Raw genomic sequence first — 72,089 nt, forward strand, 5'->3', positions numbered from 1 at the left:
TATTTTTAATCTCTTTATCTTACCGTCAAATTTCTCAAACCAAATATTTCTCTTTTTAGTACTTATCACTAACTTTTTGTGTTTATTTTTCCACTAATATTTTTTTGTTCTTAGTTACCTCTTTGTGGAATTGACTGCCCGATCTTTACTACAACCACTGCTTAGTGGATCAACTTTTTGGGCGTTAATCAAATTTGGAAACTGTTGCCGAGGAGTAGTTTTTTTAGTGGAATTTAAACCAACATGTATGTAATTTTTTTATATTTTTGTTGGTATTAATTTCGTGTTAGCATAGTATTCTTCCTCTTGTGTGTGTGGTATTATATATTGTTTTCAATTTTCTAATCTTTGGTTAATTTAAATATTTTATAGAACAAAAAAGTTTTGTTATATATTTTTTTCCTTTTAGTAAAAATAATAATATATATGCTCTCCACGAACCCTTTTCTGGCGTGGATGTCTACAGCTGAGGCCAGGTGTCAATCAATGTAGCCTTGGGCCACCCCATGATCTTCTAACAACGTTTTGGTTGCCTCGAGTAGGGGCCCCCAGTTCGTACATGTAAAGCGCTAGGTAGCCATGACTATTACATTGTGTATTTATAAAAGTGCAAGACTTGCTAACCCAAATTTATTACTTGAAAACGTGTCGCTAAGACCATTATTGAACTAAGGTTAAAAGTTTTTGGTCATAAAAGACACATCTCATATAAATAAATGTTTTGTACATGGGATCCCAAAAGAAATAATGTTTGAAGGAAAGTTACAAAATTTCAAGGTATAAACAACCACTAGCCACTCTAAGGAAAAATAGACATTTAAAGTCCTCCTGTTCCTGTCCATCCCTCAAATGTGGAGGCCGAGCAGCTAGTCATGTACATTCTGCCTCTAGAGCTCTCCAAGTCAGGGCTGGTCAAGCTTACCCTTGCCTTTACCTGCACCATGAAGCACCCGTGAGCCAAGGCCCAGCAAGAAAACATAACATCATAGAAAAAACAATGATAATAATCAAATTACTCTTTAAGCATGTTCATACACCTGGCAGTCCATATTAATCACATAATCCATAGACATAACCAGGAGTCCACAAACTAATACTCAACTATTTAGCATATCACATTTATCAGTTAACAACGATAACCAAATCACATAATAATCATGGTCGATGCCCTTAGGTCGCACCTTATGTTTATCCCATTGACTCTGGCCCGCTTAAACCGAGCTCAGTGAATATTAAGCTGTCCTCAGCTACAAGTGGCTTAGTCCTGCCCTGTACATCAATGTAAACTCCGGCACTCTTAGGCCATTTGTTTACTATTCACATGGCATGATACCACCTTACATAATGAATACAAGAATAGGGAACCCTTAGTCCCGTCATAAACTCACAACCAGGTCTAGTTTTCTTACCTTTAATTCCAAATGTTCTAATTACGAATGATGACCCTTGAGCACGATCCATTTCCCAAGCCCTAGCTTTCACCTAGTCACAACCAAGATAAGGGATTCCATCAATAATTGTATAAAGGTTTCCGGACCAAGTTCTAGCCTCCGGAACATCGAATTCCACCAAACACGATAGTGGAATCGATCCCGAGCACCCTAGGTTAGGTTCTCGTTCCTAAAATCTCCTTAAGGCCAAAAATGCCCTTAAGAGCCGCAGCCCAAGCTTTCTATGCCACGGCTCGCCCCTATCCAGAGGCCCAACCTCACCAAACAACAAACACGGGTCGCGGCCAAACAATCCCCATGCCGCGGCCCGCCCCTCTTCCTCAGCTCTCATCTACTCCAGAGGGCTGCGACACACCAAGAACTGAGCTGCGGCCCGACCCTTTTCGAACCCAGAAAACCCACCATTTTTAACAATCAAACCTCACTTAAATCCACCCAAAACCATCCAAATGAAATAATTCAACTATCATAAACATCCTAACATGTTTCCAGTAGAAAAACCCAACATAAACCTAGCTTAGAAACTCATCAAAAGTACACTTTAATCTTTGAAACCAATAAGCTCAAGAACACTAAAACCATCCAAGAGAACACAGAACTCAGATGCTAAATTATAAATTAAAGCTTACCTTCACTGAAGAACCAATCCACCAAGAAATTGTTGAGATACCTCCCAAGCCCTTAGTCCTAATTCAGTCTTCAATTTCAAAACCCAGAAACTCTTAGAACCCAGCCAAAACTACAGAATTTAATTAGCTAAACCACAATTCAGCACTTACCTAAATTATTGGTCTGAACCTTCAGATTGCTACTGAGATATCCCCCAAGATTCCAGCTCAAACCTCTGAATTTCCAGCCAAATCTTCCTTAGTTTCAATTGTTCCTTGAGAGAAAGAGAGAGAGTTGAGCTGAGAAGAAGGAAGGGTCAGTTTGGGTGTTTCTAGCTAATTCCGTCTTTGTTTTATCTTACTTAAGTTAATTCCAAAGCTCGGGGTACCAAAAACATCTCCGAGAGAAAAATGGTAAACATCCCCAGTATTCCCACCTAGGCTTCCTAACCTCAAATATATCTCCAATTATTTATTTCCATAATCCGATAACCCAAATAACAATCTAATACCCAAAATACCCCTTGACTCGCCCCGAGCCAAGTATTGGGTCTCATTGTAACTTTCCTGCTAACCGGCTCCCTAGGATCTCCTCAAGTCGCATGCTGCAGATATATCCACATAATAATGTGGTCTTCACAATTATGACATATAATCACATTTATGCCCTCAACAGGCTTAAATTACAGATATAATCCTTTAAGCTAAACAGGGCCTTCATGAATTCTAATACTCTTATACATGCTTTTCATATATCCATATAATCATATAAGCATACTTATCACAGAATCATGCATTAAATAATTTAATTCACACATAAACCAATTATGCCCTCTTGACATACTAATAAAGACCCTTAAGCCTTATTAGTGATTTTTGGGTCGTTACAGTACACTTGACTATTAGTATTTCCCACAACATCGCTTGACACATGAAAACGTGCAGCCGCATTCTGAAAGTGTCAAAGACGTGTCTCGCGTAAAGTTGGTGGGCTGCAATCTAAAAATTGGGCACTGTGCGATATGCACAGGCCCACGGTCTTAATTAGAATAATTGAAGGGGCTTAATAGGCATTAATTCCCCAAATAATTGGGGAATATTTGTAATATATGATATTAATGACCCTCAACCTCTATAAATAGGACTGCGGTACCATTGTAAAAGGTTTGACAACTTTTGACAACCTCTATATACGCTGCCTTAGAAAACCTCCATTGAATCTTACCATCTCAAGCTTCAAAAATACTAATACTAAAGACACGTGGACTAGGGTTGTTTTATAATCTGAACCACGTATAGTCTTAGTGTTAATCTTCTTCATTTTCTTTAAATTCTTTCATTAAGTTGATAGTGAAAAAGGCAGTCAACATTTGGTGCTTTCATTGAGTACTTGAAGAAAGTTTGAAGAATTAGTCATGGTGGCCACACATAGTAACTCCCCAGACGACGTTTCTCCTCCCGCAGGAGCTGAGGGGGGGAGAACCCAACAAGTCCCCTCTACACGACCTTCCAGAGATGGCGTGGAGGATTATGATGAGAATTCCAAATACGGCGGTGAAGATGACGAGTTCTATGAGGAGGAATATCCTCAGGCCAGTGGTGGTGGCGCTCCTCGGCCAGGTGGCCTCCCATAAACAAAAAATTTATGCTCAGGAGGGGAATATCACTGCCCTACAAGAGATGGTTAACACCATGATGGCTACTCTGGTGGCCCAAGGACTACCAGTGGACCACCATGGTGAAGTACAATCTAGGCAGCCAGCTGGTGTGCCCCCTTTGCACCTTATGGGAGTACCACCTTACAATGCAACGTATGCATTTTGAGCACCCGCTAGCGTGGTATAAGATCTACCAGCTAACGTGGCACCTGTGCACCCAGCTGGAGCTAGAGCCCCACCTGCACAACAAGACTGGTGCAAAGGCAAAGTAGACAAAGATCTTGCTCACGCTCAGAAGAGAACTCGTTAGGCTTCCTAACCCATTCAGCCCCTAAGGAGAGCCAATGATAACCAAGGGCATGGAGTCCAAGGACATTACCAGGCCACTAGCATAATGACCTAATATTTCTTGGAAGGTTAAGGATGATCCCAAATGCAATGTGATGTTATTAATATTTTTTATTCAATATGTGTCTTTAAAGTTTACACATTTGAGCATTTATGTTCTTCTATCATATTCTTCATCTTTACTTATTGTTGCTTATATTACTTATAAAATTAGTCATATTTTTTTCTATGTATCTAAAGTTAGTATAAATAATATTGAGGCTTAGTTTTATGTTCAATCTTTTAATGCATTATGGCCTATTGATATGTTTTTATTCTTAGATTTTTCATAAGATTAGCATATTTCTTCCAAGGTAAGAACATATTTGATCAAATATATTGTTGTGAAATAATCATGCACTTTAATGTTAAATCCTGCAAATAATTAGTTGAGATGTGAACTATTTGTTTGTGTAAATTTTATGAATCATAGATCTAAATAGCTAAATAATGCATAGGGTGACTATTGATATCTTTCTATTCTCTATTCTTGGATTACATCTTATTTTTATTTGCTTTATCTTACCATCAAATTCTAAAACCAAATATTTCTCTTTTTAGTACTTATCACTTACTTTCTGTGTTTATTTTTCCACTAATACTATTTTGTTCTTAGTTACCTTTTAGTGGAATTGACTGTCTGATCTTTACTACAACCACCGCTTAGTGGATGAACGTTTTGGGCGTTAATCAAATTTTGGCATTGTTTCCGTGGAGGTAGTTTTCAAGAGTTTAGTGGAATTTGTACCAAGATGTTAGTAACTTTATTTATATTTTTGTTGGTATGAATATTGTGTTAGCATGGTATTCTTCCTCTTGTGTGTGCGGTACTATGTATTTTTTTTCAGTTTGCTAATCTTTTGTTAATTTGAATATTTTTAAAGAACAAAATAGTTTTTTATATATTTTTTTCTTTTTGTAAAAATAAATATATATAATATAAGTAAAAAAACAAAAAAAGAAAAAAAAAATTAAAAAAAAGTATATATATTATATTTTTCCTTTTCCTTTCGGTTACATAAAATTATATATATATATTTACCCAAAAATGGCTCTTGATGACGTGGCAAGAATTTATTACACGTTGTTGGCACGTGGAAGCATTAAAGTGAAGGGATGTTGTTCGCTTATCGACCAGATGTTTATTACTTCATCTAATCTCGCGTTTAGATGCGACCAGTCTGGTCGCATGCTTCGATTTATTTCCTTTAAGATACGCAATCTTGTAATAACTATATTTATTATATTTTCTCTTTATTGTCTTGATACGTTGATATTAAGGATAATTATGGCCCATTGGCCCATGTAACCTCCTTGAGCCTATAAATATGAGTGAGGGGGCTCAAGGAAGGGACTTTTGAACTTTGAACTTGAATACTCATAGAGAGAGTATAGTGTGATTATCCACCTAAAAGTTGTAATTCTCTTAAGGCTTGTGAAACTCAAGAACCCTAGTTCTTTGATCACGACATTGGGATTCAACATCAATAAGAACACTAAGTGGACATAGGTTATTACCACACGGTTGGGGCCGAACCACTATAAATCATTTGTGTCACCTTTTTTCCATTTGATTCTCTTCTTAATTTCCTTTTCATTCTTTTTCGTCACCTTGACTTCGTGTCGTTGGCCAAATCAAGGGTCAACATTTTGGTGCTTTCATTGAGAGATTAATAAAAAAGCTTTAAGAAAATAAAATGGCGAAGACATCCAAGAGAGCTGGACAGGCTCCTGGCACCGCATCATCTCAACCTCCTCCTCCAAATGTGGCTGAAAATGAGCCACACTTGGATTTTGAAGAGGAGGAAATGGATTCAGAGACGCTAAGGGCAACACTGGGCGTGTTGCAGAATGAGGTTGCCAATCTGAGGGCCAATCATGAGAATGCAGCAGAGACCTTGGCGCTGCAACAAAGGGAGATTGAGTGTTAGCGCCAGGAGCTTGGTGAGTGGCAGGCAGAAATGGACCATCGGCAGAGAGATGCCATGACCACTCTTGAAGCAGCCATTCAGTTGGCCAGAGAACATGCTGCGCCAGCCTCTCAACCGGATCAGCCACCAAGTGCACCACCCCAACGGCCCCTAACCCAACTCCTCCACTCTAGTCAGCAAGCCCTCAAAGGCCGGAGCAGCCACCTGTTGTGCAAGATGATATCTCGATTCGAGATCCTGAGCAACAACCACCCTCTCAAGCTGGTCGCCGCAATCCCCACTGCCAGAGGCAGAATAGGGTCGGGCAGCCTCCCCGTAGTCCTAGATGTCTAGGGGACGATGAGCCAAATCCATCGAGCAAGGGGAACCGTCCTTCTGCCAACAGAAGGCATAACAAGCCAGGCTCTACGGTTAGGGGCTCCCATGACATAATAATGCACAGGGACCCACCGACCAGTGCAGGCCTTCCTTTGACACTCAGGAGACACCAGTCAGAGGAGGAAATAGTGTGAGCAGCTGGTCGCGCCATAGTCGGCCACAGTTTAGGGATGGCCATGACTACAATGAGGCTAATTCTGGCAGGGGGAATGCTGGTTGAAGGCATGAAGAGAGAGGCGGAGATAAAAAATCCCCCACCAAGAAAAAATAGGCCTGTGAGCCATAACACTAGGGGGAAGCCCCGACAACATAACTTCTTTGATCGCTTGGGTGCTAGAGAGCAAAGGCGTACGGATGATGACTTGAGGGACATACTCAACGACAGACATGAGAGGCATTGTGAGTACGCTTCTCCGGCCCCGGTCACCCCAGTGATCCCAGACGCGGTTCAGACTCAAATTGATGCTCTGAACCAAGCAGTACAACAGCTGGTCGGGAGCCGGACATTCCACATAGAGTACGTCGGGAGGAGAGGCACTCCGTTTGTGCAGAGGATTACTGTGGCAGAAACCCACAACAAGTTCAAAATGCCAGTACTGCCGAACTTTGATGGGTATGGGGACCCGGTATCTTATGTGAACAAGTTTAAGATACAAATGGATATTCAAAAACTATCGAACGATGCCCGCTGCAGGATCTTCCCCACCACTCTGTCCGACACTGCCCAAGAGTGTTTCTTTAAGTCCCCTCCTGCTAGTATAGCATCGTGGGAAATGTTTGTAAAGGAATTTTACGGACAATTCTACATGGGTCGCGTACACCCCACAAAGGCCAACCAGCTGGTCGAGATAGGCCGAAAGGAGGGAAAGCCCTTAAAGGAGTACGTCCAGCGCTTTATGCGAGCAACGACTGGAGCCAAAACAGTGGGCGACGAAGGAAAAATGATGGCCCTAACTGCTGGGGTTAGACGCCATTCTCCCCTCTGGAGCAGCCTGAGAAAGAATGGGGTAAGGAGTACCTAGGAATTTCTAGATCGAGTTGATCGATACATCAAGCTCGAAGATGCAATCGCCAACGAGGGGAAGCACCTACGAAAGACAAGGGACCGAAGGAAGATCTCGCCAAGGCCGCCAAAGGGTCGGATAAACCCAATGGCAACGACAAAGGCAACGGGAACGAAAATGACAGAAATGGTGGAAAAAAGGCGGGCAATGAGTGTCCACATTTGAAAATAAACACCCCAAGATATGAGCCAAGATTCACCAAATATATGGCCCTTGTCGAAACTAGGGCAGAGGTCTACCAGGAGACCAATGCCAATGTCCCTTATAAGCGACCAACGCCTATAAGGAAGGATATCTCCAAGAGGGATACAACAAAGTTTTGTCGTTTTCACAACGACTACGGACATGACACCAATTAATGTAACCAGTTGAAGGACGAGATTGAGTTCCTGATCAGGAAGGGACACCTAAGGAGATACGTAAGAGTCGCAGGAGGGTCTCAGGGAGAGGCTCAAGGTGGCAACGAGTATGCCCCTGCACGCCAACGCTCGCCACCTTTACAGCCAGATCATGTGGCAGGTACGTTACTTACCATCTGTGGCAACCTACACCTTGTAGGGGATAGTGGGAAAGCAAGAGAGCGATACGCTCGGACTTTACGCCATGACCAGGACATCGAGATGATGAGTGTGGAGGATCGCACACCAAAGAGAGCTCCAAGAGAGGAGGAGTTGATAACCTTCCCTGAAGGCGATGCTCAGCATGTCTGATTCCCACACTCCGATCCGCTGGTTATTGAAGTCCAAATTGCCAACATGATGGTTAAAAGGGTGTTAGTTGACATGAGAAGCTCAGTCAACATCTTGTATAAGTGCTTACTGGAAAGGATGAAGTTGTCCATCAAGGACCTAGAGCTGTGCAACCAAACCATATATGGTTTTTCTGGCGAAGGGCTCGGCCCGACAAGGTCGATTAGGCTCCTAGTTACAGCGGGAACTGCGCCTGTAAACAGGACATTACTCACTACTTTCATAGTAGTTGATTGTCCTTCAACGTATAATGCTGTAATTGGAAAGCCAATTTTGGTCGACCTGTGAGTCGTTACCTTGATATGGAATCTTGCCATGAAATTCCCAACCGACGCAGGGGTAGGTTGCGTGTTGGGAAACCAGCGAGAAGAGAGGGAGTGCAGCCGGGAAAGAGTTGCAAACGGCTAGTGATGTACAAGCCCAATCAGGAGATGGTGTCACCAAATAGGGAGTTTCCCAAAGTGAGGGTATGGATTTGGATCCTCACTTTGGGGATTTTGATGAAGAGATAGGACCCATCGAGGACCTTGAAGAGGCCCAAATCGATTAAGCAGATCCGACCAGGGTTGTGAAAGTCGGTAAAAACTTAGAGACAACAACGAAATAAGCACTGGTGGAATTTTTAAGGAAAAACCAGGAAGTCTTTGCCTGGTCGCATAAAGACGTAGTCGAGATAGACCCTTCGGTCATTAGCCATGTCTTGAACATAGACAAGAGTTTTCCACCAATACAACAGAAAAGGAGGCTACTCAACAAAGACAGATCGAAAGCTCTAAAAGAAGAGGCCGAGAAGCAAAAGGAAAACAGATTCATCAGGGTAGTGTTTTATCCATCCTGGGTCTCTAATCCCGTACTAGTTCCCAAGCCGAATAGCAAGTGGAGAACGTACGTGGATTTCAAAGACCTTAATAAAGCCTGCCCTAAAGATTGTTTTCCACTGCCTAGGATCGACCTGTTGGTCGATGCCACTGCAGGGCACGAGATCCTCTCATGCATGGATGCATACTACGGGTACAATCAGATCAGTATGCATCCACATGTTGAGGATCACACTAGCTTTCAGACCTATACAAGGCTTTACTATTACAAAGTAATGCCCTCCAGTTTGAAAAACGTTGGTGCGACTTACCAACGACTAGTCAGTCACATGTTCAAGGTGCTTATCGGTACAAACATGGAATTATATGTTGATGACAGGTTGGTTAAGTCAAAGAAGGAAGAAGGACATATAGGGGACTTGCAAGAGTGCTTCAACGTCTTGAACAAATATCAGATGAAGCTGAATCCTCTCAAGTGTTCCTTCAGAGTTGGACCAGGGAAATTCTTGGGATTTATAGTAAACTCGCGCGGAATTGAGGCCAATCCCGAGAAGATCAAAGCCTTGGTCAATATGAAATCGCCGACAAAAATTAAAGGATGTTCCAAGCTTAACTGGAAGAATTGCTGCTCTAAGTAGATTTATCTCCAAATCTACGGACAAATGCATCCCATTTTTTAATCTGCTCAGAGGCAACAAGAAGTTCGAATGGACGAAGGAGTGCGAGCAGGATTTTCAAGTTTTGAAGACTCACATGTCGCAGCCACCAATTCTATCAAAGCTGGTCGATAAGGAAACTTTGTTCATCTACTTGGTGATCACGGAGTATGCTGCTAGTGCAGTTCTAGTAAGAGAAGAAGAGGATGTGCAGAAGGTCGTCTATTATGTAAGAAAAAGTCTAATATGAGCGGAACTGGAATATCCTCCTATTGAAAAATTAGCCTATTGCTTGATCTTAGCCACCAGAAAGTTGCGGCAATACTTCCAAGCTCACCTGATCACAGTTTTGACCGACCTACCTCTACGGCAAGTCCTGCAAAAGCCAAAAGTCGCAGGACGATTGTTGAAATGGGCAGTTGAACTTAGGCAGTTTGATATCTCTTACATACTACAAGCAGCAACAAAAGGACAAGCTCTGGCTGACTTCATTGCAGAGCTTACTGATCTTCCAGATAGCAAACAGCCAAAAGAAATAGAAGAGCCTGAACCTTAAAGCCAAACCCTTTCATGGAAGTTGTTTACATATGGTTCTTCTAATGAGCATCACGCTGGAGCAGGAGTGATTTTGATAACGCCTGAAGGGCATCGATTTCACTGTGTGATTAGATTCGACTTCACTGCTTCAAACAACGAAGCCGAGTATGAAGCGCTGCTCGTAGGATTATGGTTAGCCAGAGACATGCACATAAAGTCACTCGAAATCTACAGTGACTCTCAGTTGGTGGTTAATCAGATCATTCGAGAATACCAGGCCTGAGGTCTAAAGATTTTTGCCTACTTGAATAAAGCAAAGGACATATTGGCGCAGTTTGATAAGTACTCCCTCCAGCAAGTACCTCGCGACCAAAACTCAAACGATGATGCTTTGGTCAAATTAGCAAGTGCCAAGGATGCTGATACCTTGAATATATTACCAGTTGAACGGCTGTCTGCACCATGCATCCAAGCAGAAGAAACCTCTTTGGTGATTCAGGCGGCGGATACATGGATGACACCTTACATAGAATACCTGATACAGGGTGTATTGCCAATGGAAAAAAGCAAAGCCAGGACCCTGTAGCGACAGACTGCTAGGTATATCCTGGTCGATGTGATCCTATACCAAAGGGGCTACTCAATGCCACTCCTCAGGAGTGTTTCAAAAGAGAAGGCCAAAGATTTGATGAGAGAAGTCCACGAAGGCTTTTGTGGGGACCACGCTAGGGGTAGAGTTTATATAAAAAGATCCTAAGGCAAGGATACTTCTGGCCAACACTGAATGAAGACTCGATGGAATTTGTGCGGAGATGGAACAAGTGCCAGAGATTCTCCAAAATTCCGCGAGCAGCCCCTAATGAACTAAAGCAGATACAAAGTCTGTTTCCATTCGCAGTCTGGGGTATAGACCTAATCGGATCTTTGCCCACAGGAAAGGGTGGCATCAAGTACGCCATAGTAGCCATTGATTACTTCACAAAGTGGGCCGAAGCTGAGCCACTTGCAACTATAACAACCAAGAAAGTGCTGGACTTTGTGGTCAAGAACATCGTATGTCTCTATGGATTGCCAAGAAAAATTGTCTCAGACAACGACACAATTTGATAGTGTTCTGTTCACGGATTTCTACGAACGGCATGGGATAATCAAGAGCATTTCTTCAGTTGCTCACCCTCAGGCAAACGGACAGGTCGATGCAGTCAACAAGACACTAAAAGATACTTTGAACAAAAGACTTGAAGAAGCGAAGGGGGCATGGCCAGAGCAATTGCCTAAAGTCCTCTAGTTGTACAGAATGTCCCATCGCACAGCAACAGGCCATACTCCAATTTCCTTGGCTTATGGATATGAGCCTATGTTGCCTGTCAAGTTATATCTGCCATCGCATCGGAGAATGACGTATGATCAAGGCTCTAATAACCAGCTAATGATGGAATCTCTAGATTTGGTCGATGAAAAGTGCGAGCAAGCCCAACTCTGAGTAGCGGCTTACCAGCAAAAGGTCACCTGGTATTTTAATTGTAAAGTACGTGAGAGGAAATTCAATGTAGGAGATCTAGTACTCATAAGGGTTTTTCTCAACACCCGCGACCAGGCCGCTGGAGTAGTCAGACCTAACTGGGAAGGACCGTACCAAATTGAAGAAGTCCTCCATCCAGGCACTTACAAACTTGCTCGCTTAAATGGAGATCTCATTCCTCGCTATTGGAATGGAGAACACTTGAGCAAGTACTATCAATAAACAACTCTTCTTAAAGAATTGGTTTGTATTAATTTTACAAGTTATGAAAAAGGGTTGGGCATTTTATGTGAGTGATTTCTTATCAGTGTAAGATCATTTTGGTGATCACTCGTACAGACACGTTTTGTCCATTGATTACGAGAAATAAAAGGGACTGTGTGCAGCCAGTCAATCTTGCCAACTATTGTATTTATTACAAATATTTGCTCATTACGTGTGTTGTTTTGCTATATTCTCATTTTAAAATTTATCCTATGAGAAGAATTGTTCAAACAGGTCTTAGTCAAGGTAAGTGACCGAGGACCTAAAGCTCCTCAATCACTTGGGGGGCATATAAGGTATCTAGTAAGCAAAGCATATCCAAAGGTATGTAAACACATGAGAAAAATAAGTGAAAGCATGCTAGGGTACTTAGAGTATTTTTCAAAATTTTGTTATTTTGTTAAATCATTCCAAAGTACTATGCTAAGTTCGGTTATGTAAACAGATGTTATAATAAAGTTCAAATCTATTATAATATCAAAAAATAATCCTTTTACACCGTGAGTAGTTACTGCTCAAATGTAATTGTTTGATTAAAAGGGAAAATATTGCCCATGCAGCAATAAAAGTTAAAAATGAAATAGTCTTTACATCACGACCCGCATGTCGTGTATTTAAAAGATAAAGAAAGAAAAATAAAAAGACTACGAGGCAGGAGGGTATTGAGGAGTGTCTTGGTCGACTGTAGTACCAGCTTCATTTTCCGCGCCGTCAATCCCCGTTGCTAAGGAAATTTCTGGAGAAGCAGGAACTTTGGCTCTTTCTTCTTCCTCCAGGCGAATAGTGCACCGGGCTATTTGAGTTTGCCTAAGGCGCTCAGAAAGGTAGTTGAAGTTGGCCTTGCGATTGTGCTTCCAGAACTCATAGAAGCAGAGGTGGGTGGCTTCCCTATACTTCTCCAAGTTTCTGGCATTCGTGTCCTCAAGCTCCTTAATGCACCCCTCCAGCTCCTCAGTCTCCTTTCTTTTGAAGGAGCAGCTGCTGGAGGATGATCCTTAGTCTGGGCCTTCTTTGAAGCAGCTTTGTTGCTTTCCCCGCGAAGCCGCTTGCTATCTTTCTTCCTGCTCGAGGGAGCAGCAGAGGTGGTGTAGTGATCGAACATGTCTCTAGATGACATATCTGCAAGTGAAGAAACATTGCGAGAAGTTAGACAATATGTATAGGTGGAGATGAAATTAAAAACAAGAAAATTGTAAGTAAAGTAGCCGTGCTATAACTACTGGTCGCCACATTACTTACTGAACTACTGCTAGACTCTCTCACTTCCTGGAAGAAATTTGATTTTAAATTTGGAGTGTACTTAAAGTTGTCATCCCCATCAAATAAATGACAGGGAATGGGATAACTGTCTAAGAATGAGAAGACAGTACCGTTCTCATCTGAAGACTCGTCGATGGGTGCAAGGGGTTCACAAGCTTTCTTTTTTCCCTTTCCCAAAGGGGCAGGGGGAGCAGCTGCTCGCAGGGTGTTGGAGGGTTCCCTGATTGTCACTCCAGTTGTCCTCCTCCTTTGAGGTTGCGACATGTCAGGGTGCTGCTTGAGAATTTCTCCACCAGTGGCACTCCCCACCGTTGACTCCCTCACGTCCTGGTGAGGTTCCAGAAGCTCGAACAGCCTTAGGTTGGCTTCAGTGACCAGCTGTTTGATGCTTTTTTCTACGTCAATCATGCTGGCCAGTAGTGCTGCTCGAAGCTCCATTTCTGGAGTAGGAGCTGGTCGCAACCATGGACTTGAAGAGAACTAGTTTTCTAAGGAAAATGTAGATAAAATAAAAGAAAATAAACGATCAGGAGAACGAAGAAATTACCTCCTTGGGTGAAGGCTAGGTTGTTGGCAACTAGGTCAGTGGTTAAAAAGTACTCCTGGTGGTACTTTCCTACATTAGACTTGTAGGTAGTCTCACTTAGGAAGGTGTGGGTCGATTCCTGGTGGCAAAAATGAAAGAACCCCATGTTATCCTGGTTGGGGTTAGATTTGAGATCGAACAGGTAGTTGATCTCATGAGGCGAAGGTACGGGCCATTTTTTATGGCTGTAAAGGATATAGAGTGCGAAAAGAAATATATACCCGTTTGGGGTTAGTTGGAAAGGAGCAACCACGAAGTAATTGGCCACTCCTTGGAAGTAAGGATGGAGAGGCAGGATTGCTCCTGCCTCAATGTGATACCTCGACCAGGTGCTGAAGGCGCCGCTAGGCAAGTTGACCCATTGGTCGATGGTAGGAAGAAATAAAGTTACCCCAGAAAGTCCATACTATATGAGAAAATTATTTACCATCCTAGCAGTGATTTGGCTAGGAGAAGCGAGGTACCATTCAACATCTGGTCGAAGTACATTGCAGGGACGGGCTTGTCTTTCAATTTCGGGACCAGTGGCTTCGGCTCTACCACTGGTCAAGGGAATTTCAGCCCGAGGAGCAGGCTGATTTTTAAAAGGTTTAGAAGGTTTCTTTTTCTGGGCAGTGGATTTTACTCTACCCATATTTGGTGGAATTAAATGAGGTTTGTTGGGTGGAATTCAAGAAAAAGGGATCTCTGGGATAAGTAGTGACGGCTGTTCTTCGTCCATGAGCAGCTGAGCGACCAGGTCGTCATCAATTGGCCTCTCACCCCTCCACAGATCTTGCATGAAAATCTGCGAACAGAGAAGAGGAGATGAGAATCTATGGCTCAAAAGACCAATAAGTGTTAAGAGTTGGAATAACGTTGCTAGTGTATAAAAGTTAAGCTTTTATATGACCATCAACATTCTAGCAAAAACACTAAATTACATACGAGAAGTTTAGAAAATGGATCAAAAAGTAGAAGTAAAGAGTTTTTCAAGAAAACCTTTTTCGACTCTGAAGGAGCGGGAAAAACCCAGTTTTTCTACAAACTTAAAAATCAAATTTTTACTTCGATTTTACGCCCTAAATTCATGATCCTGACTACCAAATTAGTTCTTAACCCTAGCAAGGTGTTATTTTCCTATCATAATTAATGCAGATCAACATACCCATTTACCCCCGAAATCATTTTGCAAGAACTGACAGAGATATTCAAGAGCTCAGAAATCAAAAATGAAGAACATGCATTGCACGACACAGCATAATAGAAAGGAATCGATCAGAAGGCTTACTTGAATGAACACTACTAGAAATATAGGTTTTTACTTCGGTTTTTATAGTGAGCATACAAAAAAAGCGAAGTAAAAACCTTTTCAAACTCTTTTACTTCGCTTTTGAAATTGGCGCTCTAAAAAAAATTACACACTACTTCGCTTTTTTAAAAAAATGAAGTGAAAAATTCATAGTGAAGAGGACGGTGTTTGGTTGCACAAGCCCGTGTATTATGTTTAGAGATAGTAAAAATGCAAAAAAATGGCCAAGCCAAACGCGACCCTTGTGCACCTTTAACTTCGGTTTTTACCTAAAAACCGAAGTTAAAAGTGCACAAGGCCACCCACGCACATATCCACTTATGGACCTTTAACTTCGGTTTTTAGGTAAAAATCAAAGTGGAAAGTCCACTTTCTACTTCGGTTTTTACCTAAAAACCGAAGTAAAAGGGCTTTATAACCCCTTCCTTCGACCCGAACGGTCATCTCTCTTAAACCCTCTGCAAAAAACCCCCCAAAACCTCCATTAACAACCGTGAGCCAACACCCATTTTCATTCACCAAACCTTTTTTTTTTGTTTTTTCTTTATTTCTTGCAACATTTCTACCCTATAAACCGAAATATAGTCCAAAAATCTTTTTTTTTTGTTTTTTAGAGAAAAAAAAGCATTTGGCCGTGGGTATTTTCTCCATTGTTTCTTGGTGTTTCTTGCCGGATTTTGACCAGATTTTTGTCATTGCAAGGGGATTTTGAGCTTCAAAACAGGTATAGATTACTAAAATGTGGTTTTGATGATAATTTTTTATTTTTCTATGTTTTTTTTTATTTTTTTTATTATTCAGAATTTTATAATTAATATAATTAATATTTTGTTAATTTTTATAATTATTTGTTTATTTTGTTAGTTTAAATAATGTGATAAAAATTAGGTTTATTATAAATATATATGTATATTAGTGAATTTTAGAAATTTTGACAATAGATAAATTTGTTTTTTAAATATTTGAAAATAAATAAATAGCTTGAAGATGATCAAAGTGTTGTTCATTAGTTTCATTAACTAGTTTGATTTTTTTTATTTATTGGTTTGATAATTAATTATGTAGTTTACTAATTATGTAATGTTTTAGTAGGGTCGTTGATTGAGTGGTGAACTTTGTTGTTCATTAAGGGTGCATTGAAGATTAATATTGAAGGTTAGTTATTTTTTTTATTTATATTACTACAAGATTTATGTATAAAGATAAGACTAATGTAATCATGCATATTAGATTTAGTGAAAGTTATGTTTGAAAATTAGTGAAGTAAGCTCTGGGAAATTTGCGTGCTGTGGTGATATAAGGATGGATTTATTTATGCTTGATTATTGTGTTTGTTTGTGTTGTTGTTATAGGAAATTTTGAAATTGCGGTATGCTATAGAAACAGAGGATACTCTGCCGAATTTTTAAAAAAATTTATAAGACTAGAACCTAATAATGATAGATTCATCTATGCTTGATTATTGTGTTTGTTTTAAATGGTTTTATAGGTAATTTTGAAATTACGGTATGCTATAGAAACAGAGGATACTCTACCGAATTATTAAAAAATTTATAAGACTAGAACCTAATAATGATGGATTCATATATGCTTGATTATTGTGTTTGTTTGTATTGGTTTTATAGGTAATTATGAAATTACGATATGCTATAGAAACAGAGGATACTGTGTCGACTTTTTTAAAAAATTTATAGGACTAGAACCTAATATAAGTTTTTTTCTAACTTATTAGGAATTGGATATTGTTATTAGTATGGATAAATCATGGATGCTTGAGAGGAGAGAAACATCACAATTTCAAGATGGATTCAACAAATTTTTAGAGTTTTGCCTAAAGAATTGTAGTGATCCACAAAAAATTCGTTGTCCTTGTATCGATTGTGGTAATGGAGTAAAGGGGAATATTACCATGATAAAGGATCATGTATTTTGTCGGGGATTTGATATGAGTTATTGTAAATGGTATTGGCATGGAGAATTATTAAATGATGACCCATATCCATTAGGTAGGCGAGGTGTAGATGATTTTGAGAGTAATGATTTTGATGATCATCCTATAGAATTGCTTGATGAAGCACAAGAAGAGTTTTTTCATAATCCAGAAAAATTTGATAGTATGGTTAGAGATGCAGACAGACAATTGTTCAGTGGTTGCAATAAACTAAGATTGCCGACAATGGTTAAATTTTATAACATAAAAGCAGAAAATGGAGTTAGTGTAAGTGTTTCAGTCAATTTTTAGTTGCTTTCAAGGAGATTTTGCCGCTAGAAAATTGTTTTCCAGAGTCTACATATGAAGTAAAGAAAACAATAAGTTTGATAGGGTTGAAGTATGAGAAGATTCATGCTTGTTCGAAGGATTGTATTTTATATCGTAAGGAGTATGCAAACATGGACACTTGCCCAGAATGTGGTTTATCATGGTACAAACCTAACAAAAGTAAGGAGATTAGGAAACTTATTCCTCAGAAAGTGCTATGGTACTTACCTTTGATTTCGCGGCTGAAGCGATTATATCGAAGTGCAGAACACTCTAAGAACTTAATATGGCACGAGACTGGACGAGTGAAAGATGGTAAACTCCGGCATCCTGCAGATTCACAGGCCTGGAAGAAGGTAGCGTATATTCACTGTCTACTTCGGTTATTATGTAAAAACCGAAGTAGAAAGTGGGGATTCTACTTCGATTTTTAACTAGTTTTTACTTCGCTCCGAACTACTGCGGTCGCGAATTTTAGCGAAAACCGAAGTAAATCAAGCTTAAAAACCGAAGTAAAAGCCCATTTTCCTTGTTGTGGAAGTATTGGAGTGAAGATTTCAGAAGAGTGGGCAGGCGCACCTTGAATCAACAAAGTTTTCTGGGTTTGTTTTGCTTTATTCTTCTGAGTTCTTGAGGGCAAGAGGATTGGTAAAAATTGAAAAGTGAAAAAATGGGTTATTTACATTGATCGTGGCACTGTAAAAGAGGTAATAATGGGATTAACTTTTCAAGGCATGGAGAAACGCAGTAGCCGTCAGACAACTTTTGGGAAACTGGAAAGACATGATTGGTTGCCTTTTTTCAAGAAGGCATGGATGGCTCTGACAAATTTGGTGGGGTATACTAAGGGTCAGTATCCTAAGTTTACTTTATGCTGCTCACAGTAAATTAAACTTGGGGGGAAAATGTTTACCCAAAAATGGCTCCTGAGGACGTGGCAAGAATTTATTACACGTTGTTGGCATGCGGCAGCGTTAAAGTGAAGGGATGATGTTCGCCTATCGACCAGATGTTTATTGCTTCATCAGATCTCGCGCTTAGATGCGACCAGTCTAGTCGCATGCTTTGATTTATTTCCTTTAAGATATTCAATCTTGTAATAACTATATTTGTTATATTTTCTCTTTATTTCCTTGATACGTTGATATTAAGGATAATTACGGCCCACTGGCCCATGTAACCCCCTTGAGCTTATAAATATGAGTGAGAGGGCTCAAGGAAGGGACTTTTGAACTTTGAAATTGAATACTCATAGAGAGAGCATAGTTAGATTATCCACTGAAAAGTTGTAATTCTACTAAGGCTTGTGAAACTCAAGAACCCTAGTTCTTTCCTCACGGCATTGGGATTCAACATCAATAAGAACACTAAGTGGACGTAGGTTATTACCACACGGTTGGGGCCGAACCACTATAAATCATTTGTGTCACCTTTTTCCCATTTGATTCTCTTCTTAATTTCCTTTTCATTCTTTGTCATAATCTTGACTCTGTGTCATTGGCCAAATCAAGGATCAACAATATAAAAAAAATTTATATATATATATACTTAACATAAAAAATAAAAAATAAAATTATCTAATATTATTTTCTTTTTAGTTAATTCTAAATTCATTTCTTTTTCTTAATTTTTTTTAATTTTCTGCGTTTAATAAATATTTGTAAAATAAAAAAAAATTGAGCTTGTTATTTTATCTTTACTTCATTAAAAATTAAAAAAAAAATATTACATCTTCCTTGATAGATATGTTGATATATTGTGATAATGTTTTTGCGTTAGGTTTCTTAGTTTAGACTTTTCTTTCTTTTTGCCTTAGTCGTCCTTAAAATTTAGGTATTCCTTGAAAAAAAAACATAAAATTTCAATCATAAATCGCTTAGTATTGGGAACAATTGTGTAATATTATGAATGGTAAAAACCGATATTGTTTTGTTTAGAAATTTTGGATTTTAAATAGAGTTTGTGATAGCATTACCCTCCACACTTACCTCAATACCTCGGGGAGTTCTGTCTAAGGCAAGTTTGAGTATAAAGTGGTACCTTGGAAACCTTCCCAATCAGCCTGGGAACATTTCGTGCGTATACATTTGCACTATTGCATTTTTGAACTTATTACTATAAGAAATTCAAGATTGTTCTGTCAAAATAAGCAATTTCACTCTTCTTAAAGGTTATTTAGTCAAAAAGGTTTAATTTGTGATCCTCCATACTTACTTAGTAACCTCGTGGAGTTCTAGTAAGGCATTGGAGATCACCCCAAAACCTCCAAATCAACCTGGGATCAAGTTTAAATTAAAAAAAAATATTCATTTCCAATGGGAAACTCCATGAAATGACCCTATTTTATAGGGTAATACTAACTCTAACCCCACATTAATATTTCTCATATTTTTAACCTTATACCCATGTGAAAAGACTAACTTACCCTTATTAACATTAGGCTTCTTCCTCCCTTTTTTTCCCTTCCCATTTTGTCTTCAGCCCCTTCTCTCTCTTCCTTCTCTCTCATAAAGAGAACAAACACTCTTCCTTCTCCCTATCTCTCAAATCATCATCAAAGAGAAATCATCACAATTTTTCTTCTCACGAAGCTTTGGAAAATGATGTAATCTATCATAATTTTTTTTTCTTCTCACCCAAGTTGAAGAAGATTGAAGATTCTCCCAAACTTGAAGAAGTTTGAACATTTGATTTGATAATGAGTAAGTTTTTTTTATTTATAGGTTATGGGTGTCTTGTGTAATAGTTTAAATAGAATTTTGGAACTACTATACACTAAAAAATCTGTGAAAAGAAATAATTTTATGTTGAGATGATGAATTTTCGAATGATTTTCGCGATTTAGGTCACTGCGTTCACACTTTGTTCACACTTGGTTCACATTTTCGCGATTTAGGTCACTGCGTTCACACTTTGCTCACACATTATTCACACTTTGTTCACACATGATTCATACTTGGTTCAGACTTGGTTCACGAGTACTTAACACACGATTCACATTTGGTTCACATATGATTCACACGTGGTTCACACATAATTCACACTGGGTTCACACACAGTTCATACACGGTTCACACACGTTTCACACTTGGTTCACACATGCTTCACACATTTATTTCTTATTTCTTTTGGCTAGTTTTACCTAATAACCTTTGGATTTCGAACCTTTTGTCATATGTTATACAGGTCAAACACATATAAATATTGTGGTGTTATAAAATGGATCGTGGGAACAAGTTTTGAACGAAGGTTGGTCATTTAGTGCGAAACAAAGCAAGGGTATGAAGGTGCCAAAGACTATCACTTACAATAGTCTTGTTGATCAATTGTATACTTTAATCGGAGCTGACAAGTCTCGTATTGATCTTGACTTAAATGTAATCTATCATTTTGGAAGTAAAGGTATCCCTCCATCTTTGATTAGTAATGATGATGATGTTGTTTTTTTTCTTGATGAGATAGGAACATCTATCAATAATCGGACACCCCTATGTGTGTCTACTATAGAGAAGAGAAGTAATGATCCTTTGGTTACTAAAACACGTGAGTTGTATACTATTCCTCCAGTTGAAACCAAAGTGAATGATGATTTTTGCATTGATGGCGATGAAGACAGTTGTGATGATGATAATAATGATGCATTAAGCTTAGATGATAATGAAAATATTGATAGGCCTGCCTGCAATGATGTACTTGTGAAGCATAATTTACAACAGTCAACCTCCAATGAAGTATCGAAGATCCATGATTCCTCAAATAATAGAGGTCGTAAAGTAAGACAGGTTGGTGAAGATAATCTATGGAGTACTCCACTTTTGTTGAATCAAGGGGAAAAAGGCTCTACTTCAGCCTCAACAGCTCAATTACTGACATCTTCTTCGAGTATCAATTCGTGGGAAATAAAAGAGGGTCAAATATTTGAGAACAAGCAAGAGGTGAAGATGAAACTCCATCTTTATGCATTAAAGAAAAACTTTGAGTTTAAAGTAAAGAAGTCTGCGAAAAATATATGGTGTATAGTATGTGTTGATGATAAATGCAAATGGAGGTTGAGGGCTACAAAATTGGTTAATTCCAATATGTTCGAGGTTCGTAAATTATTCGGTGAACACACATGTTCATTGGATGTTCGACATAAAGATCACCGCCAGGCATCCCCATGGCTTATTGGACATGTCATAAGGAGAAAATTTGAGGGTGATAATGTTAATTACAAGCCAAGGTCAATTGTAAAAGATATGAGTTTATCATATGGAGTTCATATGAGCTATGCTAAAGCTAGGAGGTGTCGAGAGCATGCATTGGCTTATATAAGAGGTACACTAGAATCATCATTTCAGAAACTTCCCTCATTTCTATACATGATGGAGCAAAAAAATCCTGGAACTGTTACTCATTTGCAGATGGACAATGAAGGTAGGTTCAAATATTGCTTCATGGCCTTAGGTGTTTCTATAATGGGGTTTAAAACATATATTCGCCCAGTTATATGTGTAGATGGAACCTTCTTGACTACTCGGTGTGGAGGTACTTTGTTATGTGCCATGGGACAAGATGCTAACAAGCAAATATATCCAATTGCATTTTCAGTAGTTGACTCAGAGAATAATGACACATGGTTGTATTTTCTACTGAGGTTGAAGGAAGCGATTGGTGAAGTGGAGAATCTAGTATTCGTGTCTGATAGACATACTAGTATAGCAAGTGCCTTGACTAAAAATTTTCCTGAGGCACACCACGGTGCTTGTATACATCATGTTAGCATAAATATCCGTGTGAAGTTCAAAACTGACCATTGCCATGAAGAATTCTTCCTTGCAGCGAAAGCTTATAGAAAGCGAGAGTTTTTATGCCATTTTGAGAAGATTAAATTCAAAGATCTTGCAATTGCTCAATACTTAGAGAATCAAGCGGGTTTTGAAAAGTGGGCTCGTTCTTTCTTTCCTGGTCATCGATATAATTTAATGACTACAGGTATTGCCGAAAGCTGGAACAATGTCATTGGTGAGGCACTTGGGTGGCCAATTACTTGTCTCATGGAATTTATGAGGCACACTTTACAAAAATGGTTTTTCGAGTGTCGAACTGCAACATCAGTGGATACAGGTCCTCTTGCCACAGAAGTGGAAGCTGATTTGCGAAAGTTAGCAGACAAGTCCACTACCTCGTTCCCTTTTCTGTCTAGTCAGTGTGAAATAACAATATTGGATGGTGATCTTGATGGAGATGTCGACCTCAGGAGGAAAAAATGTAGTGGTAGAAGATTTGATTTGACAGGTCTTCCTTGTGAACACGCTCTAGCTGGTGCTCGAGATCGTGGCATTTGTCCATATAGTTTATGCTCCAGATTCTTCATAGTTGAAGCGTGGTTGTCATCCTATGGTGGATACGTATATACGCTGGGTAATGAAGAATCTTGGGTGATACCAAATGACATAGGAAGTATGATGATAGCTCCTCCTTTAGTGAAGCAGAAGGCTGGTCGTCCAAAGAAGAAACGACGTTTATCAAAGGGTGAGAAGAATAGCAAACAATGTAGATGTAGTAGATGTGGTGTCCTGGGCCACAATCGAGTAACGTGCACCACTGTTTGTCCCTCGCCGTCTAGACATGCTTAGTTTGTACTTTGATTGTTTTACTTTGTACTCTTCAATTGTGGAATTTGAATTTTTAGATTGGTTCAGTAATACGACTTTTTGTGTTAAATTTTGTTGTTTCAAACACGTAAATCACACATAGTTCACACCTGATTCACACATATTTCACACGCAGTTCACACATAATCGACACCTGGTTCACACTTGATTCACACATAGTTCGCACCTGCTTCATAAATATTTCACACGTGGTTCACACATAATTGACACCTGGTTCACACTTGATTCACACCTGATTCACAAATATTTCACACGCGGTTCACACATAATTCACACATAATTGACATCGGGTTCACACTTAATTCACACCCAATTTACACATAACTTAATAAGATAAAAGTAACAAAGATTTATCCCTTCCACTATTAAGATGAAATAAACGAAGTCATTCTATACCATTTAATGAGATGAAGTTGACATAGTTTCTTCATACATTCAAAAGTAAGATACATATATTTAAATAAAAGACAACTATGGTTGTAAGTTATGGTAAAACAAATCTAAACAAGTCTTTTTTCTAAAGAAATCCATGTTGTTGTCATTTACTTCAGATAGCGGCTTTTTGGCTAGCAAGTACTGCAGATGTTTGATGACATATACCCCACAATCGCCACTGCAAAGGAAATAAAGTTTTTTAATTATTGGAAGACCATAGTGATTATTTGCAATATAAATATGGTTAACAGAGTTATACCTAGTTTTGTTCTGTGGCACTTTTTCTGTGCCAAGTCTTGTGAACTCAAAACGCACTTTTTCTGCTTGTAGTTGGACATCTTTCCTATGGCTTAACAACCCACTGGATTGAATTAGAAATGGTAGCATTTTTCCCCATCTGCTCATTTCATTCTCAAACTCCTTGTTGGAGACCACAGTGATATCAGAGTCATAAGCTTTTATAAGATAGCTGGTCAATGATATCTCTAACAACACCCAATGTGTCCCAAAAAAATTAATCAGGGTAAACACATCGTCAATGTCTTTCCAACTCCTTTTGAAATTGTTATCATCACCTTCCAAGTAATCAATCACTTCTTTTGGCCAAATGTAGCTTGATTTGATTTTCCTCTTGTTGAATTATTCCCAATGTGGTTCGAAGAACTGTTGGAACATAAAATCCACGATGCTGAATCTTTCAGAGTAAGTCTTCTTGTAAGTGTACACTCGTTCTTTCATCAACCCTAAAGCTGCATAATTGTGCTGCATGCCAAATATTATAAGTATATAGACATCACATTCAAATTATATATATTTTTTTAAAAAATTATTTCAGTAGTCTTACCAGTCCGTCCAGCCATGTACGTGGTGTAAGTAGCTGAATAAACCATTTCGCTGTGCACGAACCAGCCAAGAGAGAAATAGACTTATCATTCTTTTTTAAACCAATTACCCATTTCTTAAAACGTCTCATTTTCTTTTCGTCATATGGCTGTAGGGGATTAATTTCACAAGGATCAGTTACAATTGTCTCTGCTTTCTTTGTCTTCCTAGTTGGATCAGTAAACTCGGCACCAAAAATTCTTTTCGTTGGAACCCTCCTTCTCTTGAATTCCACCCCAGGCATATCTTCAGGAGATACCACCTTACAGCTAGGGCTATCTTCTCCAACAACGTGCTCCATAATAAATGTACGGTGTGGTGAAGCAAGATGCTCATCTGATACTGAATCCTCAAAATCACTACCTTTATATTGCGAGAGCACCAATTCAATTAGATAATCCAACTTCTCCTCCATTATGTGTTGGTTAATTTTCAAAGTGTCAATATCAGCTAACAACTTTTCATGGTGGGTGTTAATTGGAGTTGGTATCTCTTTCCGGTCTTGCTCGTGATGATGCCCATCTGCTACATCGGGCTTTGTGGGAGATTCCTCACGTTCTTCCCTTTCAAACTCCAATTCCACATCATCATCTACAAAGCTAATAACATGACCCATGATTAGTTCATTTGGTCCTTGAATAATAGAGTCATGATATTCTTTCTCTTCGGGTCTTGGATTGAGCGTGGCCTTCACAAGATTCTGCAACAAAATAATAAATTAATAAGGTATAAACATTACTTATAAATCACAAACTCAAATAAAATCTTAATGACTTACACTTTTTTTCTTAAATACACCTTCAATATCTTTCTCTTTCAACATTTTATTCGCTGACCAGCTAAGCATTCTTGGAAAGGCAAGGGGTTGTTGATCAGCAAATGCAGAGAACTTTGTGAAAATTTCATAGGCCCAATATTGTAGAGCAATGGCATAACCATAAATTGTGTACTGAGGTGCTGGTCTTTTTCTCTTTTTCTCAACATTCTTTAAGTATTTATTCCTTAGCCTTTCCATATCTTTTGTCAAGCCGAATAATGTCTTCTCGTCCGATAATCTCCCCCAAGGATAGTTGAAGAAGTCATCTTCATTTTCCACCATTGAAAGGACATCAATAAAGCATTTCTTCTTTGGTTCACTAGGTAATAAAAGAGAGTCTAAAAAAAACATAGACCTAATTTCCATACGTCTTCTTTCACATCGCACCTTTTGAATCCATCTTCCAACTCTTCAGAAGACAAACATTCTTTATTGTTCAAGTATGTCTAGAGAAGTCTTTTACTCTTGGTCATTTCTTTATACTTTTCCTGATCTGGAGAAATTCCACAATTCAATTCAGTGATCAAACCAAATTCACTAATTCCAAACCTTATATTCTGACCATAAATATTAAAATTCAAGCAGTATTCGTTCTTTCCTCTACCAACAACTCTCCTAAGCAGTAACTGGTGAATAATAACTCCAGAATATTGTAGAGGCGGAGCTAAGAAGAATTGCTTGAATGGTGATTGTTTCGCTCGTTCCAACAAGTCAAATGTTGTGAACTTCATTATTATTGTACTCATAATGCTCCCTCCCCTATACGCAACCTTTGATGGATAATGCCTTTGAGTAGGAAGCATGAGAAGTGACATCTGAAAAAGTAAATTAAATAAGCGCTTAATACATAACTCAGATATATTCACACTTTCTTCACATACGGTTCACACTAAAATCACACATGATTCACACTAAAATCAAACATGGTTCACACCATAAAATCACACATTATTCACACTTTGTATGGTTCACACATTATTATCACATGGTTCACGCATAGCTCACCCAAATTCACACCAACCTCACACATAATTCACACCAAATTCAGACAAAGTTCACACTAAATTCACCTCTGTTCACACCAAATTCTAACAAAGTTAGTATTTAACAAATATATACACATAATAATCCATAAGCCATCCCACTGTTGGTCTTGCTTGAGCTAAGATATTTCTCAATCAAAAACCCAAAACCTAAAAAAATATTACTTACATTCTGCAGAAATAAAATGATATTTCAAATGAGTTTTTCTATATCATTAAAATATACTAGTTTTTCAATTAAATTCACATATAAACATTAAAAGATCATATATTGTTGTGAAGTACACACTCCATAAGGATTCAATTAAAAACAATGGAGATAAATATGGTACCTATTCTTTAGCTACTTTGAGCATGTTTGGCATTTGATAATACTCATTCATATATTTGACAACAAACTAGTGCATTTGAGTTACAAGTTCCTTCCACAATTGATTTTCACTTATATATCATATATAATATGCTAATAAATTTATTCCAATAAACAAAAAGAGATATATACACACTAGAAATTGAGGTCGTGCAGTTTTATAATAAGGTTAGTTAGTGTAGTTTCCTTTTATAATTCACACATTATTCACCATAAGTTCAGAACATGGTTCACACACCATTCACACCAAATTCACACATGGTTCACACATCATTCTGACATTGTTCACCATAATTTTGAAACATGGTTCGCACATCGTTCACACACTATTCACACTGAAATCACACATGGTTCACACCAACTTCACTTCATACATGGTTCACACTAAATTCACACCACAATCACACATGGTTCACAACAACTTCACTTCACACATGATTCACACTAAATTCACTCCTTATTTCCCAATTAAAACATGCCTCAAGTAGTTAGAAATTTAACCAAAGTCCAAACCTTACATTCTTCTAACATGTTTCCAACCACAACCATCAAATCTCAAAGCACCAATATGACAAATTCAAAATAAACAAAGGAGTCATAAATAATATAACAATAAGGGATCCCAACAACAATACCTTGGGCTAGGGTATCGAGCTTGCAAGGGGAGTGTGGGGTCTTAGGTGTTGTAAACCTTGGGCTCTAGCTGTAACGCCCTACTACCTTAGAGTCATTACTAAGTGAGTTTAAAACGGAAATTGTGCATCTAACTGACTCTACGAGGTTTCTAAAACCAAAAGTGTGACTTGATCCGAAGTTAAGGCTGTAGTCTTTGAAAATGCTTAGTTTCAATGAAAACATTAAGTGCCAAACATCTGGGGTCCCAAAAATAAGGTTTACATAATATTTACAACTCAAAAATAGATTTACACCTGGTTAACTATCAAAAGAATAAGTTAATACAGCCATATACAAAATGCCCCCAACCAAAGCAGTCGGGCAGGCCGAACATGTACGCGCCGCCCCCACGCTCTCCATACTCATGGCCGGTTGACTGACTCTTTGCTTTTACCTACCACACAGAGCACCCGTGAGCTGAAGCCCAGCAAGAAAACTCATACAATATATAACATATGCATAGAATATAGCTGACATATAATCCACTGATAAATAGGAAAACCATCAGACTGAACAAGCACGACCATGCCGCCCCAGAGGCCTTACCAAAGCCTGGGGTCTCGGTCCTTACCGTAAGGATAACTCATGTATCCATTGGGTCCCACCCTAGCTATAAGCACTCCATGTGCTAAGTGTTACTTCCAGCCCCAAGGCCGTTCTCGGCCTTCGCCGCTCTCGGTCTTAGCCGTTCATTTCATTATAATCACACATATAGTACATTTCGAAATAATCATTCAAACATATAATAATTCATTTAAGGTTATACATTCGCACATAATACAATCTAGGGCCATGCCCTGCAATAACACTGTGGGCCCATGCCCTGTTCTCGGGTGTTACGGTTTTCTTACCTTTCAATTCGATAACTTGGATTACCTGACTCCTCGAGCACGATCCTACTCGAGCCCTAGCGCTCACCTAAACAAAATCCATAAGTCAAAGTCATTACCAAACCTCAAGTCCAAAACCTAGCCTCGGGACCAATCCCGAGCCCCCGAGAAGTCCTAGATCCACAAAACAAGGTGGTGGGATCGAGCCCCGAACCCTAGGTCAAAATCCCTCAACAAAAGCCCAAAAACCCCTTTCTGTGAATAGTGTAGCGCTCTTAAGAGGGCGCTATAGCGCTACAAGTAGAACCACACATCCCCAGAAATAGGGCCTAGCGCTACAGCGCCCAAAGACTAGCGTTGTAGCGCTAGTTGCAGACAGGCAACACCCAAAATCATTTTCTGCGATTTCTTTCTACCATTTCAACCCCAAACTTGTCCAAATCTTTCCCAAACCCAAAAACAAACTTATCAACACCTCACACTCATCCCAAGCATCCCAAGAACTCATAACCCAAGCTCAAGCAACCCAAAACTCAAGATCTACCATAATGAACCCTAAACCCAGAAATTCAGTCAATCATCATAGTTAAGGACTTAGAAATCATACCGTGGATGGAAATTCGACCTTGAGTTGAACCCTAGACCTCCTTAGCTTGCTCCTCCTCAACCATGGCCTGATTTCCCCAAAAATCCCTATCTATTTAGTTTAAATATACAGCTCAAACCAGTCAAACCCTAAAACTGAAATTTCTAAAACTTACCTCAATGTTTGATGAGTTCTTGCTAATCCCTTGCCAATCTTCAAGTCTAGCTTAGGATCCTTGATGCTCAGCTTACCCTATCTCACCACTGAGCTTAGCTCCAAGAAAAATGAAGGGAAATGGTGGGAGAACCACAAACCGATCCTTTGAAGAAAACCCACACTGATTTTTCTCTCTTTTCTTTTTCTTCCTTCTTCTTTCTTTTCTACAGCCTTATAACTCTTTTCTACCAATTCCACTAAGTATAAAGCTTCCTTTAACTTATCTCTAAAAAGCCTAAAGACCAAAATGCCCTCCCTATTAATTCTAAACCTTTTTGTTCATGTAGGGCCATGTTAGTCATTTTACCCAATTCCCACTAATTCCTCGAGTGTCTCTAATAATTTCCCGCTTGCTACCCAATACCGGATTAATCACCAAATATATATCCCTCGTCATCAAGATTAACCTCAATATATTTTCCAAATTCCCATTTAAACTCCCCAGTTTTAACCCAAGGCGGGTATAAATTCCCGCTTTGACTTTTCCGCTAACCCACTCAGTCTAGGATCGTCTCGAGTCACAGATCACAGATATCAACACAGTCATGCCCAAAATGGCCAAATTACAATTATGCTCTTTCTAAGACAATCAGGTCTACATGCATACTAATACACATAGTCATGCATCTCAAATAGTCATATAGCATGCATTAAATCATAATCATGCATTTAACTCATTAAAGTCACACACAAAATCCCATCATGCCCTTCACGCACACTAATCAAGGCCCTTAAGCCTTATTAGCGAATTTGGGTCGTTACACTAGCGATGTGGGCTCGACGATATGGCTGCGAAGCATGGCGAGGCAACAATGTGGGTTCGTGGGGTCGGGAGCAAGCAGAGGGGATGGGGGCTGTGGTAGATTTGAGAGAGAGAGAAGGAAGAGTGTAAAAGGGGCTGAAAATGAAATGGGTAAGAAAAAAAGGTGGCTGTGGAGATGACGATGCAACTGGGAGGACATGTATCGGTGTGGGATGAGATGGGTGCTGGCTGGAGACGATAACACCACCGCAGCTTCTACGGGAAGATAGTTGGGTTTGGGAGGGAGGGTTTTCAACGGGAAGGGGATGAGAAGAGTAAGAAACCGAAATAGAGTTGTTTCTAATTATTTGTTTAACAAAGGGGTAATTTTGTCTTAAAGAGTCAAAAATGTGAAAAACTTTAACTAAGGGTTAGAGTTATAAATATAGGGCTGAATAGGGTCAATTAGTGTAGTTACCCTTTCCAATAGTGGATTAATCATCACGAAACTTCTAGTGGAACTCCTTCCTATTCATCCACTGCTCCTTCCACCATTCCTTCTTCTCCACACACACCTTGGTTGGTAATATTCCATTTGAAATGGCTCAAAATGATGAAATCCAACTAAGAACTCTAAATGACTACTTCCATCCTACTCGAACTTCCACGCCCTCATGCATTGTATTCCCTCTTAATATGCATGCATTGGACTTTAAAACCAGAATGATTCAACTCTGTCTCACATTTAATGGAATGGAAAACAAAAGTCCATACGTGCATATTAGATAATTTGAGGAGGTAGTAGCCATGTTCTATTACTGAGCTGAAAACGTCGTGTGATTAAAGTTCTTCCCCTTCTCTTTGAAGGACAAAGCTAAAACCTGGCCAAATCTTTCTTTCTGAAACATTTCCCAAGCCATAACACTGACGGTCTAAAATGACAGATTTCCACATTTTTCCAGAAAGACAATGAAACGTTCTATCAAGTTTGGGAAAGATTCAAATATCTGTTAAATCAGTGCCATCACCATGGCTATGAGAACTAAAATTTGGTCAGTTACTTCTATGACGGCCTCACAAGTCGTGAACACCAATTTGTAGAAAATCTAGGCAATGGTGAATTCCTTAAAAATGAGCCAGACGATGCTCTTGAATATCTCAAAGAAACTGTAAAAAATTCTCAAACTTGGACCGGTCCAAGTGCTACTAAAAGAACAAAATGACATAAAGCATCTGGAATCTATCAACTTTGAGAGGAGGATAGTGTTAAGGCCCAACTCAAAGCTTTTAAAAAGCAGTTTGAGGTCTTAATGATGAAAAATGGCCAAAAAACGGACAAGATTGTTCAAGCTGAACCACAAGAACCTTGTTTTGTTTGTGGGGGGACAGAGAATTTAGCTAAGAACTGCTTAGCTTTAAATGAAATGAGGGGGGTTTATGAGGAGCAATGCATTGCCTTAGAGGCATATTCTAATACCTGGTTAGCCAAGACCGTCACACTGTGTACTTTAAATAGTTCTTAACTCGCTAAATGAGTCATTAGGCCATAAACGTGCATCTAAGCGTTATTAATGGCCAGGGTTAAAATCTCGATAAAAAAGAATGGATATATTTTATTTTAAATATTACACTGTGCATGGGATCCCAAAAAAGTGTTTACAAAGTTGTTTACAATCCAAAATGGTCATTATAGTTCAAAAGTTACAATCCGCAGACCTAAGTGGCAAAAATAGGGTTAAACTCTAGTTTCCCTAGAAACACCTTGGTCGTGGTGGTCAAGCAGCCGCATATGTTCACGTCACCACCTAAGCTCTCCACCCAAGGCTAGGTAACCTTTTATTTACCTTTACCTACATCACATAGCACCCATGAGCCAAGACTTAGCAAGAAAACTTATTACTGCATGTACAAAAATATAAATAAATTAGATGACTGTTAAGTCACCCTGGGTCCTGTGCCCTGAATAGATGACTATTAAGTCATTATGGGGTCATGTGCCTTGAATAGATGTCTATTAAGTCATTCTAGGGTCCTGTGCCCTGAATATATGACTATTAAGTTATTCTGGGGTCCTGCACCCTAAGCACGTGATCATCAAGTCACCTTAGCCTTTTAGCCTTGGCTCTGAGTAACTAGCCATAGTCTGGCCAAGCGCTTTAGTTTTCTTTGACAAATAGGTCGGACGAGCATATAATGCTCCTGTTGATTAGATCTAATCATATCGACCAGCGTTCATTGCCCTATTGCCGCTCTTGACTCATAAGTCAATTCCATGCGACTAGTGCTCAGCACTATTGCCGTTTTTGACTAATAAGTCAATGCCACTCACAAGTAAGCAGTGCAACTAGGCATTCACAATGCAACAAATGTCCATATATAGAGCACTCAAAATGCCTCATCAAGAATCATGTAAAATAAATAAAGAATGACCATTGAGAACGATCCTGACCTAAGGCCCCTTAGCGGTCACCTAATCATAACCAAATATGAAATCCCATCAATAAAATGAGTAATAAAAGATTCCTAGACCAAGTTCTAGCTCCGCGACCATGAATCCTACTAAAATGATTAGTAGATTCAATCTTGAGCCTTAAGGTTCGAAAACCCACGACTAAAACCAAATAAAACAAAGTCTGGCGAAAAAATAGACAAGCGAGCCGCAACCTGTCCTCAAGGGCCGCGACGCACCTCCCAAACAGAAAGCCCCCTAACTGGGTGCTTGGGGAATCGAGGCGCCTCCCAAAAGTGCTCCATTGGAGTATCTTCGGGAAAATTCCCTAGAATTATAATGAATGCTAGGGGAATCGAGGCAAACCCAGAAAAAATAAAGGCTCTAATTGAAATGCCTTCACCTCAAAAACACAAGGATGTCCAGAGTTTATCTGGATGAATGTCAGCTTTAAGCAAGTTTATCTCGAAATCAACTGAAAAATGCCTGCCATTTTTTAACCTTCTGAGAGGGAGCAAGATATTTGATTAGACAAAGGAGTGCGAGCTAGCCTTTCAGGCCCTAAGAAATACCTCACAAAACCACCAATCTTATCCAAGCCTATTTTGGGTGAAGTGTTGTACCTATGCCTCGCCATAACCGAGCATGCAATTAGCGCTATGTTAGTTCGGGAGGACAAAAAAGTACAAAGATCAGTGTACTACGTCAGCAAAAGAATCTTAGGAGCTGGATCAAGATATCCAATGATGGAGAAACTAGCATTATGTTTCGTACACGCTTTGAGGAAGTTAGGACCTTACTTCCAAGCGCAACCAATACACGCTCTTACTGACCAACCTTTGAGACAAGTATTGGCAAAACCAGAGGCATTAGGTCAGCTATTAAAATGGGCAGTCAAACTTAGGCAATTTGAGATAACTTATCACTCGAGAATGACGATCAAAGGTCAAACACTAGCCTACATCATAGTTGAATGCATTGGCATGAAGAAGTAATAACCCCAACTCAAGAGTTGTGGAAACTTTACATCGATGGATCATCTAATGAGAACAGATTGCGGGTAGGAATCATACTCATAACCCCTAAAGGACATATGTTTCATTTTGCGTTGAGGTTTGGATTTGATGCATCCAATAACAAGTAGGGCTTCGTGTGGCTCGTGAATTAAAAACTATACGCTACTATAATGATTATTTTCTTATGATTAACCAAGTACGAGGTGAGTATCAAGCTCGAGAGACAAAGATGGCAACATACCTAGAGAAAGTCAAAGTCTCTTTTGAGAAGTTTGAGTAATCTACGATCGAACAAGTTCCAAGAGAACATAATTAGAACATTGATGTTTCGGATCGACTTGCAACAACTAGAGAGGCTCACACACTAAACGTGATTCTAGTGGAGTTCCTACCACAACCTAGTATTACCGAGCTAGAAACCGCTGATGTCGAAATGATCGATTCAGAACCAACATGGATGATACCCATAATTGATTACCTCAAAACCAAAAGTCTACCTAAAGATTGGAATGATTCTCGAAAGTTACTATACAAAATCCTAAGGTATACAATCAGGGATGGGAAGTTGTATCGAGGGGATATTCCATGCCATTGTTACGATGTGTAACCCTACCTGAATCTAGAAAGATCCTCGAAAAAATCAATGAAGGTGATTAATAATAAGACAATGATATTTATGGCCGACACTAAAAGTGGATACATTCACATATGTTCAAACGTGTGATAAGTGTAACATCCCGCAAATTCCACATTAAGAATTTCTAAATAAAAAAATATTTAACAAAAAAGGTGATTAAATTGGGAAATTTTTTTGAAAATTAAATCAGTTCTAATTTAATTATATATTGGGATAATAAATGGATTTTTATGTCCCAAATTACGTAGTATTCAACGAAATAAACAGTAATGGATGTTAAAAATTCATATATGGATTTATGAAGATTTAAAGATTTACATTTTAAATTGTGAGATTTAAATATTGGGAAATAAATGTAACGCCCTGGATAGCCAAGACCGCTACAGTGTGTGTTTAAAAATTTCTAGACTTGCTAATCAAGTCATTTAATTAAAAACATGTTACTGAAACTATAAAGGAACTAGGGTTAAAATGTTTTGGTCTCAAAAGCCACATTTTTCATAAAGAGACTTTTCCTGTTTACACGGGATCCCAAAAAATTACCAAGATTAAAGACCGTTTACATAGACATAAGGTTTAAATACAATATCAAGCCATATTAAGGAAAAACAGACCGTTAGGTAATCCCTGTCCTGATCCACTTCTCGACCATGGCGATCGAACAGCTGGCTATGTACATTCAACCCCGCAGCTCTCCATCTCAGGATTGGTCCAACTTGCCTTTGCCTTTTCCAGCACCACGTTGCACCCGTGAGCCAAGGCCCAGCAAGAAAACACAACAACAGAGCATAAGCAATCAACAGACATTACAGTATCTCATATCACATCACATATTCTTAACCATATAAGCATTCCGTATAATCAGGTATTCCACATACTAAACATATCAACTCATATCATATATCAGTTCACAAATGATAACTAGGGCTAGCGCCCTCAGGCCGCTCCCTCCGTTATCCCACTAACTCCGGCCCGCTTAAACCAAGCTCAGTGAATATTAAGCTATCCTCGGCTACCAGTGGACAAGTCGCGCCCTGTGCGCAAATATTGTGTATGGCACCCTAGGTCGTTATCACATGTCCCAAGGCATAATACCATCATAGACATAATGCAAATATCGGGAGCACTTAGTCCATCACAAACATATAACCGGGTGCAGTTTTCTTACCTTTCAATTCGCTAGCTTTGATCACTTGACTCCTTGAGCACGATCCCTCTCGAGCCCTAGCGTTCACCTAAACACAACCATAGGTTAAAGTCATCACCAAACCTCAAGTCCAAAACCTAGCCTCGGGACCAATCCCGAGCCTCCGGGAAGTCCTAGTTCCACAAAACAAGGTGGTGGAATGTAACCCCGAACCCTAGGTCAAAAATCCTTGTAAATAACCCTAAAATCCCCTTCTGGAAACAGGGCAGCGCTACAGCGCTCTTCGGAGGGCGCTACAGCGCTACAAGCAGAACCAAATTTCCCCAGAAAGCTTGGCCTAGCGCTATAGTGCCCAAAGGCTAGCGCTATAGCGTTAGTCACAGACAGGCAATACCTCAATTTTCCTTCCTGCGATTTCCTTGAACCAAACTCAACCAAAACCTCTCCAAACCTTCACCAAACTCAAAAACAACCTTATTAACACACTCCACTCATCCCAAGCACCCCAAATACTCAAAACCCAATCACATGCATCCCAAATCCCAAAATTCACCATAGCTGACCCTAAACTCAAAACTCAGCAAAAACCAGTCAAAACATCAAAGTTAAAGCTCAGAAATTCATACCTTTAATGGGAATTCGATTTCAAGACAACCTCTACACCTCCTTAGCTTGCTCTTCCTCGCCCTTTGGCCTGAATTCCCTAAAGTTCCCATCAAACTCAACTTATACACCATAGTTCAAAAACCAAAACCAGAAACTGAAGAAACTACAAAGCCTTACCTCAAGTGTTAGGGTGTTCTTGCTAAACCTCTGCCAATTCTCCAAGCCTAGCTTAGGATTCTTGATGCTCAGCCTAACTTAGCTCCTCCCTGAGCTTTGCTCCAAAAAAACTCAAGAAAATGATGAAGAAAGCATAAACTGACCTTAGGAAACTCTCTGTTTTCTCCCTTTCTTTTTCATCCTTTTCCTTCTTTTCTTTCTTTCCTCAGCCTTCTACCCTTTTCTACAATTCCCACTAAGTATAAAATCTCAGCATATCTATCCCTTGCAAGCCAAATGACCTTACTGCCCTCCCCTTTAATCCAGTTAAGGGCATTTTGGTCATTTCACCCTATTCCCACTAGTTCCTCAAGTGTCTCTAATATTTATCGCTTAATTCCCAATACCTAATTAATCATCAATAATATTTCTCGATGTCAAAATAGACTCCAATATACTCACTAAATTCCCATTTATACCCTTGGGCTCACCCCAAGCCGGGTATAAATCCCCGCCATGACTTTTTCGCTAATTTTCTCACTAGGATCGTCTCGAGTCACAGATCACAGATATATCCACATAATAATGTGGTCTCAAAAATTATCACATATATCAATACAATTATGCCCATAATGGCCAAAATTACGATTATGCCCTTCTAACCTAATCAGGGCCTACATGCATACTAATACACATTGTCATGCATCTCGAATATTCAAATAATCATATGACATGCTTTAAATCATAATCATGCATTTTACTCATTAAAGTCACACATAATTCCCATTATGCCCTCCAGGCATACTAATCAAGGCCCTTAAGCCTTATTAGCAAATTTGGGTCGTTACAACTATCCCCTCCTAATGAGAATTTCGTCCTCGAAATTTACCTGAACAACTCGGGATACTGATCCCGCATCGTAGTCTCAAGCTCCCAGGTTGCCTCTTCGACCTTACTATTCCTCCACAGCACTTTAACCAGAGGAATCGTCTTATTTCGCAATACTTTATCTTTTCGATCCAAGATCTGAACCAACTGCTCTTCATAAGCTAAATCTGTCTGTAACTCCAAATTTTCATACCTCAACACATGAGTCACATCTGAGATGTACTTCCGAAGCATAGAAACATGAAATATGTCATGGACTCCTGATAATGATGGTGGCAAGGCTAACTTGTACGCTACCTTACCAATCCTCTCCAGGATCTCAAATGGTCCAATAAATCTAAGGCTTAGCTTGCCCTTTTTTCCAAACCTCCTCACCCCTCGCAGTGGTGAAACTCGAAGAAAGACGTGGTCCCCAACCTGGAACTCCACGTCCCTACGCTTGGGATCAGCGTAGCTTTTCTATCTGCTCTGAGAAGCGAGCATTCTAGCCTGGATCTTCTCTATAGCTTCACTTGTCTTCTAAACCATATATGGCCCCAAATATCTCCTCTCACCCATTTCATCCCAATGAATGGGTGATCTACAGTTCCTCCCATACAACATCTCATAGGGAGCCACTCCAATCGTTGATTAATAACTATTGTTATATGAAAATTCAATCAACGAAAGGTACTTACTCCATGAACCCTCAAAATCAATCACACATGCTCTGAGCATATCCTCTAATATCTGGATCGTCCTCTTAGACTGCCCATCAGTCTGAGGACGAAAGGTTGTACTGAACTTTAACTAAGTCCCCAAAGCCTTCTACAAACCACCCCAAAACTTGGAAGTGAAAATAGGATCTCGGTCTGACACTATAGACTTAGGAATCCCATGGAGACGTACGATCTCCCTCACATACAACTCTGCATACTGATCCACAGTATATGTCGATCTCACTGGTAGAAAATGGGCTGACTTGGTGTATCTGTCCACTATCACCCACACCGAGTCATGAAGCCCCACTGTCCTGGGTAAACATCCCACAAAATCCATAGTAATGTCCTCCCTTTTCCATTAAGGAATACCCAAAGGCTGAAGCAACCCTGCTGGTCGCTGATGCTCAGCTTTCACCTGTTGACAGGTTAAGCATTTGGCAACGTACTCAACCACATCCTTCTTCATCCCAGGCCACCAATACAGAGTCCGTAAATCCTGATACATCTTCGTGGTACACGGATGAAGTGAGTACGGCGTCGTGTGAGACTCATCTAGTATCTCTCATCTAAGTCCCTCATCAGCTGGCACACATATCCGTCCCTGATACCGAAGCAATCCAATCTCTGAAATAGAATAGTCCTTAGCTACTCCCGCTAAGACATCCTCTCTAACCCTCTGTAACTGAGCATCTATCAACTGTCCTTCTTTAATCCGCTCTAGCAGGGTCGACTGTAGAGTAATATTGGCCAACCGACCTACCACCAACTCTATCCCTGCATTAACCATCTCATCAGCTAACTTCCTTGAGATCTGGATAGAACTATACAACTGACCTGGACCTCTCCGGCTCAATGCATCCGCCACCACATAGGTTTTCCTCGAATGGTAAAGAATACCACAATCATAATCCTTTACCAACTCCAGCCAACGCCTCTGTCTCATATTCAGGTCCTTCTGTGTAAAGAAATACTTCAGGTTCTTATGGTCAGTGTATACCTCACACTTCTCCCCATATAGATAATGTCGTCAAATCTTCAGTGCAAAAACCACTGCTGCCAGCTCCAAATCATGGGTAGGATACCGCTGCTCATACTCCTTCAGCTGTCGTGATGCATAAGCTCTAACCTTCTCATTCTGCATCAACACACAGCCTAAGCCCAACCTCGATGCATCACAGTAAACAACAAACTTCCCTTCCCCCAAAGGAAGACTCAACACTGGCGCTGTAATAAGTCATCGCTTCAACTCTTGGAAACTGCCTTCACACTTGTCTGACCAGATAAACTTCAGTCTCTTCCGTGTCAATTCTTTCATCGGTGCTGCTGTCTTTGAGAAGCCCTCTACAAACCGTCTATAGTAACTCACCAAACCAAGAAAACTTCGCACCTCCGAGGCGTTCTTTGGCCTTGGCCAATCCCTAACTTCCTCTATCTTAGATGGATCCACCTTAATCCCATCTGCACCTACAATATGTCTAAGGAATGTCACTTCGGGTAACCAAAATTCACACTTCTTAAACTTGGCGTACAACTGATGCTCCCTCAACCTCTGAAGAACCTGTCGAAGATGAAGCTCATGCTCTGCCTCTAAACTGGAATACACCAAGATGTCGTCGATGAAAACTATAACAAACAGATCTAGGAAATCCTTGAATACCCTATTCATTAGATCCATAAAGGCTGCTGGGGCATTGGTCAAACCAAAAGACATGACCAAGAACTCATAGTGCCCATACCGCATTCAGAAGGCCGTCTTAGGTATGTCCTCATCCTTGATACTCAGCTGGTGATAACCAGATCGAAGATCAATCTTTGAGAACACCATCTTACCCTGCAACTGATTGAACCAGTCATCAATCCTTGGTAGGGGATACTTATTCTTGATGGTCAACTTGTTCAATTCTCGGTAGTTGATGCACATTCTCAAAGTCCCGTCCTTCTTCTTTACAAAAAAAATTGGAGCACCCCATGGTGAATAACTAGGCCTGATAAACCCCAAATCCAGAAGCTCATGCAGCTGTATCTTTAATTCTTTCAGTTCCGCCGGTGCCATCCTATATGGTGCCCTCGACACTGGCTCTGTCCCTGGCGCCAACTCAATGACAAACTGAATCTCTTTACACGGCGGCAACCCAGGCAAACCCTTAGGAAACACATCCAAGAACTCGCAAACCAATTTGGTCTCCTCCGGTCCCACTGGTGAAACTCTGGTGGTATCCACCACACTAGCCAGAAAGCCTATGCATCCACCCTATAACAAGTCTCTAGCTCTCAATACAGATATCCTGGGTACACGGGGTCCATGCACCGATCCCACAAAAATAAAGGGATCCTCGCCCTCTGGCACAAAAGTCACCATCTTCTTCCTACAGTCAATGGTAGCTCCATATCTAACTAACCAATCCATACCTAGGATCATGTCAAAGTCCTCCATACTCAACTCAATTAGATCTACTGATAACTCCCTACCATCGACTATCACTGGCAGTGCTCTAATCCACCTCCTAGATACTACCAGTTCTCCTGTAGGAAAAACAGTCCCAAACCCTGAAGTATTATACTCACTAGGTCTACACAATCTATCAATCACCTTATCAGATACAAATGAATGCGTAGCACCAGAATCAATCAATACAGTAAAAGGAGTGCCAGCACTAGAAAGTTGACCTGTCACTACCGAGGGACTAGCCTCGGCCTCCGCCTACGTCAGAGTGAACACTCAAGCTGGATTCAAGCTGTCCACCTTCCCTACATCTCCATTCTTCACTTTCGGGCAATCCTTCCTGAGGTGTCCCACCGCCCCGCACACATAGCAGGCCTTAGCCTGACACTCGCCCGGATGGCGTCTCTTGCATCTCGTGCACTCTGGATAAGTCCTTCATGAGTCACTGCATCCCTGACGGCCACCCTGAGTACCCCAACCTCTCCTATCAAGACCAAGAATGGTCAAAGCCTCAGGGGTCTTCCTCTTCAAATCACTGGGGCCTCCACCCCTACCTGAACCAGAATATGGAGGCACCGCCCTATGGCCCTCCCTCCTCACAGCACTCTCTCTCCATATCTTATTCTCTGCTTCCTCAGTGGTAAGAGCCTTCTCCACAGCCTGAGAATAAGTTGTTCCTCCAGGAACTGTGGTAATTCTCACATCTCGGGCTATCATAGCATTCAGACCTCTAATAAATCTGTCCTGCCTGGCTGCATCAGTAGGCACAAGATCCGGTGCAAACTTCGCAAATCTGTCAAACTTCAAGGCATATTCTGTAACTGTCATACTGCCCTGAACCAGCCCCACAAACTTATTTATCTTCGCTGCCCTAATGGCAACATTATAATACTTATGACTGAACAAGTCTTTAAACCCTTCCCAAGTCAACGCAGTAACATCTCTGGTCTGTGATGCCACCTCCCACTAGATTCGGGCATCCTCCCTCAGCATATAAGTGGCACAAGCCACTCTGTCATGTCCTTCCACCCTCATAAAATCAAGAATGGTAGTGATCATAGTCATCCACTGTTCAGCCTTCAGTGGATTAGGTCCTCCCTCAAAGATTGGGGGTTATTGCTTCATGAACCGCTCATACAACGGTTCCCACTTGTTTCCAACCTCTACTGGCTGCACTATAGGTACCACTACAGGTGGTGCAACAAGGGCAACACTCCTAGATGGAGCCTGCTACTACAGAATTCGAATCTGTTCATCTTGGCTCTGAAGTCGAGCCTGCATGTCTGCCATTAACTGCTGCCAGTTCTCAGGGACTGGCGAAGGGGTCTGGCCCTGATCATCATCTCTAGCCCCAGACCTGCCGGCTAGTCGCGTAGATTTTCTTGGACGCATAACTATCCAAGTCAATCTGTAATCAACGACTCGGCAATTAGGCTATGATGACAGGGTAATAATCCTTTCACGATCCATCACTGGAACTCCAATCATTCACAAGCAATCAATTTATAACAATTCATCCAGATATTCATTCATAAGCACAATAGTGCTAATAAGCATGCCTCATTAGCATCATGCAATAGTCAAGGGCCAGGCCCTATCAGTATCTCATGCTCCCTATTCATCAAACAGATATCAACAATCGTATCTCACTCAAATCATTTAAGCACATAATCATGTATGCACAATTACCAAACCCTGAGTTGAGCTTGTCTCTCGCGGCAAATGTACATATCCAGCCAGTCTTTAGGACCCATAATCCTAGGACGCTCTAATACCAAGTTGTAACGCCCTGGATAGCCAAGACCGCTACAATGTGTGTTTATAAAGTGCTAGACTTTCTAATCAAGTCATTTAATTAAAAACATGTTACTGAAACTATAAAGGAACTAGGGTTAAAATGTTTTGCACTCAAAAGCCACATTTTTCATAAAGAGGCGTGTCCTGTTAACACGGGATCCCAAAAAAATATCAAGATTAAAGACCGTTTACAAAGACATAAGGTTTAAATACAATATCAAGCCATATTAAGGCAAAACAGAGAGTTAGGTAATCTCTGTCTTGATCCACTCCTCGACCATGGCGATTGAACAGCTGGCTATGTACATTCAACCCTACAGCTCTCCATCTCAGGATTGGTTCAGCTTGCTTTTGCCTTTACCTGCACCACGTAGCACCCGTGAGCCAAGGCCCAACAAGAAAACACAACAACAGAGCATAAGCAATCAACAGACATTACAATATCTCATATCGCATCACATATTCTTTACCATATAAACATTCAGTATAATCAGGTATTCCACATACCAAAAAATATCAACTCATATCATATATCAGTTCACAAATGATAACCAAGCCCTCAGGCCGCTCCTTCCGTTATCCCACTGACTCCAGCCCGCTTAAACCGAGCTCAGTGAATATTAAGCTGTCCTCGTCTATCAGTGGACAAGCCGCGCCCTGTGCGCAAATATTATGTACGCCACCCTTAGGCCGCTATCACATGTCCCATGGCATAATACCATCATTGACATAATACAAATATCGGGAGCACTTAGTCCCATCACAAACATATAACCGGGTGCAGTTTTCTTACCTTTCAATTCGCTAGCTTTGATCACTTGACTCCTTGAGCACGATCCCTCTCGAGCCTTAGCACTAACCTAAACTCAACCATAGGTTAAATTCATCATCAAACCTCAAGTCCAAAACCTAGCCTCGGGACCAATTCCGAGCCCCCGGGAAGTCCTAGTTCCACCAAACAAGGTGGTGGAATTGAACCCCGAACCCTAGGTCAAAAACCCTTGTAAATAACCCTAAAATCCCCTTATGGAAACAGAGCAGCGCTACAGCACTCCTAGGAGGGTGCTACAGCGCTACAAGCAGAACCAAATTCCCCCCGAAAGCTTGGCCTAGCGCTACAGCGCCCAAAGGCAAGCGCTGTAGCGCTAGTCACACACAGGCAATACCTCAATTTTCCTTCCTGCGATTTCCTCGAACCAAACTCAACCAAAACCTCTCCAAACCTTCGCCAAACTCAAAAACAACCTTATTAACACACTCCACTCATCCCAAGCACCCCAAATAATCAAAACCCAATCACATGCATCCCTAATCCCAAAATTCACCATAGGTGACCCTAAACTCAAAACTCAGCAGAAACAAGTTAAAACATCAAAGTTAAAGCTCAGAACTTCATACCTTTAATGGGAATTCGATTTCAAGACAACCTCTACACCTCCTTAGCTTGCTCTTCCTCGCCCTTTGGCCTGAATTCCCTAAAGTTCCCATCAAACTCAGCTTATACACCATAGTTCAAAAACCAAAACCAGAAACTGAAGAAACTACAAAGCCTTACCTCAAGTGTTAGGGTGTTCTTGCTAAACCTCTGCCAATTCTCCAAGCCTAGCTTAGGATTCTTGATGCTCAGCCTAACTTTGCTCCTCCCTGAGCTTTGCTCGAAAAATACTCAAGAAAATGATGAAGAAAGCATAAACCGACCTTAGGAAACTCTCTGTTTTCTCCCTTTCTGTTTCATCCTTTTCCTTCTTTTCTTTCTTTCCTCAGCCTTCTACCCTTTTCTACAATTCCCACTAAGTATAAAACCTCAGCATATCTATCCCTTGCAAGCCAAATGACCTTACTGCCCTCCCCTTTAATCTCAAGTCCTTTAATCCACTTAAGGGCATTTTGGTCATTTCACCCTATTCCCGCTAGTTCCTCAAGTGTCTCTAATATTTACCGCTTAATTCCCAATACCTAACTAATCACCAATAATATTTCTTGATGTCAAAATAGACTCCAATATACTCACTAAATTCCCATTTATACCCCTGGGCTCACCCCGAGCCGGGTATAAATCCCCGCCATGACTTTTTCGCTAATCTGCTCAATAGGATCGTCTCGAGTGACAGATCACAGATATATCCACATAACAATGTGGTCTCGACAATTATCACATAAATCAATACAATTATGCCCATAATGGCCAAAATTACGATTATGCCCTTCTAACCTAATCAGGGCCTACATGCATACTAATACACATAGTCATGCATCTCGAATATTCAAATAGTCATATGACATGCTTTAAATCATAATCATGCATTTTACTCATTAAAGTCACACATAATTCCCATTATGCCCTCCAGGCACACTAATCAAGGCCCTTAAGCCTTATTAGCAAATTTAGGTCGTTACGATAAATGATGACAAATAATTAAATAGTTAAATGACATTTATAAAGATTTGAAGATTTACATTTTAAATTGTGAGATTTGAAATAAAAGAAATTTTTATCACTCAATTATTGTATTATTCATGAAAATATATAATTAGATGATTTTAATTTCAATAAAAATATAATTTTATTAACTAATGGTGATAAATTTCTTTAAAATGTCATCTAATTGTATTTTGGGATTTAAAAATAATTTAGATAAATATTACTTTTACTTTTAAAGCGTTTACCCTAGTAATTAAGTGGTTAATTAACAAAAGAGAGTAACTAATTATATAATTTATAAATAAATGAAGGAATATATTAAATATATGTTTTAATTTTAATTAAATAAGAAAGGAAGTTAAAAATGATCATACTAAAACTAGAAACCCTAAACCCCCAGTCCGTGAAACTCGCCTTCCCACTCGCTAGTCTTCGTCGCATCTGGCTGCCCGAATTTCCATTGGCTCCATGAGTTTGGAGGACTTTTTAGGTCTCTACCGTCGTTGAAATAGGAATTCAACATGGTTGTGTTCATGAGCTCAAGGGGAGAAGCACTCCTATGGAGATTGGACCCAAACTTCGCCGGAGGTGCTTGCTAATGTCACGAAATTTTGAGGGTTTCTCGACCTTGTTCCGACCGACACACTGGGCGGTGAGTCGTACCACCACAATTTTTGAATTCTCCTCAACCTCTACTCCAAATCCTAGTCATTATTTTCCCAAACCACCACTGTGGGGTGGCGGCACCGCCGCCACCGTCGTTGGAGCTCTTGTGAGGGTCTCAACCAGCAACCCCTTTTGGGGGCACCGAGGCTCATTTTGAGCTCCAAATGGCACCATCGAACCTCATTTCACTATCCTGAGTAGTGGGTATATATTTCTAACCCCAATTTTATTGATTCTTGAGTTTTTAAAATTACTTGCTAGTTAGGAACTAAGAAGAAATTATGCATGTTCATAGTATATTAAGAGTTAATTAATATACTGAATTGAACTGCAATATGTCAGTCTACTCCGGGTCTGCTTTTATGTCATATGTGTGGGTTTTCAAAATTTGGGGATCTCCAACTTGCAGCCATCATGCTGTCAGATTTTAAAAAAATAATGAACTTGTGTTTAGTTATTTTTATAAAATCATATGTTATTTTAGAATCGGTTAGAATAACGATTCCTAATGATGAGCAAGTTATGAATATGAATTTTAATTTATATTCTATTATTACTCGATCTATAATAGTACTCTATTAAGAATTTCTATGAGCAATAGAATATTATGAGCCATTTGTGGGGTTTTCATGGTAGTATGTTCAAAATTGTTATCAAAGGGTAAATTGTAATTGTTGAAAATTGTATTGCCCTTGATAGCCAAGACCATTACACTGCAGGACTTACTAATCAAGTCGTTTGGACATAAACGTGTTACTAAAGTCAACTAACGAATTAGGGTTAAAAGATTTTGATTACAAAAATAGTTGTTTTCATTAAAAAGTTGAGTGTATAGATGGGATCCCAAAAATAGGTGTTTACCAGGAATTTACAACCCTCAAAATGATTATAATTAAAGCTATCCTTAATGGAAAAAAAGGCTCTAGTCCCTGTTGATCCCTCAGTCGTGATGGTCGAGCAACTGCAAATGTACAAGTCGCCCCTAAAGCTCTCCAACTCACGGCTGGTCCAACTTTCCCTTTCCCTTACCTACATCACATAGCACCCGTGAGCCAAGGCTAAACAAGAAAACTTAATTCACAATAAAAAATGAACAAATATATATATACTGTAAACTTAAATCGCTCAATTCAATAACAACAGAACATAAGCAATAAGCTAGTCAATGATAAACAATTCAATCCAACATGTAATTCAATCTCAGCATTCAATATAGTTAGTTAAGTGAAAAAAGGCACTTCTGTTTATTCAGAGACGTTTAGGCCCCGTGCCCTTAGGCTGAGTCCTCTGGTTATCTAGCTGACCCTGGCACGCTTAGCTTGAGTTGCATTCCACACGCTTAACATCAGCCCCGACTCCCTTAGGGTGGACTTTCTGATAAAATATAACAAATGAATAGACTGCAGAACTCGCAATCGATTGTAGTACAAAAAAGTATGGCTATCCATATATTTTCAAATACAAATATATTCACAATCATAAGCATATTCATTAACAGAGTTACAAGCCCCAGTCACAACCTGGGTGCAGTTTTCTTACCTCGAGTCCCGAGTAGAAGGCGGTCCCGAGCACAGTCCTCAATCTCGAGCCTTAACGGTAAACCTAGTCACAAAGCGATAATGGATAACCATTAAAACCTAGACCAATTAAAAGCATCAGAATAACATACTAGCCCTCAGGACCTCGAATTCTACTAAGTCAAGTAGTAGAATCCTTCCTAAGCAGTTAAGTTTGAGTTCCTGAGCCTAAAATCTTGACTTGGCTATATCTCTCAATTAGAGTCGTGGCCCTAGGCCTAACGGATATGGAGTCCAACAAGTCAGAAAACCCCAAGGCTCTCTCTCCTAGGGGATGTGAGCCACGGTGCGCCTTAACCTGCGCCGCGGCACCTGGCCAGCTTCAAGGACCCCCAAGGCCTTCTCGCGCACACGGGCCGCGGTGCCTGAAGAACAAGGCTGCGGGTTAAGCCCAAAACCTAGAAATCCTCAACATTTTCAATCCAAAAATCCTCAGAATTTGTTACCTAAACCACATTTTTCCAAAAACCAAACCCCGAATCGAGTTCACTGCGGCATATACAACATTTAGGACCTATAAACTAGCTGAAAACTATCTCAAATCTCAAAATTCATACTCAAGCTAACAACTCCAAAATGCTTAACTTGATCACAGAAAATTACAGAGAAATATAGTTGTAAAGCTTACCCGGGAAAGGATTTCGACCCCTGAGCTAACGCCAATCTTGCTCCTAGCTTGATTCCACAATTCTCAGCCCAAAATTTAAAAGCTTCACCTCAAAATCCCAAAATCTTCCCAAGCACCATGAAGAGAGGAGATAAATGAGAGAGAGAGAGAAGGCTGAGAGATTTTCTGAGAATATTCTAAGTGGTTTCTAGTTGTTTTCTCTAATAGCTAAGTCTAACAAAGGCTTAAAAGAATGATCAAAATGCCCTTATACTTATCCTTAGCATCTTAATGCCTTTATGGGGAAATTCGTCATTTACTGCATATCCTACTAATCCTCCAGTGATCCTATAAATTCCAAATTAATCCCAATGTCCCCAAGTAATCAAAAAATAATTACTCGTTACCCAGTAAATCCCAAATATACGCTAAGTTTCCCAAAATATCCCTAGGCTCACCCCGAGCCAGGTATTAGACCTTGTTGTGACTATTCTATAATCTGCTCCCTAGGATCGCCTCTAGCCGAATATCGCAAATATATCCACATAATAATGTGGTCTCAATCATTTAACACATATAATCACATTTATACCCTCAACAGGTCAAAATTACAAATGTCCCCTTATTAACAAAAACGGACCCACGTGCATATTTAATACACATAAACATGCACATTTATTCATAATACCATATAAATCATGTATGCCACATAATCACACATTTAATTAATTATGTAGTGTCCCTGAATTTTACTTAGCTAGATAGCAGTAGATAGTAATAGTAGTAGTTAGTATTAGTTTGTAGTATGTTAGTTACCGTGGATTTCGGTTCAAGACGGGACTTAGTTGGAAACTCATAGCAACAGTTATGGATTCTATAAGTTTAACCTATAGATTAAGAATATTAATTATAACATAAGGTTTGATTAATATTGTTGGTTCTAGAAATATTATTTATTATAACGCACTACAACAAATTTGACTAAATATTACATTAAAATATAACATAATTTTAAAAGCGTTATTGTTGATTAGCATAAAAAACATGGAGAAAGAGTAAAAAAGCGCCAAATGAATTTTTTTGTTAAAACATCCCGCCTTTAACTTTTTCCCCACTAAAATCATAAAACAAAAAAAAAAAAACACTCCTGAAATGGGTTATCTCTCGCCTCACTCAGTCTTTCTTTCTCTCTATCCCTTCTCTCTCTCTCTCTCTCTCTCTCTCTCTCTCTCTCTCTCTCTCTCTCTCTATCTATCTATCTCTCGCATGGCCGACGGATGAATGGAAGGGTACAGGGGCTTCCATTTCTCAGCGATGGGCTTCGGGCAAGGACTGTTTGCCTTCCCCTTGTGTTGTTTCTCAGTCACAATAACTCTTTTCCACGGTATATTTCTCTCTCTCTCTACTTGCAATTTCAGAGACAATGTGTGGGATTTGAGCACGCGATGGGCTCCTGAGGTTAGTAGAGATCTTGTGGTGATTCTTTGTTCTTAATATAATTTTTGTTTTCAAGTTCTCTGAAATAATTTTCTCTACTCTCTGGGACTAATAACGTAGAGAGCTAGAAGAAACTGTAGCGAGAGGTTGAAGATGATCATCCATGTTCATTGTTTCACTTGCGGCAAGGTATTTCTCTCTTCTATTCTATAGCCCCTTCGAACTGATCTCACTTTCTTCTTTACCATAGTTTTGATAGGGTTTATGTTCTTTTTTCATATTCCGTTTGGGTTCCAATACTTAAGATGGTCGTATTCTTTTTTCTTGTCAAAATGCTCTGTTAAACCATGGTTGATCAAACCTGAATTATTTGTGGGAAGATTTTTCATAGCATATGGTTAATCTATTTTGGTTTATTGAAATGATTCGTGTAGGTTATTGGGAACAAATGGGACACTTACCTTGATCTTCTTCAGGAAGATTATTCTGAAGGGTGAGTATAATTCAAATTTAATAGTTTGATGGGCTTTCTTGTGTTCTTATACGGTAGTTTAGGTCTTTAATTTCCCTAATGTAATATGTCTCTTAATGTAATATGTCTCTTAATGTAATATGTCATGATTTTTAGGCTAGTCCATCCGGCCTTGGGAAGTTGGTATTTGTTGTGATGGCGAACAAGGTAGGTGTTGATGGTGGAAACAGTCGGGTTGTAAGTTCTTTTATACTATTTGTATTTCTACCACAATCTGTTGCTGCTATGTTTTCTTGTTTAGAACAAAAAAATGGTGATTTTGTTCTTCTAGAATGTGCCCGTGCAGTTGTTTCTTATGGTGTATCGAATTAGTTTTAATCTTCCTTCGCTAGGTATTCCCCTCCAATCTGGTCTGTATTTATATATATGTACATATATGTTTATTGTACTTTATTTGCTAAAAGTGATGTGGTGAGGCTTAAAATTTTGGTGTTTATTGTAATCATCTTGAAAATTATATTGGCAGCTAGCTTATTAAGTTTTTGTTCATTTGTTTCTATTTCATAAGATTTCATGCATACATATATAAGTTCTATTTTTTAGTATTGGACAGTCCATAATTTTTTCTATAACTTGCTTTGTTTTTGGGTATGTTTCATTTGTTTGCCTTGAAACTCTTTGATTAATTTACTGAAAGAAATATTTTTGGGTGATATTTCTACTATAAGTATAATTTACTGAAAGACCATAAGAATGCCAACTCGTGGTGTGAACAGAATTGAACTGTCCTTGAAGTAACTATAAGTACGCATGATTTAGAAATAGTTTTAAACGTGTTTTTGTGTCCGTATTTTGAGATTTCCTTGTTATTTTTTTATGTGTTAATGCCTTCCATCTTTTATGTTTAATAACAAGTTTTTTATGTGTTTTCTAGTTTGGGTATTTTTTTTCTATTTCTTTTTTTATTTCCTCAGGATACTACAAAATTTAGTAGTCATGACTTGAGAGTTTATCATGATATAGGGCTCTTCATTTGACGTTTTCTTTGTTGTTGTGGTCATATATATTTATGCTTTGATATATATTTTGCTAGTAATTCTTTATGCTTTGATATAATTACTATATCCACTTACAACTTTATGCTTTGATACTTCATTATAGGTCTGGAAAAATTATAGTATAGCATTCATTCATTGGCTTGTGACAATAGATGCCATGGGATCTCAACTTGCCATCATATTATAATTTGTATTACATGATGAAGATGATACAAAATTTCTCTGTTCAAGCTGTTGCTCTATTTTGCTGCTACTGCTTGTCTATTTTTTTAAATTTGGTAATTTAATCATGCCACAATTACATAGGTCCAATTACTTTACCAATTTCCTTGTTTCCTAGTAGTGCATACAATGGAATAATACCAAATTCTGATTATATTACTAAGTTTTTGGGAATTCAGTAGGAATATGCTTGCTCTTATAAACTCTAGTTAAGATTAAGTTGCATTGATTTGTATTTCCTTGTTTTAATATCAGTAAAGGACATATAGCTGTTTTTTGTATTATTTGAAAAAAAAACTTTGCTTGATTATGTTTGTAATGTATCAAGCCTTTTCCTTGCTTTATGAAGAAAGTTGTGAAACACTTTATGTCTTCATTGCTCCCTACTATCTGAAAAACTAATGTCTTAATGGCAGCAAGTTGTTTGACAAGTTTGATTTTATTTGCACTGTATTCTCTTTTCTTATTTATAGCTTTGGTAAGTTATAGTTTATATGATAGTTATGGGATTGGCTTTGCATTCACTTGTTATATTATTTATTTTTTTTAGTTTTCAACAGGCCTGTTGGAACAAGAAAAAATTTCTGGGCAATCATCTACTTTGTCACGTTTGGTGTTATTTATGAGAAAATTTATAACTAATATGAAATTGGGTTTTATTTGTTTCGTTTAAATGAGACTCAACCCAAAAGTGTACACTACTCAGTGCTTAGTTTGTATTTGTTAATTACTTTAATTTAAATATGTCTAGAAAGTAAAGATTTAAAACTGTCATATAATATGATGAGTTTAATTCATTAGCAACCTAGATTGGTTTAGTTATGTCACTAAATGTTCCACTCACATTCCATGGATTGTAAACAATACTTGATTTCATTTCTGTAAGATGTATTAGTATGAGAAATAACTTAAACCCTTAATTTCATTGCTAAATTTGGTAGTAAACTCGAAGCCAGTCGGGCTCCGTGTGAGGTCGAGTTTGGAAAATGAGAGCAGTGGCACTGAGGATTCTGGTCACTCATCATCAAAACCTCTGAAGGTAAGGGCTTCATGCATTTTGGTATCTAGCTAATTATCTCTGATTATATTGTTTATTTTCTTTTACTTGCAAATCACTTATGTTTTCTTAAGAACATGGTCTTAGTAGCTAGCATTGGGACATGTTATTGTGCTATTTTGGGCAATTTTCATGTTGTTTAAACTTCATGATAAAATTTACTTTTGATGTTCTGTCTTCTTTGTAAGATGGTGTAGATTTTCTTTCTCATGGTCATGAGTTATTCTCACTGCTGTCTGGTGTTGTTTTCTGGTTTGCTAGTGTAGTTTTCCTTTTAATAGGGGTATGCATTATTGTAGGAATTGTGAACACCAATATAGAAAATTATTGAGGTGGGGTCTTCTTAATGTTTGTTTTCCAATTGAACAGTTCAATCTTCATATGTTTAATTTTGTTTGAGTTATGTGTTGCATATTTACAGTGCTTTTCTAGTAAAATGAACTGTACTGAACTTGGAGACAAAACATTTGGTATAGGTGCTACTTAGTGTAGATAAAATCAGATTATCACCCCCACTTAGTTAGCATGATAATGTTTTCCAGAATTTTAGATCCTTCTCTGGCAAGCGACATGCATTGGGTGTGAAACTGGAAGTACAAACTAGAATTTGAACACTAAACTCTAAATGTGAACTAGTTGTAGTTTTAATAGATCTTTATGCTACTTAAACTCTAATTATTATTGATATAATTAGATTTTTTCCCTTCAAACTATAGTCTGATATACATCAGGTTTTGCCCCATTATAGCACTTCAAACTAATGGGGCCTAACTAGCAGTGTTTGGTGAAGTGCTATAAGAGATTTTTGCTATTTTGATGACCTCCCAAGTTACATTACTAAACAATTATGTATTTTGGAAGTTGTAGTCTCTTCCAATGCAGTAAGAAGTTTCCATGAAAATGATTTTTTTTATATTTTGCCATATCTTTATCTTTTATGAAAACGAAAATTCCAACTTTTTTCTGTTGATTCACCTTCATCTTTTGACAGTTTTTCTTTTAAGAATTCAAACTTCATTGATGGTTCTAGTTTTAGTTTTATTTTTCTTTCAAAATACATTATCCAAACTATATTTTAAATGCTATTGCTATTTTCCTTTCTATATTTGGAAGCAAAATGTACAAGTTATTCCAACTGAACTCATAGCAAGAATTTTTTTTCCTAAATACTTTTGTGATGGTGTTTTAACATTTAGTGTTGTATTTAATATTATTATTATTTTATATAAAGTAGTTACCAAGGCATTAGTAAAGTAGTGCTTCTTTCCTGTGGACATATTTTTTAATCTAGAAGAGTGAAGCATATAACAAAATTTGGGGACTGGTACTGAGTATACCTTTTCCTTTTACTTGGTGTTCAGTAAATTACAATATTTATAAAAAAAATTGTGTATATTGGCTATTATTTTGACCAATACAAAAAATCTAGAATTGAATTATAGTAGAATTTGGATTTCTGAATTCTGTTTTGCTCATGTTGATTATAGTCAGTAATGATTTGGATACACACAACTGTAGTTGCTGATATATTAATTAAGATGTGGATTCCCTTGTAATTCTTTTTGGGATTAAGATATGGATGAATATGAATCATATGGCATTTTTTGCTGTTAGTTAGTCCAGTGGTGGCTAATGTTTATTTTGCTGTACAGGTTAGTCAGCTTGGTGCTACAGCTCAAAAATATCAAACAACAACTCAAAAAATCTCAAGCTCCCTTGGGTATATTACTTAATTCTGTAGTAGGATTATTTATTTTGACATATTTAGGTCTTAATGTGATGTAATTCTTGCTGTTTTCTTTATCTTCAGTCTCTATGTTGGATAATTTTCACACTAATAAGGGTCACATATTTGTTTGGATCATTGGTGTTCAATTTGTTACGACTCCTATGCATTATGACTTTAATGATTTGACTTGACTTTAAATGTCCTGACTGGATTTAAATGGGGCTAATTGTATGTTAGGTTTGTGGCATCAGCTTGCCAATTGACGAAAACTTTGGAGGTGTTGTTGGTGAATGATTTAGGCTATACGAAGAGATACGTACGCTGCTTGCAGGTAAGTTTTTCTTTAAAGGAAAATGTATATCATTAGTGTTTCAGTTTTTGTTTGAGTATGACATTTAATTATTTGTGGGTGTGTTTTGGGAATCTGCTATTGTATTCTCTCAATGTCTTTTAACAACTTGAGCCAACCAAGTTCGTTCAATTATTGGATTAGATTTCTTATGAGAATAGTTTCATTCTTGTTAGCATGCAGTTTTATATTTGCTGCTTATCTTTCTCTATTTTATTTTTCAGAGATGTTAACGTAAGATGTTAATGATCTTGGGTATTATGGTCTTGTAGCTAAGCTTCTATGGAGGGGTGCTGAGTGTTGGAATGAGTGTTTAAAGCTTTTGGGCGTTGCTGAAGCAGCAGAAGCATCAATGGATTCTGACCAGTTAAGCTCTGGAATTTCAGATTTTGATACTCACTTTCAAGGCCTCATAGTTCAGAAAAGGTCTCTTTCTCTCTCTATATATATATTTATATAACTGCAGTTGTCTCAACTTATTTCTATATTCTATTCCATATTTGTCATTTGTGAAATGTTCTGTTTTAACTAGTGTGAAGTATATGGTTGTTGTTGATGAATGGAATGCACTAGTACATAATGGAAAACTAGGCGAATAATGCATTTACAATAATGGAAAACATTAATCTAATATATTTTAAATTCTTTTGAAGTTTTATAAGGTGTTTATTGTTAGAAAAATCTTATACATGATCTTTATTTATTTTCATGTATATCTAATATTAAACAAATTAATACGAGATAGCCTAAAACATGTTTCTAAAATTGAATTCAAAGAGAAACAAATAATATAATACTTACAGTATACGCACCGGAATTAAGAGTCCTTCCTTCAGTTTCTCTAACTCTTGTATCCTCTCTGTCCCAGAGTATTATCAAGAAACTGAACCGATCTTCTATTTTCTTCACGATCTTCCAATGTATCCTTAGAACCACCTAGACTAGTGTGGGCAATTCTCAACACATGAGATAGATATAGAGAGAAGAAGAGAAAATAACAAAGTGGCTTAGAAAAGGACTTGTGTTTAGAGAAAATATAAAACTATCAGAAAATCTGACTTATGACTTATCTGTCGTCTCTAAAATCTTCTCTCTAAGCATTCCTTTTATAGACTCAATTAGGCCATTTAATTTAATTAAAAAATCAATAAAATAACAGCCATTTTGAAGCCCTAGGTCGAAATTATCATGGGCTATAGGCCCGTGAAATTTCCCATTTGATTATAAGCCCATTGGACTTAAAATCAAGGCATGTATTATTTTCTATTGATTTAATTAATTAAATAATTATTTAAATCCTTTATCAAATTAATTATTTATAATTTGAACCTTGATTTAAACTTATTTATTAATTTAGATACCAATTTATCTTAATTAATAAATCTGCCATAATTTCTCTTTTCTTTTCAAAATTACACAACTCTGTGAAACTATCCAAAATTGACCTGGTCAACTTTGATAATTCTAATTGATGATTAAATCAATTAATTGAGACTATCTAGATGATTTTATCCAAGGTACAATGGGGACCATGGGCCTATGAAATCAAGCTCCAATAAGTTATCATAAATCTAACAAATAAATTTACTAACTTATTAATTCCTCGTGACTCCACTATAGACTCGGAATTGCACTCTTGAATTCATAGAACGCTCTATAACAAATATAGATACGCTATTAATTATCCATTGTTACAACCATAATTGTCACTCAATCCTCTATAGACGGTCTACAATGAGATGGGACTAAAATACCGTTTTACCCCTCATTGTATTTTATCCTTAAAACACTTAGTTCCTTGTAAATGATATTTCAGTAAACTAATTTAATTACTGAAATGAGATCCCTATCATTTAACACCTTGAACCAAACTAAAACGAAACCATCGTTTCACTTCTTCATCAGAAGCTATAGATGTTCATATCTATGATTAACACTCCCACTCAATTATACTACCGAGTTCCCAAGATGTAAGTATGGGCTAGTCCGTAGGGTAAGCTGGTAACGAACAAGTCAAAGAACTCAAATAATACAATCAGTTAGAATACTAACCACTCAGAATTGAGAATGAATTGACCTATGGTCAACTATATGATATAACTAGAATAGATAATAACGGTATGTTTACTTATCTTATCAACTGTCAATATCGGTCCTGTCCGATGTAACAAATACATCCGATCTTATCTACTTTGCTAATGTTCTGGAAAGAACATAACACTGTAATGTGTAAGTAGATCATATCGTAGATTGGCAAGTCAGTGTAAATTTGGTGCACTGACTAATCTTAGGACTAACTTAATTTTGAACATATAATCATATTTATATTCCACTGTGATTACGTCACTATAAATAAGATTAGCTATATGCTTGGGATTTAATAGAAGTTTATTTTAAACAAATAATCATGAAAATAAAACATGTGAGCAAAGTGATTGACCAAGTCAAAAAATGATTTCTATTCTTTTATTGATAATCAAATGAGATTACAAAGAATTTGGGTTTTAATTAGGGCATAAAACCCCAACATTTATATCATTGAGCTGAATAATGAACAAATTATAGACAGATTATGTGTGCATAAATATATTCTATGCAGTGATTATCATTGTTGTTGAGCTTTGATCCTGATGGTTTTTAAATTTGAATGCTCTGTAGGGCTACTATTTTTCCATTATCATTATATTTAGTTTCTCAACCCCAAGTTTTTATGTTTCTATTTTCATTCTGTGTTTTAGAACTACCACAAAAAATATTCTTTTATTAAGTTTGAAATATTTTTGTTTTATTCCTAGGGCAGGACCTTTTTGGAAAGATAAGTTATATTTTTTAGTATTGGACAATCCATAATTTTTTCTATAACTTACTTTGTTTCATTCATTTGCCTTGAAACTGTTTGATTAATTTACTACAAGAAATTGATAGAATTGATATCTGGTCTAGTGTGTTAATTAGGTGGGGTTCGAGTGGGGAAAGGGTGTGTGTATGTACGTGTGTGATTTAGATAACTACTTGGTGCATATGTGTTTTTCTGTTTAACTAAGCGTTCAGCTGTAAATTTTGTATAGTCAACTTTCAAATGTGAAGAGCGTAGAAAGACGTTCTAGGCCATTTGTAATGCGTGTTCTTGATGATGAGGTGGATGACATTGACAATGCATATGAGGAAGCTCAAGATAGAAGCTCCCTTTCTGCTAATAGGTTTAATTTTAACGACCTTTATGTTAGGTATGCATTTAACTGGCCTTGATTGTTTTCCTTTACTTATATTCCATTTATCAATCCAATTTTTGCATCCCTATTCTGTCATCAAAAGCTTTATTCAGCTGTTGTGTATTCATGACAAACTTCTATGATATTTCTATGGTATGTGATATCGCATTAATTGTTAGAGATCTCGCTAGTTTCTATTAATACTTTGTATTTTCTTGATTTATCTCTTAGTGATGATGACGACTCTGAGAATGAGTCAGCACTTGAAATTCAGCCATACTTGATGGAAGAAACAGGATTGGTGGAAGGAGGTTTGATGGAGCTAACCAGTGAACATCAGCTTGGGGTCAAGGTCTGTAGCTATCTAGTGGATGATGTTTCGTCTAATGTAGAATTTGTGCATAATTTTTGTTGCAAAATGTTTAATTATTCAATTAGTATTATGAATAACTAGGGCACATATCTCTTGAAGAGCGTATCTCATACCTTGGCTACATGCTCGAGCTCCAAGGTTTCCCTGCAAATTTTTCTTCTTATTGTGGTCGTAGAATTCCATACTTGGTGCATGACAATATTAATTGGCTCAATAAACAGGAGGAGATTAGGAACAAAATTTTTACAATAGAGTCAGATCTGATGAGTGAAAATGAAAAGGTTTCTTCTGCATTTCTTTGAGTTAATAAGTATGGAGAAGCAAGGCGTGAAAATGAGAGGATGCTTGATACCCAATATCAATGAAAAATGTGAGACTGCAATTCCTTTGTTAATAATGCTGTATTGTTTTTTTTTTTTGCCTCCCCTCATTGAAGTGCTCATGCTTTTGATATTTTTTTTCCCTGGAATTTTAATGATTTCTCATCTCCTTCTTCTTTTTATTGTTTAAGTCAGATTTGGACTTTCTGTTTTCTAATTTTTGGGTCATCATCTGTAGTGTCGAAGCACTTGATAATCACTTGACTGCTATCCAAAGGGACCATGAACTCAGGTCCCAGATAGAAGAAAGGAAAATAATAAGTGATGCGGCTTATGAAGGGGCCAAAAGAAAAGAGAAAGATCTCCTGGAAGAAAAACTCCGCCAAGAAAAAGCCAAAGTAGAAGTTGAGGTTTGTTGACTTTGCCCAGATTATTCATTTCTTTTGGTAGATTTCTAAAGATGGTTGTCACAGTCCTCTATTATTCTCACATATTCTTCTGATATAATCTTAATGCGCTTTGGTATATTATCTTGGTTTTATGCTGTTGTTAGTAATAAAAGTATTTTCTGATGCAGGCAAAACTCAGAGCTGAAGAAGCAAATAGGGCTGCAATGGAAGCTCAGAGAAGAGAAGAAAAAGAGGCTGCTGAAAGGGAGGCCAATGAAGCATCAAGTCAGGCTGCTGTTCAGAAGGAAGCTTTAGGATTGCAAACTAAAGCCAAAACCAAGGAATCTGAATTTGAAAAACCAATAAATTCAGCATCAGCAGGTAATTTGGCTACCAGGCAAATATAGCAACCTTGTACTGATATATAGATATAATCATTTTCCCTTTTATCTAAAAATCTAGTTTAGCCCTAGTTTTCACAAAGATCAGCTACGTTTTGGAAATAGTTCATTTTTGACACTCCACTGTATTCCCCTCTGTTTTTTTCAGTTTACTCATGTTCTCTGTACTCTTTTAAGAATTTTTCTGTTATCTGATGCGTGAAAGGGGCTATTGGTGGTAGGTGACATTACTAAAGCTGCAGAAGCTGCACTAAAGTTGGAGCGTGAAAGATTAAAAAAGTTGGAAGACTTGGATGAAGGAAACAAGGCATTAGGATTGAATGTAAATAAGGTTTGCTCTCTATATTGTAATTCATATTTATTTGAAAATTGTTAATCTCTATTTGGTAACTAGAAACTAGTATTTTTGTTTAGGATTTTCTTGCTGCATTATTATAGAGTTTAATTGTTTAAGTATATTAAGCTTTAGTTTATCTTGACAGGAGGTTTCTACTGGTGTGAAAAAGTTATTGAGGGAATCCTCTGGCCAGTACAGCGACTTCAGTATTCTTTTCTCTTTAAATTCTCAGGTAAATCGTGTAACTTACTGTTTGTTTAGTAGGATATATGTTTTTATATATATCTATAATATTTTAGGTGAAAATTTATGATCTTTAAGAAAGTGTTAGATGGCACTAGATGCATTAGATCAATCCATATGTGTTGTTTTAGGTTCAGATCACTTCCAGGACTTGTCAACCAGACCCAAAGGGATATCATAGAATGTGAGAACTCTGTCTTCCTAAGAGTTTGTGGTTGTTTAACTAGTGAAATAAGAATTCAAATTTCTTATCATTGATACATTCTGTCTCTAAGATGGAAACCAATCAAACCACACTTACATAAATGAGATCACTTGAATGTGCTGTCATTTCTTCGTCAAGGGTTCTATATTTCTCTACTGAGAGTGTGGATGCACGTGTTGGGTCTTTAAAGATTATTTTGCATGTTTTAGAGGTAAACTTATATTACTAACTTTTTAAAGTTAGCCTTTTATTAGCCTATAAATGTAATGTCTGCTTTTATTAGCCTTTTCATTCTTCCTTTTTATACACATTACTGTATTGAAGTCATAGGTTGTCTATGATTTTTCATGCTTACGTTTGACACTTCTATCAGATAATAGTACATATTCTTTGATTGCTTGATTGATGCTTTTGAAAGTATAATACAGATATATTTAATAAGATCTAATAATTTCATTAATGCAACATGGATGACTATAGCTACCACTTTAATAAGTTCTAATCTTCCAGTTTTATCAGATACTATATTGTGCAGTGACATAATATATCAAGTGACCGATTACACACATGCATAGGCACACACTGACACCTATACTTGGATTGACTGATAAAATCTTATAATTTCATTACTTCCAACATAGAAACCTAGAATTACAACTTTCATGCATTTTTAATTAATACAAGGCAATTTGGTTCTATTTTTTTTTATATAAAAGCCCTAGAATTACCACTTTAATTAATTGCTGGTGTGATTCCATTATTACACTCGAATATTACAGGTGTGTAGATGTGACTGGAGCTTATAGTGCTCTAAAGACGGAGCTTAACATAAGCTTGACAGCAATAGGCCTTTTGTGGACTACAACTGACTTTATTGCAAAGGGGATTACACATGGACCTGTGGAAGAAAGGGAAACAGGTATATGACAAGTGCACAAAAAATGGACTCACAACAAAGACAAGTGCACAAAGGATGATGAATTGAAGGATGGAGCAAGTTTCATGCATGGTTTACTTTTGTGTATCTTGTAATTTTTTGTTTTTCATTTTTGAAGTAAAAATTGTTCAAGATTATAAAACTTTATTATGTTATGCTTTCAAACTTAAGTTAGAACTAAGATCTCATGGAATAGACACATTCAGAGTTTGAATTAGTTATTGTTTAATGTAATACTTATGGTTTATCAATCTATTGAGAATTATATTTTATGATTAATTTTGATTTTTTTTTTTATCAAAATACAATAATGAAAATCTTTTAATTAAAAAAAAAACTTATAAGTATCATTATCCCAATAAAAAACCTTAATATGTTATGATTTAGAAACATATTATAAGCGTAATAAATTGTTATGATTTATATAATATAACAAACTAAAAATGCTATCAAAATAATCAAATGTAACAGTTGAAAAGTGTTATGCAAAAAGTATAAGATTAAACTTCAAATTTATAACCAAATACTCTAACTAAATGTTATTATTTGAATATTATAGCAACTAAAAATGTGTTATTGAATAGTTTAAGATAACATCGAAGATAACATTCGAATACTGTTATAGAAAAGACAGGACTTTTAATAACAGGGGCTATGTTAGCATTTTCAGAAGCGTTATCAATACTCCCGGTTAGCAGTTTTTAAGTGTTATGAATACTATTTTTTCTTGTAGTGACGTAAGATTTAGATAGAATTATTAAGAATTTGACACTTGTCATAATCATGTTTATTAAGGATTTAAGTATTTTTTATGAATAGATTAATTAAAAGAAAGATCTAGAAGCTCTAGAACCATCCAGAAACTGTTAGGATCACGTTTTGACTCAATCAAAGTTGTTTAATCAATTCAAAATATGCTAAAAAAGTGCAAATACGTGTTTGATATATCAACGTATGTCGATATATCACAGCTATAGGGGCCGATATATTGCCTACGGAAGATACAGAAAATACGTCGATTTTGCACGAACGAACGAACGGGGCTCGTGAATATGGGGGAGACGATATATCGCCTATAGGGGCTGTTATATCCGCTCCAAAGCACATTTTTGGAAGTTTGTGGTTTTAAATGTAAAAATAACCTTAACCACTTGGACCTGCCTTTGAACGAATTTTACCGAGTTCTGGGTGTCTATTGAACAAAAATTTAAATCTTTTTCATTTTATATTCATTTATTTTTTCGAATTAAAAAGGGTTAGTTTCTCTCCTTGGACTCTATAAATAGGACCTAGTACTCAGCCATTTTCTTTATTCTTCAAGCATTTGTTCAGAGCCTCCAAGTTGCTAAGGTTACTATAGAGAGAAACACTTGGGTTTTAGGTTAAAAACTTTATCATTCTAAGCTTTTCTAAACACTTGGGAAGTGAGATATAGTGAGATTTCGGTATCGATGTTTAGATCAATTCATAAGATCATTCAAGGTATTCTTATCTGTAACTTCAGTTCTTTATGGTTCTTTAGTTTTCTTTTATTTTCTTTCCAGATCCTAACTCTTGTTTATGATTCTTGGTTAGGTATTTAAGTTTCTTGAAACTTAAGGTTCTTTTCAGTAAGTTTCTACTTGGATGGTTTAGTTCTCTTTTCATCTTAATTTTTTAGAAATACTCATGGTTATGCTGTTGGTTTTTAGGAGTGTTCAAATCCCGTTCTTGTTCTCAAATATCCCAGTTTTTGGTAAGGAAAATAGGATAGATTATATGTGTTTATATGTTTATGTTATGATATGTTTTATGCTATAATATGTATATGTATAACTATGTTTTATAGTTCTTGGGTATATGACTTGTTTAGATAACAAGCCCCAAGATTATGTTTTGTAGTCGCTTGGGCATATGACTTGCTTAGATAGCAAGCCCCAAGAATTTTTATCATTTTCATGGTTTAGAGTTATGATTTACCCTACCTCAATTAGTAGACAGAGGACCTAGATGGGTTATCACGTGCCATGTAAATGAGTTAATGGCCATTAATATTGTAGTCCTATATGATATATGTTTTATAGTCATATGTTTTATAGTATATGTTTATGTTATAATCATATGTTTTATGATATATGTTATTAGCAGATTTTCCTTGCTGGGCATTAGGCTCATTCCTTTATTTTTAGCTTGATGCAAGAAAATGATGATGGAAGGCGGAAAGATTCATGACAGCTTGGCTTGTGTGTTGAGGATGAATGGATTGGATGGACTGCGTGGCGATCGAGGATGACGTTATTTTTAAGTCTTTTGAATTATATATATTTTGTAATTCCACACGTAGTTTTTAAACAATTGATTTAAGTTTATGGTTTATGTTTTTATATATTAAACAATGGGTACCCATACTGTATTTTATATTTTACATTTTACTTTGTATTTTGCACAATATTTATTTTGGGGTTTTAAATAAAGTTATGTATGTTTTACAAAATAGTAGCTATGTATAGTAGTTTTAATGGTCCAAGGTCTTAGAAATAGTTGGGTCATTACAAATTAATTCCACACATATATATCATATTATGCCCTCTCGGCACACTAATCAATGCACTAAGCCTTATTAGCAATGTGGGGCGTTACAACTATCCCCTCCTACTGAAAATTTCATCCTCAAAATTTACCTAAATAACTCGGGATGTTGGTCCCGCATAACCTACTCTAGTTCCCAAGTCTCTTCCTCGACCTTGCTATTCCTCCATAATACTTTGACTAGAGGAATCGTTTTGTTCCTTAAAACCTTGTCCTTTCTGATAGGATCTGCACTGGTGACGCCTCATAAGACAAGTTTGTCTGTAGCTCCAGATCCTCACATCCCAACACATGGATCGTATCTGACACATACTCCCGAAGCATTGAGATGTGAAACACATCGTGAACTCTTGATAACGAAGCGAGCAACGCAAATCCATAGGCTACCTACCCGATCCTCTCCAGGATCTCAAAAGGTGCTACGAATCTAGGGCTCAGCTTGCCCTCCTTCCAAAATCTCCTTTCTCCGTGCAATGGCAAAACCCGCAGAAATGCGTGGTCCTGAACCATCCCTGGCCCCAAATATTCCTTCCCCCATCTCATCCCAATGAATGGGCGACCTACACTTCCTTCCATACAGCATCTCGTACAAAGCTACTCCAATTATTGACTGATAACTGTTATTGTAAGAAAAATCAATCAACGGGAGGTACTTATTCCAAGACCCCTTGAAGTCTAGCACACATGCTCTAAGCATGTCCTCCAATATTTGAATTGTCCTCTTAGACTTCCCGCCTGTCTATAGATGAAAGGTTGTACTGAAGTTCAACTCAGTCCCCATAGCCTTCTATAAACTACCCCAAAATTTGGAAGTAAATATGGGAACTTGGTCCGATACTATAGACTTTGGAACCCCATGGAGATGTACGATCTCCCTCACATACAACTCTGCATACTTGTCCACAATATAGCTTGTCCTCACTAGTAGAATGTGAGCTGACTTGGTATATCTGTCAACTATCACCCATACTGCGTCATGTTGCCCCACCGTCCTGGGCAAGACTCCTACAAAGTCCATGGTAATATCTTCCCACTTCCATTCGAGAATACCTAAAGGCTGTAACAACCCCGTTGGGTGCTAGTGTTCAGCCTTCACCTGTTGACATGTTAAACACTTCTCTACGTAATTGACCACGTCCTTCTTCATCCCAGGCCGCCTGTACAACAACCATAGATCCTGATACATTTTCGTGGTGCCTGGATCTAATGATTATGGTGTGGTATGAGATTCATCAAGAATCTCTCGTCTGATACCCATGTTAATCATAACACAGGTATGATCCTTATATCTCAGCAAACCCATCTCCAAAATGGAATAATCCTTAGCTACTTTAGCTAGGGCATCCCCTTTAATCACCTTCAACTGTGTATAACTCATCTACCCCTCTTTTATTCTCTCCAAGTGGGTGGACTACAATGTAATATTGGCCAACAAGCTCACTACCAATTCTATCCTTTCTCTGGTCATATCTTCTGCCAATTCCTTCGATATCTGCTTCAAACTAAACAACTGTGTTGGGCCCCTCCGACTCAAAGCATCTGCCACTATATGGGCTTTCCCTGGGTGATAAAGGATCTCACAGTCATAATCCTTTACCAACTCTAGCCAATGTCTCTGTCTCATATTTAGATCCTTCTAAGTGAATAAATACTTCAAACTCTTGTGATCGGTGTATATCTCTCTCTTTTCTCCATACAAATAGTGTCACCACACTTTCAGTGCGAATACCACCGTTGCTAGCTCCAAATCAAGGGTACGGTACCGTTGCTCATATTCCTTCAACTGCCACAATGCATAGGAAATAACCTTCCCACTTTGTATCAACACACATCCTAACCCGAGTCTTGATGTGTCGCAATACACCACGAATTTGTCCCCATCTGAAGAAAGACTCAGCAGCAGAGCAGTAATCAATCATCGCTTCAGTTCATGGAAACTACCCTCTCATTTTTATGACCATGAGAACTATAGATTCTTCCGCATCAACTCATTCAATGGTGTGGCAATCTTCAAATACCCTTCCACAAATCGCCTGTAATATCCCACTAAGCCAAGGAAGCTTCTAACTTCCGAGCCATTCCTTGGCCTCAACCAATCTCTAACTTCTTCAACCTTTGCCGGATCTACCTTAATCCCGTCTCCACTAACAATATGACCATGGAATGTCACCTCCGACAGCCAAAACTCGCACTTCTTAAACTTAGCATTTAACTAATGCTCCCTTAACCTCTGCAATACCAATCGAAGATGTTGCTCATGTTTTGCATCTAAACGTGAGTAAACTAGGATGTCGTCGATGAAGAGAATCATGAATTGATCCAAAAAATCCTTGGACACCCTGTTCATCAGATCCATAAATGATGTTAGGGCATTGTTCAATCCAAATGACATGACCAAGAACTCACAATGCCCGTACCTCGTGCGAAAGTCCATCTTCGGGATATCCTTGTCCTTGATCCTCAACTGGTGATAACTAGATCGAAGATCAATCTTCAAGAATAATGTCTTACCCTACAACTGATCCAACAAGTTGTATATCCTCGGTAGTGGGTACTTGTTATTGATAGTCAACTTGTTCAACTCCCTATAGTATATGCACATCCTCAGGGTCCCATCCTTCTTCTTCACAAACAAAATTGGAGCACCCCATGGTGAGAAGATAGGTCTAATAAATCCCAGGTCTAATTACTCATGTAAATGTACCTTCGACTCTTTCAACTCTGCCGAAGCCATTTTATATGGTGCCCTCAACACTGGTTTTGTACCCAGCACTAACTAAATGATGAACTCGATCTCTCGGTGCGGCGACGACCCCGGTAAGTCCTCAGGGAACACATCCAAGAACTCACATACCAGTCTAGTCTCCCCTAGTCCCACTGGCATGACCTTAGTGGTATCCACCACACTAGCTAGAAAACTTATACAACATCCTTGTAATAGGTCTCTAGCCCTCAACGATGATATCATGGGAATGCGAGGTCCATGCACAGTACCAACAAAAAAAATGGGGTCTTCACCTTAAGCTCAAATATCACCATCTTCTTCTTGTAGTCTATAGTCTCCCCATACCTGACTAACCAATCCATCCCAAAAATCATGTCGAAGTCATCCATACCCAACTCAATCAAGTCTACTGATAGTTCCCTGTTGTCCACAATCACTGGCAATGACCTAACCCATCTCCTAGAAACTTCCTGTTCCTCTGTAAGAAGTATAGTCCCAAACCCCATAGTATAATACTCACAAAGCCTATCCAATCTATCAATCACATTTCTAGAAACAAATTAATGTGTAGCACCAGAGTCAATCAATACATTATATGAAGTGCCAATGCCAGAAATCTGACCTGTCACCATCGAGGGACTAGCCTCATCCTCTGCCTGAGTCAAGGCGAACACTCGAGCTGGAGTCAAGATATCTGCCTTCCTTGGTTCTTCTTTCTTCAAAGCTGGGCAGTCTTTCTTGAGGTACCCAATCACTCTCCTCAAGTAGCAAGCTTTCGCCCAGTATTCGCCCAAATGGCACTTCCTGCATCTAGCACACTCTGGGTAGCTTCTCCAAGCCTCACTCCCACCATGGCGGCCGCCCTGGACACCCCGACCCCTCCTATCAGGACCAGCAGCGGTTGAGGTGTCAGGTGTAATGCCCCAAATTTTCTAATAAGGCTTCGTGCCATGTTTAGCATGATGGGAGGGAAATAATTGATTTAATTATGTTATTATGTGGATTAAATGATTATGTGATTAGAAATGCATGTTTAGGTGAATTAAATATGCATGTGGGCCCATTCTGGTTAATAGGGGCATAATTGTAATTTTGGCTCGTTGAGGTCATAAATGTGAATTTTATGTATGTTGTGCCTGATACCATAAGATTGTGGTGGTGTATTTGTGATGTGTGATCCAAGACGGTCCTAGGGAGCGAAAATGCGAAATAGTCACAATGGGGGGTCAAATACCCGGCTCAGGGTGAGTGTAGGGGTATTACGGGAACATAGTGTGTGTTCGGGTTTACCGGGTAATGGGTAGCAATTTAGCAATCATTTGAGTATGTCGGGGGATTAAATGGGGAATTATAGGAACACTCAAGGAATTAGCAAGATGTGGCAAATGAAGGGATTTCTCTTGATGGCATTAAAGGATTAAGGATATACCTAGGGGATAGACTTGGATGACCTTAGACACTAGAACCCACCAAAATTAGAAAGAACCCACTCTCTCTCTCTCTCTCTCTCTCTCTTAGGCTTCTTTCTCTCGGATCTATCCCTCTCTTTATTGTGCTTGGAGGTGTTGATGAATTCTTGAGGAATTTGGCTAAGGAGTTGAAGAATTGGAGGCTTGAGGTGCTTCGGAATTAGCTCAGGTCGAAATCATCACAGAGGTAAGGGTTTATACTGAATTGTGTTAAGTTCTTTGCTGTAGTTAGGAGTTGTTTTTAAAGTTTGAGCTTAGTTTGATTTTTGGGTTTTGATGGGTTATAGGCTAAGTGTTGGAGTGGTTATGCTGGTTATGCTGCTGTGATATGAACTGTAGGTGGAATTCTTAGTATATAGGTTAATTTGGGTATGAATTTGTAAGGCTGGATGATGAAAATATGGTGAAAATGCATGGGATTTCTGGGTTTTACGGCTAGGTCGCGACCCTGATCTTCAGGCGCCGCAACCCACATGAACGTAGAGGCTTAGGGAGCCTCGAATTTTTCCCAGGCACTGCGACGCAAGCTGATGAGCATCACGACCTGTGTCTCTTTGATGAGAGCCCAAGACTCTCTAACTTGAGCGCGCCATGACCCTTATGGGCTGGACCATGGCACAAATAGGAAATGTTGGCCATTGGAGGGTTTTAAGCTCGGGAACCTAAATGTTAAGGCTCGAGAAGGATTCTACTACCCGGTTTAGTAGAATTCAAGGTTCCGAAGGCTAGTATATTAATCTGAAGATCTCAATTGGTTATGGAATGATGGATGTATATTTATTGATGTGTTGTGACTAGGTTATATGTCAAGGCTCAGGTTTAGGGGATCGTGCTCGGGATCACAGTAGTCAATCAGCTCAGGACACAGGTAAGAAATTTGTTTGTGCCTGTAGAGCATGGCATGGCCCTATTATTTGTGTTTCAGGGCATAGCCCTAATATATGTGTGAGAATACCTGTAAATGTTAAGCTATTTTGTGCATGATTATGAGTGAGCGGCAAAGGTCGGGAAAGGTGAAGGCTGGGTACGTTAAGCATGTTGAGTGCAGGCCGCAAGGGCAATACCCTCTAAGGGTGATGTATCCACGCGCTCGGTGAAGACCGCGAACCCAGGCCCTTGTAAAGCACCTGGGTCGGCATAGGATGTTATATGTTTAATCTATTGACTTTTTATGCTGCATATTATTGGATTGAATTGTTATTTTTTATCCGTTGAGTTTTCTTGCTAGGCTTCGACTCACAGGTGCTCTATGGTGCAGGTAAGGGCAAGGGAAAGGTCGATCAACCATGAGTTGGGGATCTTGGAGCGGCGTGTACATGTTCGGCCTACCTGGTTGCCACGACCAAGGTTATTTTGAGGATTATGTTGTAATGATTAGCTTTGTCACTTCGGTCGACTGCATCTACATTTTTTTGTTGTGATACATTTTTGAAACAGTATTTTGAGATCCCAAATGTATAACTTTTACAATTTTAATGAATGTCCAAATCTTTTATAATTAATGTTATCAAATAAGTTTTTATTTCAATTTAATCACACAACTCTACCTAAAACCTTGATTAGCGAGCTAATGGCACATTTATAAATCACATGGTAACGAATCTAAGGTAGTAGAGCATTAAATTAGGGGTCTTCCTCTTCTGATCACTAGGGCCTCCGCCCCTACCAGATCCTATAAGTGGAGTCAATGACCTCCGAACATCCCGTCTTGCAACACTCTCCCTCCATATCTTGTTCTATGCCTCCTCAGATGAGAGGGCCTTCTCAACCACCTGGGCATAAGTAGTCTACCTAAGTATTGATGTAATCTGCACATCTCGAGCTATCATAGCATTCAGCCCCAGAACAAGCCTGTCTTGCCTGCCTGCATCTGTAGGCACCAGATCAGGTGCAAACTTTGCTAGTCTGTCGAATTTCAGGGCATACTCAGTAACTATCATGCTTCCCTATACCAAACTGGCGAACCCATTCACCTTTGTTGCTCTGACGACAATGCTGTAGTATTTCTGGTTGAACAAATCTCTGAAATCATCCCAACTAATGGTAGAAACATCTAGATTCTGGGATGCCACCTCCCACCAAATGTGGGCATCATCTTGAAATATGTAAGTGACGCAGGCCACCCTATCACTACCTACCACCCTCATAAATTCCAGGATGGAGGTGATCAGACTCATCCACTATTCAGCCTTAAGTGGATCTTGTCCTCCCTCGAAGGTTGGAGGATGCTGCTTCCTAAACCTTTCGTACAACGACTCCCAAATGTTTCCAATCTCTCGCTGTTGTACTATTGGTGCCACAGCAGATGGAAAGTCAGGTGCAGCGTTCCCTGATGGAACCTACTCTCTCAGAAGACAAATATTTTCCTCTTGACTCTAAAGTCTAACTTGCATACCAGCAAGCATCTACTGCCAGTTCTCAAGGATTGGTAGAGGTTTCTGGCCCTGGTCATCATCTCTAGCCTCGTTCTCGGTGCTGGCTAATCGAACTGATCATCTTGGAGGCATAACTCTCCAAGTTTATCTGCAATCAACGACTCGGCTGATTAGGCCATGATAACAGGTTTTTTGAAATCACCCCACTGTCTAATTCCAATACTCTAGCAACAGTAAACAATCACAATGAAAATAGGCATTTTAACAATTATTGACATACAGTAGCAATACGAGTAAACATACCTCGTCATATACACATAGCAATCAAGGGTCAGTCCATATCAGTACATCTCATACTTCCTACTAAACAAGTAGATAAGGCATTTACATTTCAATTAAATAGTTAAACATATAATTACATATACAGTTACCAAACCTTGAGTCGAGCTTGTCTTTAGCGGTTAGTGTACATGCCCAGCCAGTCTTCAAGAACCCTTAAATCTAGACCGCTCTGATACCAAGTTGTAATGCCCTGGATAGCCAAGACCATTACACTGTGCATTTTAAATAGTGCAAGACTTGCTAATCAAGTCGTTTGGACACAAACATTTTACTAAGGTCAGCTAACGGATTAGGGTTAAAATATTTCGATTATAAAAATAGTAGTTTTCATTAAAAAAGTTAAGTCTATACATGGGATAAAAAAAAATAGGTGTTTATAAGGCATTTACAACCCTCAAAATGATTACAATTAAAGCTAGCCTTAGCGACAACATTTTTTTGGCTCTAGTCTTTGTTGATCCCTCGGTTGTTCTGTTCGAGAAGCTGCAAATGTACACACCGCCCTTAAAGCTCTCAACCTCACGGCTGGTCCAACTTTCCCTTTCCCTTACCTGCACCACATAGCACTGTGAATCAAGGCTCAACAAGAAAACTTAATTCAAAATCACATATGAACAAATATATATATATAATAAACCTAAATCGATCAATTCAATAACAACATAACATAAACAATAAGCTAGGCAATGATAAACAGTTCAATCCAACATGTAATTCAATCTCAGCATTCAATATAGTTTGTTAAGTGTAAAAAGGGCACTTTTGTTTATTCAGAGACGTTCAGGCCCGACGCCCTTAGGTCGAGCCCTCTGGTTATCTAGTTGACCCTGCCACACTTAGGCCGGGCTGCGTTCCGCACGCATAACATCAGCCCCGACTCCCTTAGGCCAGACTTTCAGATCAAATATAACAAATGAATAGATTGCAGAACACACAATCGATTGTAGCACAAATAAGTATGCCTATCTATATATTCTCAAGTATAGATATATTCTCAATCATACGCATATTGTTAATAGGGGTCGGAACCCCATTCACAACCTGGGTGCAGTTTTCTTACCTCGAGTCCCGAGCAGAAGGTGTAAGGCGGTCCCGATCACAGTCATCAATCTCGATCCTTAACGGTAAACCTAGTCACAAAGCGATAATGGATAAACATGAAAACCTAAACCAATTAAAATCTTTAGGATAACATACTAGCCTTAGGGACCTCAAATTCTACTAAATCGGGTAGTAGAATTCTTCTGAAGCGCATATGTTTGAGATCCCGAGCCTAAAAATCTAGTTTGGCTATTTCTCTCAATTAGAGTCACGACCCAAAGCCTAAGGGCCGCAATGCACTACAAGTAAGTGAGCCCTAAGTCTCTCTCTCTCTCTCTTGGGGGATGGGGGTCATGGCGCACCCTCACCTACGCCATGGTGCCCAGGTAGCTTTAGGGACCCCCAGGGAATTCTCGCGCACACGGACCACGCCGCCTTAAGAATAAGGTCGTGGCTCAAGCCCAAAGCCTAGAAATCCCCAATGTTTTCATTCCAAAAAATTCTCATAATTTTTTACCTAAACCTCATTTTTTCCAAAATCAAACCCCAAACAAGTTCACGGTGGCATATACAACACTTAGGACCTATAAACTAGCTCAAAACCACCTTAAATCTCTAAATTCACACATAAGCTAACAACTCCAAAAACCTTAACTTAATCACAAAAAATATCAGAGAAATCACGTTGTAAAGCTTACTTGAGAAAGGATTTCTACCCCTGAGCTAACTCGATTCTTGGTTCTAGCTTGATTCCTCAGTTCTTAGCCCAAAATTTCAATCTTCACCTCAAAATCCCAAAATCTTCTCAAAATCCCAAAATCTTCCCAAGGACTATGAAGAGAGGAGAGAAACGAGAGAGAGAGAGAGAGGGTTGAGATATTGTCTGAGAATATTCTAAGTGGTTTCTAGTGGTTTTCTCTAACAACTAAGTCCAACAAAGGCTTTAAAGAATGACCTAAATGCCATTATACTTATCCTTAGCCTTTAATGCCTTTAAGAGCAAACCCATCATTTACCGCATTTCCTACTAATCCTCAAGTGGTCCTATAAATTCTCAATTAATCCTGACATGCCTAAGTATTCACCAAATAATTACCCGTTACACGACAAATCCCAAATATACACTAAGTTTCCCAAAATACCCCTAGGCTCACCCTGAGCTAGGTATTAGACACTGTTGTGTCTATTCCGCTAATATGCTCCCTAGGATCGCCTAGAGCCGAATATTTCAAATATATCCAAATAATAATGTGGTCTCAATCATTTAACACATATAATCACATTTATACCCTCAACAGGTCAAAATTACAAATATGCCCTTATCAACAAAAACGGACCAACATGTATATTTAATACACATAAACATCCACATATGTTCATATTACCATATAAATCATGTATGCAACATAGTCATACATTTAATCAATTAATTCCACACATATATATCCAATGATGCCCTCCCGGCACACTAATCAAGCAATTTGGGACGTTACAAAATCCTTGACGAAATTTTAAAGCTAAGTCATAATATTTACAAAAGGAAAATTTGCATTTTATAAGTTATGAGTTAATTAATGATTACTTCCCAATAAATTTTTGGTTAAGGACTTGGGCACTTTAACGGGAAGTCATCTAGCATATATGAGGCAAATTATGAAGAACAATTATATAATTGAAAATAAAATAGTGTCTAGATGGATTTTGTGTATAGGAATTGCGAAAGGAAGTTTGCTTATTTTAGTATAATTATTTTTATTAATAATTGTATTAGTAAGCATTTCTTATGCTTAAATAATATTTTATTATGATATTATTGGTATGATTTTTATAATAATATTGGAATTTTTATAAAAAGAAAAAATGGTTGCCCTATGATTTTGGGTGGATTAAAAAGAAAGAAGCAAGTTGTTTTTAAATTGTTTAATTCCATTCTTTTCAAACTTAAGGTCTTGGACCATTTTAATGACAATAATTTCTATAGGGAAACTAATGAGCGATATTATTAGCATGATTTGATTATCCTAATTTTTATAATAAAGGCAA

General features: G+C 38.4%; 3 protein-coding genes and 1 non-coding gene across 6 annotated transcripts; 3 read left to right on the forward strand and 1 right to left on the reverse strand.

The window, feature by feature from the left end:
* Nucleotides 1–20,701: 20,701 nt before the first annotated feature.
* On the forward strand, nucleotides 20,702–23,038 carry LOC133814801 (uncharacterized). The gene is made up of 2 exons (XM_062247714.1): nucleotides 20,702–20,963; nucleotides 21,072–23,038. Exons 1-2 carry the CDS (start codon nucleotides 20,702–20,704, stop codon nucleotides 23,036–23,038), a joined length of 2,229 nt encoding a protein of 742 aa, XP_062103698.1.
* A 7,564-nt stretch (nucleotides 23,039–30,602) lies between these two features.
* LOC133820185 (small nucleolar RNA R71) lies at nucleotides 30,603–30,709 on the reverse strand. Its single transcript, XR_009886614.1, has one exon. It is a non-coding gene; the product is annotated as a small nucleolar RNA R71 (small nucleolar RNA).
* A 22,672-nt stretch (nucleotides 30,710–53,381) lies between these two features.
* On the forward strand, nucleotides 53,382–57,053 carry LOC133816333 (uncharacterized). 3 transcript variants are annotated; one of them, XM_062248883.1, is made up of 3 exons: nucleotides 53,382–53,535; nucleotides 56,553–56,673; nucleotides 56,916–57,053. In XM_062248883.1, exons 1-3 carry the CDS (start codon nucleotides 53,462–53,464, stop codon nucleotides 56,994–56,996), a joined length of 276 nt encoding a protein of 91 aa, XP_062104867.1. In that variant the 5' UTR covers nucleotides 53,382–53,461; the 3' UTR covers nucleotides 56,997–57,053. The 3 variants fall into 3 exon arrangements, with proteins under 3 accessions (XP_062104867.1, XP_062104865.1, XP_062104866.1); XM_062248881.1 differs by lacking the exon at nucleotides 53,382–53,535 and adding an exon at nucleotides 56,209–56,336; XM_062248882.1 differs by lacking the exon at nucleotides 53,382–53,535 and adding an exon at nucleotides 56,209–56,336 and having other exon boundaries at nucleotides 56,553–56,667.
* LOC133814802 (mRNA export factor GLE1-like) lies at nucleotides 57,007–58,572 on the forward strand. Its single transcript, XM_062247715.1, has 6 exons — nucleotides 57,007–57,095; nucleotides 57,253–57,424; nucleotides 57,592–57,784; nucleotides 58,026–58,135; nucleotides 58,287–58,373; nucleotides 58,516–58,572. The coding sequence occupies exons 1-6, from the start codon at nucleotides 57,007–57,009 to the stop codon at nucleotides 58,570–58,572; spliced, it is 708 nt and encodes a 235-aa protein (XP_062103699.1).
* The last annotated feature ends 13,517 nt before the right edge of the window (nucleotides 58,573–72,089 follow it).

The sequence above is a fragment of the Humulus lupulus genome, chromosome 2 (genome assembly GCF_963169125.1).
Source record: "Humulus lupulus chromosome 2, drHumLupu1.1, whole genome shotgun sequence".
Classification (NCBI taxonomy): Eukaryota; Viridiplantae; Streptophyta; class Magnoliopsida; order Rosales; family Cannabaceae; genus Humulus; species Humulus lupulus.

Coding starts and splice junctions, on each gene's coding strand:
- LOC133814801 (XM_062247714.1), top strand. CDS start 20,702: ATGAAGGTGCCAAAGACTATCACTTACAATAGTCTTGTTGATCAATTG. Junction 20,964..21,071: donor TCCTTTGGTTACTAAAACAC/GTGAGTTGTATA, acceptor CATTAAGCTTAG/ATGATAATGAAAATATTGAT.
- LOC133816333 (XM_062248881.1), top strand. CDS start 56,227: ATGCGTGTTCTTGATGATGAGGTGGATGACATTGACAATGCATATGAG. Junction 56,337..56,552: donor TTTAACGACCTTTATGTTAG/GTATGCATTTAA, acceptor TTTATCTCTTAG/TGATGATGACGACTCTGAGA. Junction 56,674..56,915: donor AACATCAGCTTGGGGTCAAG/GTCTGTAGCTAT, acceptor CTCAATAAACAG/GAGGAGATTAGGAACAAAAT.
- LOC133814802 (XM_062247715.1), top strand. CDS start 57,007: ATGGAGAAGCAAGGCGTGAAAATGAGAGGATGCTTGATACCCAATATC. Junction 57,785..58,025: donor AATAAATTCAGCATCAGCAG/GTAATTTGGCTA, acceptor TATTGGTGGTAG/GTGACATTACTAAAGCTGCA. Junction 58,374..58,515: donor TTTTCTCTTTAAATTCTCAG/GTAAATCGTGTA, acceptor GTGTTGTTTTAG/GTTCAGATCACTTCCAGGAC.